Genomic DNA, 71,898 nt, shown 5'->3' with positions numbered 1-71,898 from the left:
CGGACGGTGAGTGTCCGTATGGTCGAGGGGTCCGGACGGTGAGTGTCCGTACGGCCGAGGGGTCCGGACAGTGAGTATCCATACGGCCGAGGGGTCCGGACGGTGAGTGTCCATATGGCCGGGGGGTCCGTACGGCCGAGGGGTCCGGACGGTGAGTATCCGTACGGCCGAGGGGTCCGGACGGTGAGAGTCCGTACGGCCGAGGGGTCCGGACAGCGCGTGTCCGTATGGCCGAGGGTTCGGAACAGTGAGTATTTTCAGGCTTTGCACTGGCCCACTCTCACAAAACAACAGATTTCACAGTCTGCACCACTTATAATACACCTGAGTCTGATAGCAGAGAGGTCTGGAGAGAGCGGGGGACGGGTCTGGAGAGAGAGGGGGACGGGTCTGGAGGGAGGGGGGGAACGGGTCTGGAGGGGGGGGACGGGTCTGGAGGGAGGGGGGACGGGTCTGGAGGGAGACGGGGATGGGTCTGGAGAGAGAGGGGGACGGGTCTGGAGAGAGAGGAGGACGGGTCTGGAGAGAGAGGGGAACTCTCTGGAGAGACGGGGACAGGTCTGGAGAGAGACGGGGACGGGTCTGGGGAGAGACGGGGACGGGTCTGGGGAGAGACGGGGACGGGTCTGGGACTCTGAGTGGTGGGTTAGAGCTAGGAAGGGCTGGGGGGGAGTCAGCCAGGGACCTGCTGCCTATCACTGCCCAGAGGGGTGGGGGGAGGGAGAGGAAGAGGAGGAGAGGGAGAGGGGGGAGAGGGAGAGAGGGGGAGGGGGAGAAGGAGAGAGGGGAGAGAGGGAGGGAGAGTGGGGAGAGGTGGACATGACTGCTCAGTGACAGAGATGGGTGTAGGGGGTTACAGACATAGGGAGGGGTGTAGGGGTTACAGACACGACGAGGGGTGCAGGGGGTTATAGACATGGGGAGGGGTGTAGGGGTAACAGACACAATGAGGGTGTAGGGGTTACAGACACAGGAAGGGTGTAGTGGGTTACAGACACGGGGATGGGTGTAGTGGGTTACAGACACGGGGATGGGCGTAGTGGGTTACAGACACAGAGGGGTGTAGTGGGTTACAGATACAGGAAGGGATGTAGGGGTCACAGACACGTCGAGGAGTGCAGGGGGTTACAGACATGGGGAGGGGTGTAGGGGTAACAGACACAACGAGGGTGTAGGGGTTACAGACACAGGAAGGGGTGTAGTGGGTTACAGACATGGAGGGGTGTAGTGGGTTACAGACACAGGAAGGGGTGTAGGGGTTACAGACATGGAGAGGGGTGTAGGGGTTACAGACATGACGAGGGGTGCAGGGGGTTACAGACATGGGGAGGGGTGTAGGGGTTACAGACATGATGAGGGGTGCAGGGGGTTATAGACATAAGGGGTGTAAGGGTTACAGACATGGAGATGGGTGTAGGGGTAACAGACACAACGAGGGTGTAGGGGTTACAGACATGGGGATGGGTGTAGTGGGTTACACACCGGAAGGGGTGTAGGGGTTACAGACACGGGGAGGGGTGTAGGGGTAACAGACACAACGAGGGTGTAGGGGTTACAGACCCGTCGAGGGGTGTAGTGGGTTACAGACACTGGAAGGGGTGTAGGGGTTACAGACAGGGGAGGGGTGTAGGGGTAACAGACATGAGGGTGTAGGGGTTACAGACCCGTCGAGGGGTGTAGGGGGTTACAGACATGGGGAGGGGTGTAGGGGCTACAGACATGGGGAGGGGTGTAGGGGTTACAGACACAACGAGGGTGTAGGGGTTACAGGCACAGGAAAGGGTGTAGGGGTTATAGACACGTCGAGGGGTGCAGGGGGTTACAGACATGGGGAGGGGTGTAGGGATTACAGACATAGGAAGGGGTGTAGGGGTTACAGACACGTCGAGGGGTGCAGGGGGTTACAGACATGAGGAGGGGTGTAGGGGTTACAGACACAGGAAGGGGTGTAGGGGTTACAGACATGGGGAGGGGTGTAGGGGTTACAGACACGTCGAGGGGTGCAGGGGGTTACAGACATGAGGAGGGGTGTAGGGGTTACAGACATGGGGAGGGGTGTAGGGGTTACAGACATGACGAGGGGTGCAGGGGGTTACAGACATGAGGAGGGGTGTAGGGGTTACAGACATGGGGAGGGGTGTAGGGGTTACAGACATGACGAGGGGTGCAGGGGGTTACAGACATGAGGAGGGGTGTAGGGGTTACAGACATGGGGATGGGTGTAGGGGTAACAGACACGAGGGTGTAGGGGTTACAGACATGGGGATGGGTGTAGTGGGTTACAGACTTGGAGAGGGTGTAGGGGTTACAGACACAGGAAGGTGTGTAGGGGTTACAGACATGGGGAGCGTTATCGAGGGTTACAGACACGGAGAATAACAGACACGCGGAGGAGGATAGATGGTATTAGCCGGGGTTCAGGGATCGCTCGCTTCCACAAGCAGCTCTGGCCGCCAGTGCCGTGCCGCACCTGTATACCCCCGTTCGCTGGACCAGTTCGGCCCAGCCTGGGCTTCAGGTTTGATTCCCGTGTACGCGGCACCACAGACACAAAGTCATGGTGCCCTGTCCTGGTCTATTCGGACCGAATGACCCATGAACTCCAATCAATATCCCCCCCCCCCACCTCCGCAAAGACCAAATGCCGAAGGAACTCGGCATTAACTCCACAGGCGGTATTCATTAAACACGATCAGTACTGGGGCCAGAGTCATTAATCCCAGGGGCCAGAGATAGGGAGCAGTTGCAGGGACCAGAAAGTATCACAGGAGCGGGTAAGAGGGGTTACAGAAACAGTGTGTTGTAGGGAAGGGGGGGTCACAGAGATGGGGAGGAGTGTAGGGGGAAGGGCTGTAGTGGAGGGAGGGGTCACAGATATGGGGAGGGATGTAGGGGACAGAGGGAGTCATAGAGACGGGGTGGTGTTAGAGGGCTGTCCAGGGCCCAGAGACTAAAAGAGGTGTACTGGAGAGAGAAGAGTCATAGAGACGGGAAGAAGTGTCGAGGAGGTGGGGGGGTGGGGTGTCTCTGAGACAGGGAAGAGTGTCAGGGAGGGAGAGGGTTACAGAGACAGGGAGGGAGGGTGTTCAATGTGACGGGGAGGGCTACAAGGCAGTGAGAGGTGTTTGCCTGGTTGGGGAAAGAACAGAAAGATTGTGAGAATCAATATTTAAAAGATACTTGGACCAGTACAGGAATTGGAGGAGAGCAGTGTGTTTAATGTTTGAGTAATATTGCAAATCTATAGTTTGGATTAAGCATTCCTTCTTTCAATAATTCACTGTGGTTCTTTGTACCAAGTACATGAATGGCATACGTAATCAGGTTGGGAGCCCCTAGTTTAGAGGGCTACAGGCCAAACATGGGAATTTTGGTTGGCATGGACGAGTTAGGCTGTAGGGCTTGTTTCTACGGAGACTGTCTGCACCATGCCTTGAGGCAGTGTGTCTCAGGTTGCAACCATACCCTGAAGGTAAAGGTTCTGCCTCAGACCGCCTCTGAACTCTCACTTCTGCCTCTTCTCTCTAGGGTTGAATAAGGAATGAACTTACCTGGAGTCCCCCTGTTCTCACAGAGCCAAAGCTCTGACTCAAGGTTACTCCGACGTTGACTAGGCCGTACCTCTCTTTTACAGAGACTGGGTTTTTAAAAACACTTTGTCAGACCTGCGCGGGAACACTCCTGTTGCATCGGTGCAGTTTGCCCCATCACTGAAATGTTCTCACAACCAGTGGGCTCACTTTCAAGGACTCTTCATCTCATGTTCTCAATACTTATTGTCTATTTATTTATTTATTCTTCTTTTTGTATTTACAGTTTGTTGTCTTCTGTACTCTGATTGAACACCCTAGTTGGGTGGTCTTTCATTGATTCTGTCACTTTACACCGCACGCTGTCAGAGCAGTGCTGCCAGGATAATCAAGGACACGACCCACCCAGCCAACACACTTTTCGTCCCTCTTCCCTCCGGGAGAAGGTTCAGGAGCTTGAAGACTCGTACGGCCAGATTTGGGAACAGCTTCTTTCCAACTGTGATAAGACTGCTGAACGGATCCTGACCCGGATCTGGGCCGTACCCTCCAAATATCCGGCCTGCCTCTCGGTTTTTTTGCACTACCTTACTTTCCATTTTTCTATTTTCTATTTATGATTTATAATTTAAATTTTTTATATTTACTATCGATTTGTAATCCAGGGAGCGGGAAGTGCAGAATCAAATATCGCTGTGATGATTGTACGTTCTAGTATCAATTGTTTGGTGACAATAAAGTATAAAGTATAGTTATTATTCTTTAGATTTATTGAGTATGCCTACATGAAAATGAATCTCACCGTTGTATATGGTGACATATATGTACCTTGATAATAAATTTATTTTGAACTTTAAGTCAGGTTTATTATTATTTAACTATACATGTATACCGTCAAATGAGACACTTCCCTGGAGCAGGGTAAAGCACAGTAACACACAATAACTTGGGAAAGGAAGAATTAAATCTACAAATTAATTATATATAGATAAACAAAGTAAAGTGCATAAATTAAATATTGTAGGGTGCAGTACATATAAACTGATGGCACTTTGAACACGATGTGGCAGGGAGTTCAGAAGCCTAATGGCCTGAGGGAAGAAACTGTTTCCCATCCTGACTGTTCTTGTCCTTATCTACGACCAGTCTATTTAAGAAGATGGGGGTGAGGGGTCACTCCCTCCAACAAGAAATCAAGTCCTTGTCAAATGCAGCAGAAGAAAGCTGCGATTGGATTTGGATTAAAAGGAAAGACAACAACTGGGCTGCAAGATGAAGACAGGAGGGTATGGAACTGAGGGGGGTGTATCTGGGACGCCAGGTAGCATCGTTGAGACCTCTGGAGATGTCGTGGGCGTATCAACGAAACACCAAAGAAGGAGGGTGCCCACCGGATGACCCCAATGACGTACTTACCCTCCCTCCTTGTCACCACTCCAAGCCCACAGACAACATTGAGAGTGCCAACTTACCATAGGGATTGAAACTTCAAGCCCTAGCAGCTCTACTTATGTATCAGAGTCTCCTGACGGATGGTTGAAAGTCAAGGAAGGTGCTGGATGGATGGGTGGGATCCTCAATAATACCAAGGCCCCGCATGCGCAGCGCTCCTGATAAATATCCTCGATGGATGGTAGGAAGACCTCTGTGATGCTCTCAGCCATTCTCATAGCCCTTTGTAGGGTCTTCCAGTCCGAAGCTTGGTCGCTCCCGTACCAGACGGAGATGTAGCTTGTCAGGCCGCTCTCGATGGTGCTCCTGTAAAATTCAGTGAAGGTTGGCGGGGGGGTGGGGGGGGGAGGAAGGAGGAGCCTCGCTTATCGCAATCTCCCCAGGAAGTGGGGGCGCTGCTGTGCCTTCCTATTCAGGGAGGTGATATTGAGGGACCAGGTCCAATCAAGTACTCTTTTATAACCTTTAACATGTGTACAGTGTCTCCTTTGTTTACAGATACCTCTTGCTGCTGAATTAGGATAATCTGTACTGTACCCCACAATATTTAGTTTATGCACTTTCCTTTGTTTATCGATATATAATGCATTTTCAGATTTAAATCTTACTTTACTAAGTTATTGTGTGTTATGCGTACTACTGTGCTTTATACCCTGGTTGTCTCATTTGGCGGTATACATGTATATAGTTAAATTACAATAAACTTGACTTGAACTTGATTGCTCTAGAACTGCAACTGTTAATCCCAGTTGTCCGCCACATTGGACCAGTCGGCTTCCAAACCCCTCCCCTCTACGTACCCCAAAATCAGAATCAGGTTTACTATCACTGACATATGTCATGCAATTTGCTGTTTTGTAACACCAGTAACAATGTAAGTTATAAGTAAATAAAACAAAAGAGCAAAATAGTGAGATAATTCAGTCTATTCAGAGGGCAAGAACCTACTCCTAAAATGTTGAGTGCGTGTCTTCAGGCTCCTGAATCTCCTCCCTGATGGTAGTAAAGAGAAAAGGGCTTGTCCCAGTTGTGATGGTCCTTCAGAATGGATTCTGTCTTAAGTGAAGATGTCCTCAATGTTGCAGAGGTTAGACCCGACGGTGGAGCTGGCTGAGGTTACAGCCCTCTGCAAGTATCTCTTAAGTGTTACAATTGTACCCTCCTCACCCACTCCCTCTGGCAGCCCCTTCCAGGTACTCACTAACCTCTGAGTAAAGAAGTTAAGCCCTCAGGTCTCTTTTAAACTCTCTCTCTCTCCTGTGTATGAATCGCAAAAGGCTGGTTTCCAGGTGCAACAGGTTATCAAGAAGGCAAATGGAATGTTGACCTTCATTGTTAAAGGGATTGAATTTCAGAGCAGGGAGGTTATGTTGCAACTGTGCAGGGTATTAGTGAGGCCGCATACCATTCTGGTCTCCTTACACACTGACTCTGGAGGCTGCGCAGAGGATGGTCACCAGGTTGATTCTGGGGATGAGTGGATTGGCCAGCGGTTGAGTCGTCTTGGACTATACTTGCTGGAATTTGGAGGAATGCAAGGGGATCTTAACGAAACAAAGTTATGAAGAGAGATGGATAAGATAGAGGTAGGAAAGTTGTTTCCACTGGTGGGTGAGATGAGAACTAGAAGGCATTGCTTTAAGATTCGGGGAAGTAGAATTAGGATGTCGATGAGGAGAAATTGGTTTTCCCTGAGAGTAGTGAATGTGTGGAATTCTCTGCCCAGCGAAACGGCAGAGACAACCCCATTAAATAGATTTACAACATAGTTCGACAGATTTTTGCACAACAGGGGAATTCAGGGTTCTGGGGAAAAGGTAGGTAGGTGGAACTGAGTCCACAGTCACATTAGTCATGATTTTATTAAAAGGTGGAGCAGGCTTGACGGGTCCAATGGCCGATTCCTGCTCCTAGTTCTTTGTTATCTGTGCTCTCTAATTTTGGACTTCCTGACTCTGAGGAAAAGACAATTACCATCCATCTTATCCGTACCCCTCGTGATTTTATAAATGACTATGAGGTCACCCCCTCTCATGTTCCTGCACTCCAGAGAATGAAGTCTTAACTAATTCAACCTTTCCCTATAACTCAGGTCAAGCCCTGGCAACATCCTTGTAAATTTTCTCTCTACTCTATTGATATCTTTCCTGTAAGTAGGTGACCAGAATGGCACACAATGTTTACAAAGTGCTCCCCCACAGACACCTCATTCCCCAACAGAATGTCCAGTGTTTCCCTTCTCTCTATTACAGCCATCTATGTACAGTATGAGAACACTTCCCTGGACACAATTAACAAATTCCACCTGTCAGGCTCTCTGCCCTGTGGCAGTCCTGGTCAATACAGTTAAAATTCCACACTGTTCAAATGTGCTATTAAAACTAATTCAAGTGGGATTGAAAGGCTTGTCATATGAGGAACGCTTGATGGCTCTGAGCTTGTACTCACTGGAATTCAGAAGAATGAGGTGGGATCTCATTGAAAACTATCGAATGTTGAAAGGCCTCGTTAGAGTGGATGTGGTGAGGATGTTTCCTATGGCAGGGAAGTGTAAGGTCAGAAGGGACAGCCTCAGAATAGTGACATCCAATTAGAACAGAGATAAGGAGGAATTTCTTTCGCCAGAGGGTGGTGAATCTGTGGAATCATTGTCACGGGCAGCTATGGAGGCCAAGTTATTGGGTATATTTAAGGCAGATGTTGATAGATTCTTGATTAGTCAGGGCATGAAGAGATATGGGGAGAAGGCAGGAGATTGGGGCTGAAAAAGAAAATGGATCAGCCATGATGAAATGATAGAGCAGAGCCAAATGGCCTAATTCTGCTTCTATATCTTACATTCTTTATATTGAATAGACTATATTACTGCAATGCATTTTATACTGGCCTTCAAAATCAATTGATTGACAAACTTCACCACATTCAGAACATCGCTGCTAAACATTTAGCAAAAATCAGGATCATTCCCGTCCTTGCTTCCAGTATCCTTTACAATTGATCTTAAAGTTCTCTTACTTGTTATTAATCGGAGATCGGAGTACGTCACAGAATTGTTTTTGTTTTATAATCCTGCTCAAGCCCTCAAGTCTTCTTCTGCCGGTCTCTTAAATTTAGAGTCAGAAGATAATTAGCAAGTCAGCTATTTTAAACTACACTCTTAAATGGTGGAACTCTAATGGATGCAGAATCAGTTGACACTTCTAAACACTGGCCCAAGACCTATTTAACCTTGCTTATAACCATCTTTTTGTCTTTTATTTTCATGTTTATTTTTACTTTAGTTTTATGTTTGCACTTTATCCCATTGTAAAGCACTTTGAACTACATTGTGCTCGATAAATATAATTATTATATCTACGTGTGAAAGTCCTCCCGTGCTTTCTCTACTCCCACTTTCTACACAAACCAAATCACATGCTTTCCTTTTCTCTTGTCCATCACACAAACCAGCCACCCCTCCATAGACTCTGTCTGCACTTCCCGCTGCCTCAAAGTTCAAAGTAAATTTAATATCAAAGCCCTCCCCACCATTGAGCACATCTACACGGAGTGCTGTTGCATGAAAGCAGAATCCATCACCAGGGACTCCCACCACTCAGGGCACGCTCTCTTCTAGCTGCTGCCATCAGAAAGAAGGTACAGGAGCCTCAGGACTTGCACCCCCAGGTTCAGGAACAGTCATTAGCCCTTAGCCAACAGGGATAACTTCATTCACCCCATCACTGAACTGTTACAACAACCTGTGAACTCACTTTCAAGGACTTTTCATCTCATGTTCTTGTTGTTTATTGCTTATTATTACATTTCTTTTCTTTTACATTTGCACAGTTGGTTATCTTTTGCACATTGGCTGTTGGTCCATCTTGTTTGGTGTGCTCTTTCTTTGATTCTATTGTGCTTCTTGGATTTATTGTGTTTCTTGGATTTACTGTGTATGCCTAAAATAAAATTAATCTTAAGGTTGTATATACTAACATATATGTGCTTTGGTAATAAACTTACTTTGAACTTATACCATTTACAACCTTGACACTGTATCGGCAGCACATCCTTGGACTTATCACCATTCCACCTGCCCGCCCCCCCGCTCCCCGTCAGGATGTTGGTGTCAGATCTGATCGCTGTTCATTCAAGCTCATCTCTGTGACAGCAACAATATTTCATGTGCTGGTCAGTGCCCACAGTTCATCTGCCTTCACAGTCAGACTCTCCTCTAGACCGCCAACATCCCCAACCTCACCCAACTCTGCTCTGTTTCCTCGCCCTGCTTTATATAGAGCAACAAAGAACAGAATCAGGTTTAGTATATTATATATGTTGCAATACATAATAAAAATTATAAAGTACAATAAGTATTTACAGTACTCTGCAAAAGTCTTAGGCACATATATGTATATAGCTATGGTGCCTAAGAACTTTGCACAGTACTGCAGTAATTTTATGCATTGCATTGTACTGCTACTGCAAAAAAAAACAAATTTCATGACACGAGTGATGACATACCAGATTCTGATATGGGTCTACTGTGCAGTGTGGATGACAGGCTGAACATACGTCTCCACCAAAGGAGGTGTAAGGCTCCTTCCCTCCCCTAGTCTGCAGGTCACCCTTGGACAAGGTGTAGCACCTGCTTAGCCCCCCAGCTCAGGGTCATATGAAGTCATGGGAGCAGGTGGTGGATGGTCGTATGAGCAGCCAGTGCAGATCACAAGTCCTGGTTATGTGACCACTGGACGCCAGGCAGACAATCTCTGAAGAGTACTGATAATGGCTGGGGTCACTCGTCTTGTAAAGACTGCCCAGGAGAAGGCAATGGCAAATGACTTCTGTAGAAAAATTCGCCAAGAACGATCACCATGTCATGCGACATGGCACATTATGACGGTGATGATGATTGTGAACTGAGAGTGGGAAGGGGAAGAGAGAGGGGAGTGGGAGGCACCAGAGGGACATTCTGTAATGATCAATAAACCAACTGTTTGGAATCAAATGAACTTGCCCGGTATCTCAGGAGGTGGGTATGTTTGCACCTGCACTAAACCCTACCCCTGGGGCTCCTTCTCTGCCACCTGTCCCACACCCCTCCCGTGGTGCTCCACCCTCGCTATTCCCAATGTCCTTTGCCTCTGCCAGATTTAGGGACCCTAGCCAAATACAGGACCGTATATTAATAAAAATTAAATTAACTAAGTAATGCAAAGAGAGAGGAAAAGAATACTGAGATAGTCTTCATGAATTCATTGCCCATTCAGAGATTTGATGGTGGAGGGAAAGATGCTGTTCCTGAAACATTGAGGGAATGTCTTCAGGCTCCTGCACCTCCTCCTTGATGGTAAGCAATGAGAAGAAAGCATGTCTTGTGTGATGGGGGTCCTTCATGATGGATGCCGCCTTTCTGTGGCATTTCCTTTTGAAGGCGTTCTGGATGCTGGGGAGGCTTGTGCCCATGACGGAACTGTCAGTTCACGATTTCCGGCAACTTTTTCCAATTCTGTGTAGTGGCGCCTCCACAACCAGTTAGAATGCTCTCTACAGTTTATCTGTAGAAATCTGTGATTGTCTGACGTGACATACCAAATCTTCTCAAACTCCTGATGAAGTGTAGCCGCTGTCGTGCCTTCTATGCAATTGCATCAGTATGTTGGGTCCAGGAGAGATCCTCAAAGACGTTGACATCCAGGAACTTGAAACTGCTCATCCTTTCCACTGCTGGCCCCTCGATGGTGACTGGTGTGTGTTGCCTTGACTTAGCCTTCCTGGTCTGCAATCTAATTCTTGGCCTTACTGACATTAAGTGCAAGATTGTTGCTGTGACACCACTCAAGCAGCTGAATATATCTCACTCCTGTACACCACCTCATCACCATCTGAAATTCTGTCAATGACAGTTGTACTATCAGCAAATTTGCAGATGGCATTTGAGCTATGCCTGTCCACACAGGCGTGGGTGTAGAGAGTACAGCAGTGGGCTAAGCACACATCCCTGAGGTGCAGTGGTGTTGATTGTCAGCGAGGAGGAGATTCAATCCGCAGACTGTAGTCTCCTGGTGAGAAAGTGAAAGATCCAGTTGCAGAGGGAGGTACAGAGGCCCAGGTTTTGGAGCTTGTTGATTAAAACTGAGGAGATGAAAGTGATGAATGCTAAGCTGTTATCAATTTAAAAAAAACAGCTTGACTGCTGTTGTCCAGGTGAGATTGCATCCATGCAGACCTATTGTGGCGACAGGCAAATTGCAGTGAGTCCACATCCTTGCTTAGGCAGGAGTTGATTCTAGCCATAACCAATCTCTCAAAGCACTTCATCACAGTAGATTTGAATGACACTGAGCAATAATAGTTGAAGCAGCTCACCCTGTCCTTCTTGTTGCCCTTTCGAAGCAGGTGGGAACTTCCGACTGTAGCACTAAGAGATTGAAGATGATTTTGAATACACCCACCAGTTGGTTGGCACAGGCTTTCAGTGCTCTACCAAGTACACCATCAGGGCGTGACGCCTCTTGAAAGACATTGATGTCAGTCTCCAAGACAGAGATCACAGGGGCACCAGATGCTGCGGGGATTTGCACAGGTGTGGTTTTATTCTCCCTTTCTAAGTATGCATTAAAATCGTTGATCTCATCTGGGGGTGAAACATCACAGCCATTCATGGTTAGGTTTTGATTTGTAGGAAGTAATGACCTGCAAACTCTGCCAGAGTTGACATGCACCCAAATATGCCTCCAGCCTCAATTGGAATTGTTCTTTTGACTTTGAGATAGCTCTCCTTAAGTTGTACATGGCCTTCTTATATAGTCCTGTGTCACCAAACTTTAATGCCACAGATCTAGCCTTCAGCAGACTATGAATTTCCAGGTTCATTCATGGCTTCTGATTTGGGTATGTCTGGTATGTTTTCAAAGGCACACACTCATCCACATAGGTTTCGATGAAGTTGGTGATAACTGTGGCATATTCATTCAGACTCAAAGATTAATCCCAGAATATTGTACAATCTACCAACTCGAAGCTGTCCTATAAGTGCCCCTCTGCCTCCCATACCTTCTTGGTCCTCACCACTGATATCACAGTCTTTAGTCTCTGCCTGTAAGCTGGGAGTAGAAGTATAGCCAGATGATCAGGCTTTCTAAAGTGTGGGTGTGGAGCAGCATGGTAAGCATTCTTAATGACAGTCCTTTCAGCCAACAATGCTGTGTCAACTTTTTAACCTACTCTTAAGATTAATCTAACCATTCCCTCTCATGTAGCCCTCCGCTTTTTCTATCATCCACGTGCCTATCTAAGAGTTTCTTAAATGTCCCTAATGTATCTGCATCTGTTGACCATTTGTCAAAGGAACTAGGTTAGGAAATTCACTACGCAACTCATAGTTGGTTGGAGCTCACACTTTATTGTTTCTGTACAAACAACGTAACTATGTTGACCCTGGGCCAACAGCTTAGAACATGAACTCTACTGTTCCCTCTGTATCAATACCCACTGAGACCACTTTTTCCAATTCATAAAACCAAAATAGGGGATCTCCACTGGCCTCGATCCTTTCTATGACCAGCCCCTGTCATGGGGGTTCTTTCTTGTGATTGTGGGTCTCTTAACAGAGTTATTGCCGATAGCACACTCGAAATGCTCACTTTTATACTTGCTCCTTACCAGTTCAAATATTGCATTCCAGTGTCATTGGCTGTAGGTTGTGTCTGACCTTTAACACCTTTTTATTGGCTCTGCTCCAGGTCGGCATCCATTTATCACCCTCTTCCCAGGAAGTGACAATGGGTAATTTATGGCTCTTTGTTCTCTTCCGTAATCAGCTCCAATCACTTCAAGCAGACACCAACCCCAACGTTCACAAATCTGCATGTTATGTTATACCAAAGAGCACCTCACAAATAACTCCTTATTTGGAAATGATCTCTAGTCCAGCAGATTAATTGAAACATCATTGTGCCTACTGTAAAACATAGAAAGCAAAGCAACTCCATCTCACAAGATGGAGGATGTAAAACAGTTCCACAAAATGGTAGCCTCCATGGCAGGAACAAAGACAATTGATCTGTCTGCTTCCACCGTCCTTGACCCACTCGAGTTCAACATTTTAAATCCAATGCCTCTGGCGTTGTGTACCACACATCCACCACTCCCCATGTGAAAAACTTACCTCTCACAATTGCCTTATACTTTCCTCCAATCACCTTAAAATTATGCCCCCACATATTAACCATTTTCCCTGGGAAAAGCCTCTGGCTATCCACTCCGAGGTCTCCTATTATCTTATACATCTTTATCAAGTCAGCTCTGATTCTCCTTCACTCCAAAGAGAAAACCCCTAGCTCACCCTTTTCTTTCTATATTTGACTCTACCCTGATCCCCAACGGTACATGCACACTTGTATTCCTCCCAAAAACACAAGCAAATATGGATGCCAGACCCATTCTGGCTCAGCCTGTACAGTCCCACTTCACCCAACACACTAAGTGACCCGGTAATCCAAAGCCCACTATTGCTCACTTTGCGTCATCTTTGTCATTGTGTGCTGTGTGGTGTGACATTATCATTATGTATTGTCGTGGGCTAGCATGGTCTTTCCATCACCATGATTGTTCTTGGCAATTTTTTCTTACATAAGTGGTTTGCCATTGCCTTCTTCTGAAACAGTGTCTTTACAAGACAGGTGACTCCAGCCATTATCAATACACTGCTCTTCAGAGATCGTCTGCTTGGTGTCAGTAGTCACATAACTAGGACTTGTGATATGCACCGGCTGCTCATATGATCATCCATCACCTGACCATTGTAGAAAATAAACACTTTCTAACCCCAGGGTCATTAGACAGTGATGAGGAGCAGGAACCCTGGCAAATACCCTCCTCTCTCTAACCCCAGGTCACTGGACAAAGATGAAGAACAAAAAATCCTGGCTAATTCCGCCCCCCCCCCACCACACTGGGGTACCTAGGCAGTGATGGGGAGTAAAGTCCCTGGCTAAGTTCCCCTCTCTCTCTAACCCCAGGGACACTGGGCAATGATGGGGAGCAAGAAACCTGGTTAATTCCTCCCCACCTCTCTCAAACCCCAGCGTCACTGGACTGTGATGGGGAGCAGGAACACTGGCTGATCCCCCTCCTCTCTCTCTAACAAGGGTTACTGGGAAGTGATGGGGTACAGGAACATTAGCTGATTTCACCCCCGCCAAACCCTGGGGTGACTGCGCAGTGAAAGCTCCTGCTTGGTACATTACATTTAACGGTGTGTGGACAGGGATCGGACACAGTGAAAGGTTCAATGGTTGAGTGAACCAGAGATTACGAGTCTGGACAGTGTTGAAGGAAAATGTGACACAGGGAAGTGCGGGGGTTGATCAAGAGCAGACGAGGTGGTGACAAACAGCCAGGACACCAGATTACCTGCCAACACTTTATTTACCTTTGGTTAAAATGGTACAGGTTTCATGGGACACACACTCACACACACACATACAGTATATACACACACATTAACACACACAGTGGGCTGGCGTGAAAATATTTGGGGTCTGCTGAGGGCGGGGTAGTGTTGAGGCCAATGCTGTGCTGACTGGAGTGCAGGGGATTTATACGCTGGTCTCCCCATCCACCCCTCTCATAGTCATCAGCAACCCTCCCTTTCCGTCCAGCTCTCCAAGCGCTCTCCCTATAGGAGCCTGCCTGACTGCCCTCAAGACCGTGGTGGGGAAACGGGAGCAGCCTCTCCCTGCTTCCGCAGCAGAAGGGGACCCAAGCTTTGGTGAGAATGAGTTAAAGAGGGCTGGGGTGGGAGCTGGCAGATGCGTCTCAAGACCCAAACCAGAGAAAGGTGGCAGGGGATATTAGCAAGGCTGATGGATCCCCCAACAAACCCCCCCCTTCCCTACCTAAATACTAATAAGTCTGGGGAAGGGGCATCTCCAGTGAGAGGGTCCCTATCCCCATTGTTTGTCCGGAGCGGGATTTGAACTGTGTTTCTTGTTGTCCACATTCATGGTGAAAAACCCATGGATGGGACTTTGGGAAGAAAATGGAAGGGGTTGGTGACTCTACGGTTAAAGAAGAGATCAGAGAGGGGGGAGGGACTGTGTAACGGGGATCAGCATTTTGTGGGGTGGAAGGAGTCTTCGCAGGCTTCCAAAAGGCACTGAATTGGGAGGAGTAAGGTGGAGGGGGGGGGAGACAGAAGAGAGGGAAGGGAGAAGGTGAGTGGAGTGAGGGAGGTAGGGAAGGGGGAGGGAGAGAGAGGGGTGCGAGGGGTTATGAGAGAGAGGGGGTGTAAGGGGGAGGGAGAGAGGAGGGAGATTGGGGCAGGACTGGGAGGGGTGGGTGAGGGAGTGAAAAGAGGGAAAGATGGGGTTAAGAGGGAGGGAGAGCTGGGGTTGAGAGGGGAGGGAGAGACACGTGCTCTGGAGGTGATCTGTATCACAGTGCCGGGAGGTGGTGGTCCTAGGGCAGGAAGGTGGAGAGTAGATAAAGGGTGCAACAGAGCAGGGAGCCTGCACTGTCCACGGCCACCCTCAGGAAGATCAGTACCTGGAGAGAGCGGGAGGCCAGAGCAGCCACTTCCTTCAGGGCCGCCAGGGACTCCAGGTCAGGCTGCTCCCCAGCTCCAGCCTCTGGCTGTCCTGCCATATCACCTTCACCCTCAGGACAGCCCTGCTCCCTGGACATGCCCTCCCTGACTCTGGCCTCCTGCTGGCCGCTCCCTGCTTCTCCCTCCCCCTCGGGACGCTCCTCTTCCTGGGCCATACCTTCTAGCTGCAGAGGAGGAGGAAAGAGAGGGAGGGAACGGGGAGTGGGAGGAGGGGAGGGGCCAGAGGGAGGAGGTGAGGGGCCAGAGGGAGGAGGTGAGGGGGCAGAGGGAGGAGGGGAGGGGGCAGGAGGAGGGGAGGGGGCAGGAGGAGGGAAGGGGGCAGAGGGAGGAAGTGAGGGGGCAGAGGGAGGAAGTGAGGGGGCAGAGGGAGGAGGGGAGGGGGCAGAGGGAGGATGTGAGGGGGCAGAGGGAGGATGTGAGGGGGCAGAGGGAGGATGTGAGGGGGCAGAGGGAGGAGGGGAGGAGGCAGAGGGAGGAGGGGAGGGGGCAGAGGGAGGAAGCGAGGGGACAGTGGGAGGAGAGGAGGGGACAGTGGGAGGAGAGGAGGGGACAGAGGGAGGAGAGGAGGGGGCAGAGGGAGGAGAGGAGGGGGCAGAGGGAGGAGGGGAGGGGGCAGAGGGTTCACTTCCTGCTTCCGAATGGCTCCCTGCTTCCTCTCCCGACCACTCCCCTCCACCACAGCTTACTCCCTCGAGGGGAGAGGAGGGTGGGGGTTCTGGGACTCCCATTTGAACCCACCCTTCGGCTGCAAGGAGATCACTGCCATTGTCACCGCTGTTCCTCCACTCTCCCAGCCACTCCCCTCTGTCACAGTCTGTTCCTGCAGGGGGAGAGTGGGGCGGAGTTTCCGGGACCCCAATCGGGGACTGCTCCTCAGCTCCGGGGAGACCACTGCCATTGCTGCTGTCCTTCTGCTCTCCTGGGATGTCTGCCCCACCGCCCTGTGGCTCGCTGGTTGGCCCCTGGGGGTCAGGCTGCTTGGCTGGGGGTCTGTGCCCCACCTCCAGCTCCTCTTCGGCAGGGGCAAAGGTGTTGGGCAGGGGGACGCTCTCCGTTGTTCCATCCAGGAGGGGCTGTGTCAGGAGCTGGCTGACCTGTACCCTAGGAATCTGTGGTGAGCAGAGAATGGAAACTCTTTCAGAATGGGTGGATCCTGTCTTGCCTGCACCCTTTGGCGCATCATGTCCATGCAATCCCAGTCCCCCACATTCACACCCTTCAGATCCCACCCCTCACCGAGGAGGGCCACCTATAGCAGCCACAGTAATGGGGCATTCCAGAGCTTCGGAGTTTAATTCCAGTACAGTTCTGTGAAGAGCCTCTGTACGTCATCCTTGTGGGATGTGTGGGTTTTCTCTGGGTCCTCCGGTTTCACTCCACTGCCCAAAGACATACGGATAGATTAATTGGTCATTGTAAATTATCCTGAGATTAGGTTCGAATTAAATCGGGGACAGCGACGCTCGAAGGTCCATAAAATAAAACCTTTGTTTTACACAGGAAGTGGGTATATGGAATGAGCTGCCAGAGTAAGCGGTATATTTAGTGTTTAAAGGACGTTTAAGCAGGGACTTGGATTGGAAACGTTTTGCAAGATATGAGCCAAATGCTGACAAGTGGGATCATCTTTGACAGCATGGGCATTTGGTATGCTGGCACTCAACAGTCCAAGCACCGAGTACAGGAGATGGAAAGCTGTGTTGTAGTTGTACATGACATTGATGAGGCCACACTTGCAGTATTCTGTACAGCTCGGTCACAGTGTTACACGAAAGAGTGCGAGAGGATGTACCAGGATGTTGCCTGCAGTTACAAGGTGAGGTGGTGTTGACCAAGACTTTATTCCCTGGACTGTTGGAGATTGAAGGGTGACCTGATAGAGGAATTTAACATCATGAGGGGCACAGACAGGGGAAAAGCCATAGAGATTTTTTCCCAGGCAAAGGGTGCTTGGTTTACGGTCAGAGGCAGGGACATTTGTGGCAGCTTCTTCGCATAAAGGATGGTGCATATTGGAACGAGCTGCCAGAAACAGACACAAGATGAGGGAGTAGAACTAAGCCATTCAGCCCACTGAGTCTGTTTCACCATTTCAACATGGCCGAGCTATTTCCCTCTCAGTCCTATTCTCATGCCTTCTCCCCGTAACCATTCACACCCGACTAATCAAGAACCTATCAACCTCTGCCTTAAATACACCAAGACCTGGCCTCCACAGCTGCCTGTGGCAATGAATTTCACAAGATTCACTACCATCTGGCTAAAGAAATTCCTCCTCATCCCTGTTCTAAACGGAACATCCCTCTATTCAGAGGCTGTGGTCCTCTAGCCCAAGGCTCCCCGCCGCCCCCACCACCATAGGATAAACTTCCACTCACTTTAAGCCATTCAACATTCGAAAGGTTTCAACGAGATCACCCCTCTAAATCTAAATCTAAATTCCAGCGAGTACAGGCCCCTATCATTCCCAAAATCATTCTTGTGAACCTCCTCTGGACCCCGTCAATGTAAGCGCATCCTTACTTTAATAACGGGCCCAAAACTGCTTAGAATACTCCAAATGTGGCCTGACTGGTGCCTTATATAGCCTCAGCAATATATCCTTGCTTTTATATTCTAGTCCTTTTGAAATGAATGCCTTTCAATTTGCTCATTGTTTAATCATAAAACCGTAAGACATAGGAGCAGAATTAGGCCATTCAGCCCATCGAGTCTGCTCCGCCATTCCATCATGGCTGATCCCAGATCCCACTCAACCCCATCCACCTGCCTTCTCACCATATCCTTTGATGCCCTGCCGAACAGAAAACTATCAACTTCCACCTTAAGTATACTCACGGACTTAGCCTCCACCGTAGTCTGTGGCAGAGCATTCCACTGATTCACTGTTCTCTGGTTAAAAAAATTCTTCCTTACCTCTGTTTTTAAAGGTTGCCCCTCAGATTTGAGGCTGTGCCCTCTAGTTCTGGATACCCCCACCAAAGGAAACATCCTCTCAACATCCACCCTATCCAGTCCTTTCAACATTCAACACACATAAAAGTTGCTGGTAAATGCAGCAGGCCAGGCAGCATCTACAGGAAGAGGTACAGTCGACGTTTTGGGCCGAGACCCTTCGTCAGGACTAACTGAAAGAAGAGATAGTAAGAGATTTGAGAGTGGGAGGGGGAGATCCGAAATGATAGGAGAAGACAAGAGGGGGAGGGACAGAGTCAAGAGCTGGACAGTTGATTGGCAAAAGGGATATGAAAGGATCATGGAGGCCCAGGGAGAAAGAAAAGGGGGAGGGGGAAGCCCAGAGGATGGGCAAGGGGTATAGTGAGAGGGACAGATGTTTGAATATTTTCTCCATTTAGAAAATAGTCCGCACTACTTTTCCTTTTGGTCTCCAGGGTTAAGGAAGGATATCCTGGCTGTGGAGGAGGTGCAGCGTAGGTTCACTAGGTTAATTCCTGGGATGTCCGGACTGTCTTACGCAGAGAGGTCAGAGAGACTGGGCTTGTACACGCTGGAATTAAGGAGATTGAGGGGGGATCTGATTGAGACATATAAGATTATTAAGGGATTGGACAAGATAGAGGCAGGAAATATGTTCCAGGTGCTGGGAGAGTCCAGTACCAGAGGGCATGGTTTAAGAACAAGGGGTAGGTCATTTAGGACAGAGTTGAGGAGGAACTTCTTCTCCCAGAGAGTTGTGGAGGTGTGGAACGCGCTGCCTCTGAAGGCAGTGGAGGCCAATTCTCTGGATGCTTTCAAGGAGCTAGATAGGTATCTTATGGATAGGGGAATCAACGGTTATGGGGACAAGGCAGGAACCGGGTATTGATAGTAGATGATCAGCCATGATCTCAGAATGGCGGTGCAGGCTCGAAGGGCCGAATGGTCTACTTCTGCACCTATTGTCTATTGTCTTTTACCAAAATGCATTATCATACTTTTCCCAACACTATTCCATCTGCCATTTTTTTGGCCATTCTTCCAATATGTCTAAATCCTGCTGCAATCACATTGCTTCCTCAGCACTACCTACCCCTCTACCTATCTTCATATTATCCACAAACTTTGGCACAAAGCCATCAATTCCATTATCCAAATCATTGACAAACAATGTGAAAAGTAGCGGTCCCAATACTGACCCCTGAGGAACACCATTAGTCACTGGCAGCCAACTAGAAAAGGCCCCTTTTATTTCCACTCGCTGCCTCCTGCCTGTCTGCTATTCCTCTATCCATGCCGGTATTTTTCCTGTAATGCCATGGGATTTTATCTTGTTAAGCAGCCTCATGTGTGGCATCTTATCAAATGCTTTCTGAAAATCCAAGTAAACAACATCCACTGCCTCTCCTTTGTCCACCCTGCTTGTTACTTCCTCGAAGAACTCCAACAGATTTGTCAGGAAAGATTTCCCTTGACAGAAACCATACTGACTTTGACTTATTTTATCATTAGCCTCCAAGTACACTGAAACTGCATCCTTAATAATAGACTCCAACACTGTCCCAACCACTGAGTTTAGGCTAACTGTCCTATAATTTCCTTTCTTTTGCCTTCTTCCCTTCTTAGAAAGTGAAGTGACATTTGCAACCTTCCACTCCTCTGGGACCATGCTAAAATCAAGTGATTAGAAACATAGAAACCCTACAGCACAATACAGGCCCTTCGGCCCACAACGCTGTGCCAAACATGTCCTTACCTCAGAAATTACCCAGGGTTACCCATAGCCCTCTATTTTTCTAAGCTCCATTTACCTATCCAAGAGTCTCTTAAAAGACCCCATCGTATCCACCTCCGCTGTCGCCAGCAGCCTATTCCACAGACTCACCACTTTCTGCATAAAAACTTACCCATGACATCTCCTCTGTACCTACTTCCAAGCACCTTAAAATTGTGCTGTCTCATGTTAACCATTTCAGCCCTGAGGAAAAGCCTCTGACTATCCACACAATCAATGCCTCTCATCATCTTATATACCTCTAACAGGTTACCTCTCATCCTCCGTCACTCCAAGTAGAAAAGGCTAAGCTCACTCGACCTATACTCATAAGGTATGCTCCCCAATCCAGGCAACATCCTTGTAAATCTCCTCTGCAACCTTTCGATAGTTTCCACATCCTTCCTGTAGTGAGGTGACCAGAACTGAACACAGTACTCCAAGTGGGGTCTGACCAGGGTCCTATATAGCTGTAACATTACCTCTCAGCTCTTGAACTCCAACCCATGGTTAATGAAGGCCAATGCACCATATGCCTTCTTAACCACAGTCAACCTGCACAGCAGCTTTCAGTGTCCTATGGACTCGGACCCCAAGGTCCCCCTGATAAAACTGGTAAAATTGCCAAGAGTCTTACCATTAATACCATATTCTGCCATCATGTTTGACCTACCAAAATGAACCACCTCACACTGATCTGGCTTGAACTCCATCTGCCACTTCACAGCCCAGTTTTGCATCCTATCAATATCCCTCTGTAACCTCTGTCAGTCCTCCACACTATCCACAACACCCCCAAACTTTGTGTCATCAGCAAATTTACTAACCATCCTTCCACTTCCTCACTCAGGGCATTTATAAATATCACGAAGAAGAGGGGTCCCAGAACAGATCCCTGAGGCACACCGACCTCCATGCAGAATATGACCTGTCTACAACCACTCTTTGCCTTCTGTGGGCAAGACAATTCTGGATCCACAAAGCAAGGTCCCCTTGAATCCTATGCCTCTTTACTTTCTCAATAAGCCTTGCATGGGGAATCTTATCAAATGCCTTGCTGAAATCCATATAAACTACATCTACTGCTCTACCATCATCAATGTGTTTAGTCACATCCTCAAAAAATTCAATCAGGCTTGTAAGGCACGAGCTGCCTTTGACAAAGCCACGCTGACTATTCCTAATCATATTATGCCTCTCCAAATGTTCATAAATCCTGCCTCTCAGGATCTTTTCCATCAACTTAACCAACCACTGAAGTAAGACTCACTGGTCTATAATTTCCTGGGCTGTCTCTACTCCCTTTTTTGAATAAGGGAACAACATCTGCAACCCTCCAATCCTCCAGAACCTCTTCCGTCCCCATTGATAAAGCAAAGATCATTGCCAGAGGCTCATCAATCTCTTCCCTCACCTCCCACAGTAGCCTGGGGTATATCTCATCCCGTCCCGGTGACTTATCCAACTAACAGGAAGGAGCTTAAGAATGAAATTAGGAGAGCCAGAAGGGGCCATGAGAAGGCCTTAGCAAGCAAGATTAAGAAAAACCCCAAGGCATTCTAAAAGTATGTGAAGAGCAAGAGGATAAGACGTGAGAAAATACGACCTATCAAGTGTGACAGTGGAAAAGTGTGTATGGAACCGGAGGAGGTAGCAGAGGTACTTAATGAATACTTTGCTTCAGTATTCACTATGGAAAAGGACCTTGGCGATTGTAGGGATGACAGCGGACTGAAAAGCTTGAGCATACAGACACTAAGAAAGAGGATGAGCTAGACTCTATCATTACCTAGTTTTTTGAATCCTTAAGCTTTTCTTTTCTTCTTGACTAGATTATCAATAGCCTTTGTACACCACAGTTCCTATACCCTGCCATTCTTTCCGTCTCTTTGGAACGTACGTGTGCAGAACACCACGCAAATATCCCCCGAACATTTGCCACATTTCTGCCATACATTTCCCTGAGAAATATGCTCCCAATTTATGCTTTCAAGTTTCTGCCTCATAGCTTCATATTTCCCCTTACTCCAATTAGACACTTTACTAACTTTTCTGTTCCTATCCCTCTCCAATGCTATGGTAAAGGAGACAGAATTGTGATCACTATCTCCAAAATACTCTCCCACTGAGAGACCTCACACCTGACCAGGTTTATTTCCCAAGTACAAGTACAGCCTCTCCTCTTGTAGGCTTAAATGATGTCAGGAAACCTTCCTGAACATACCTAACAGACTCCACCCCATCTAAAACCCTTGTTCTAGGGAGATGCCAATCAATATTAGGAAAATTAAAATCTCCCACCATGACAACCCTATTATTATTACACCATTCCAGAATCTGTCTCCCTATCTGTTCCTCAATGTCCTTGTTACTATTGGGGGGCGGGTGGTTCATAAAAAACACCCAGTGGAATTATTGACCCCTTCCTTTCTCTAACTTCCACCCACAGAGACTCAGTAGACAATCCCTCCAAGACTTCTTCCTTTCCTGCCGCCGTGACACTATCTCTGATCAGCAATGCCAAGCCCCCACCTCTTTTGCCTCCCTGTCCTTTCTGAAATATCTAAAGCCTGGCACTCTAAGTAGCCATTCCTGCCCCTGAGCCATCCAAGTCTCTGTAATGGACACAGCATCATAGCTCTACGTACAGACCCACGCTCTAAGCTCATCCACTTTGTTCACGATACTCCTTGTATCAAAAATACACACATCTCAAACTATCAGTCTGAATGCATCCCTTCTCTATCACCTGCCTATCCTCCCTCTCATACTGCCTACAAACTTACTCTATTTGTGGGCCCAGCTGCCCTTTCCTCCCCAAACTCTCCCCAACAGCCTTAGCAAACCTCCCTGCCAGGATATTGGTCCTCCTCAGGTTCAAGTGCAACCTATCCTTATTGTACAGGTCACACATGCCCCAAAAGAGGTCCCAATGATCCAGAAATCTGAATTCCTGCCCTCTGCTCCAATCTCTCAGCCACACATTTAACCTCCACCTCACTCTATTCCTATACTCACTGCTGCGTGTCACAAGCAGTAATCCCGAGATTCCTGAAAGATCATGACCGATGCATCCATTATCTCTTCAGCAAACTCTCAGGACTTTGGGATGTAGTCCATCAGGTCCAGGTGACCTATCCACTTCAGACCTTTCAGTTTGCCTAGCACATTTTCTTTTGTAATAGAAATGGCACCCACTCCTGCTCCCTGACACTCACGGACCTTTGGCACACTGCTATTGCCTTTCACAGTGAAGAATGATGAAACGTACTTGTTAAGTTCATTGGCCATTTCTTTGTCCCTCATTATTCCTTACCATCATAATTTTCCAGTGGTCCAATATCAACTCTCCCCCATTACAATTATGTCATTATCTTTATTACATGTATTTTCCAGCTCCCTTTGCAATCTCAACCCTACACCTTGCTACTATTTAATGGCCTATATATCCTTTGATATTAAGCTCCCAACTATGACCTTCTTTCAGCCACAACTCAGTGATGTCCACAACGTTATACCAACCAATCTGTAGTTGTGCCACGAGTTCGTCCATCTTATTCCAAATGCTACGTGCATTTAAATACAGCACCTTCAGTCCTGCATTCTTCGCCCTTTTGAATTTTGTGGTACAACTTAACTCTTTGCTCTGTCTGTATTTGTACCCAATCATTGGCTTGTCCATCCTTACATTCATGTTATATCCATCATCTACATGTAAACCTGCTGGCTCATCCTCAGCTCTATCTTACTCATCCACCTACCATATTAGTTTAAACCACTCCAAACAGCTCCAGTATACCTGCCTGCAAGAATTTTGGTCCCACTCGGATTGAAGTGCAACCTGTCCCTTTTGTACAGGTCCCACTTATCCAACAATCTGAATCCCTGCCCCTTGCTCCAACTCTTCAGCCACACACTTAACTGCCATGTCATTCTATTGCTATCCTCACTGTCGCGCGGCACAGGCCATAATCCTGAGATTACTAACCTTGAGGTCCTGCTTCTCAGCTTCCTTCCTAACTCCCTGTATCCTTTCTTCAGGACCTCCTCCCTTTTTCTGTCTGTGCTGTTGGTACCAATATGAACAAAGGCTTTTGGTTGCTCCGCCTCCCTTTTTAGGATATTGTGGATACATTCAAAAATATCATGGACCCTGGAACTTGGGAAGCAAACTACCATCTGTGTTTCCTTTTCGTGTCCACAGAATCGCCTATCTGTCCCCCTGACTATAGAGTCCCGTAATACTGCTGCCATAGTCTTCAGTTCCCTACCCTTCTGAGCCACAGGGTCAGACTCATTACCAGAGGCACAGCCATTGTTGCTTCCCCCAGGTAGGTCCTTCTACCAGAGTGCATGACCATACACTTCCCTACATTGTATTCCATCTGCCGCTCCTCAGCTTATTCTCCTAATCTTCCAAGATCTTCTGCAGACTCCTTACTTCCTCAACATTACTTGCCCCTCTACCTATTGATCTTGTGGAGAGCCAGAGGCTATTCCCCAGGGCTGAAATGGCTGACACGAGGGGGCATAGTTTTAAGATGCTTGGAAGTAGGTACAGAGGAGATGTCAGGGGTAAGTTTTCGCACACAGAGTGGTGGGTGCATGAAATGCATTGCCAGTGAAGGTGGTAGAGACGAATACAATAGAGTCTTTTAAGAGACTCCTAGATAGGTACATGGAGCTTAGACAAATAGAGGGCTGTGAGGTTGGGAAATTCTAGGCGGTTTCTAGAGTAGGCTACATGGTCAGCACAACACTGTGAGCTGAAGGGCCTGTAATGTGCTGTAGGCTTCTATGTTCTACGCTCTATCTTTGTATCACCTGCAGACAGCCATAAGCTATCAATTCTGTCATCCAAATGATTGACTTACAATGTGAAAAAGGCAGTCCCAACATTGACACCGGAAATCACTGGCAACCAATGAGAAAAGGCCTGAGTTATTCCCGTTCTTTGCTTCTTGCAAGTCAGCCAAGCTTCTGTCCATGCTCGTATTTTTCCTATAATACCATGAATTCTTATCTTGCTAAGCAGCCTCATGTGTGACACCTTGACAAAGGCCTGAAATCTCAAATAAAGAACATCACTGGCTCTCTTATCTCTCCTGCTTGTTATTTCCTCAAAGAGTTCCAATGGATTTGTCAAGCAAGATTTCCCCTTAAGGAAACCTTGCTGTCTTTGGCTTATTTTATCAGGTGCCTCTAAGTACCCTGAAACCTCATCCTTAGTAATGGACTCCAATATCTCCCCAACCAGGTCGGGGTGGAGGTGGTCTAATATTGGAAGCTCTCCTATCAAATATGGAGGTGAGGAGGAACGTTTTCTCCTGTACCTTGGAATTCCCCAGTTGTGTGGGTAAAGGCCAGGATGAATGGTCTGTGGAGGGGAATTCAGGATGCACAGTACAGGCAAGCAAGTGGTGCCAAGACAAGGATTGGTCAAGTTGTGACCTCGTGGAGCAGACCAACATCAGTTCCCACCTCCCCGGGATTCTGTTACTGGATCAGTATTGTGGAGAATGGTGGTATCTATTAAGCTAAGGTGGTTGGTGCAGGTGGCCAGCTCATCTATCTACTGGTGAGTAGACGAGGGTTGCAAAGGGACACTGTAGGTGGGATTGAATCAACAACTGCTCTGGGATTTTGGGCTCTGTATCTGAGGAAGTGTTGGCGCGTGGCCAAGTGGTTAAGGCGTTCATCTAGTGATCTGAAGGTGAACAAGGCACTTAACCACACAGTGCTTTGCGACGACACCGGTGCCAAGCTGTATGGGTCCTAATGCCCTTCCCCTGGACAACATTGGTGGCATGGAAGAGGGGAGACTTGCAGCATGGGCAACTGCTGGTCTTCCATACAACCTTGCCCTGGAAACCTTCCAAAATCCATGGTCTCATGAGACTAATGGATGCATATATATATCTGAGGAAGGATGTACTGGCCCTGGAGAGGGTCCACAGGAAGTTTACGAAAACAGTCTTGGAGGTTGGAAGACTTAACCTCTGAGGAATATTTGATGTCTCTGGGATTTCACTTGGAACTGAGAAGTATGTGGGGGGAGGGGGGTTGGAATCTCTCTAAAATTTCCCGGATGCTGAAAGGCCTGGATAAAGTGGACGGTGAGAAACCAAGATCCAAGGGCACAGCCTCAAAACAGAGGGACGCCCCTTTAGAACAGAGATGAGGAGCAGTTTCTTTAACCAGAAGGCGGTGAATCTGTGGAACCGGTTGCCATTGATGGGTGCGGAGGCTAAGTCACTGGGTGTACTTAAGGCAGAGGATGATGGGCTCTTGATTCGTAAGGGGGTCGGGGGGTAATGAGTTGAGTAAGGGGTTAGGGCAGGTGAATGGGTAGCCAACATTGAGCGATGGAGCATACTTAGTGGGCTCAATGGCCAGTAAGAGCCCTGCGAGCCCAGAGTTGGGCAGAAGGGTTGTTTTCATGCTGTGACCCTGAAGTACCAAGGAGGACTGCAGAGCACAGGAACAAATGATCTGGGGAGCTGTGCAGCTAGAGGCGCCCGTGGTCTTACCTGTAGGGCAGTGTTCCCGGGAGGAGTGGGGTTGGCCGTCTCAGAGTCATTGGTCCAGTCTGTGGGAACAGGAGAGGGTGGTGAGTGAGAGCCTAGCTGGTGCACAATCTCACTGCCCCGACCATCCCACATGAAGCAGTGCCCACCCTGTCCCCCTCCCCCCAGCTCCCGTCCCATTCCTTGCCTCCCCAGCACCCCTCCCTTCCCAACACTGCCCACCCCTCAGCACTGACCTTACCCACCCGTGTTGGCGGAGTTATGCCACCACGTGTTGCAGGCAGTAAGATGTAAGAGGGGGTCTGGCCCACCTCTTCCCACAGTGCAGCGTTGCCATAGCACAGCTTAACTGTGAGCCACCTGTCTGGAGCTGATCTCCTGCTGGTGTTGTGATGTCACCACGTGGTAACATCACAGCATGCCCTCCACCATAGTGTGGAGAGGCACTACTATGAGGTCAACATCTAGCCTGGTGTCACTGGGTGAGGTCAGTGTCGAGATCACTGGATGAGGATGTACGCCCGCCCACCATCCCCGGAACTAGCAGCAACCACGGGAAGGAGAAACGTACCATGATTCCCTGCGTTCAGCTCCTCTGGGTCCTCATCCCGCTCTCTGTACCTGCAACATACCACAGGCACATAGTCAACACAGTGTAGGCTGCTCAGGTGGGCATGGGAGGTCCCAGAACATGGCGACAGGGCCACCATAGGCCAGCTACCTCCAGCTCCTTCATCAGTAACTGTCTGTCCATCTCGGGTCCAGGGTGGGGATAGTCACCGACTGCGGCACAGTACTCAATCCCATTCACACTCCAGGTGAAGCAGCTCATGCCTGTGTGCACTGAACTCTGGATAATATTCACACAGGGGCTCGGCCCTACTAAACTACCAGGCAATCAAATGAACTACCCTTCACTTCGGAATGTTGTGTGAAGTTTTGATCACCCTGCTGCAGAAAAGAGTGCAGGAGATTTACAAGGAAGTTGGTAAGACTTGAGGGACTGAGTTATGGAGGGAGGTTGAACAGTTAGGATTTTGGTAGTGTGACGGTTAGAATTATGCTATCACATTGCCAGTGAACAGGGCTTCAACTCCTGCTGCTGTCTATAAGGAATTTGTATGTTCTCCCCATGCATTTCCTGGGTACTCCAGTCCCCCCCTCCCCGACCCTACATTCCAAAGACGTATGGATGAGCATCAGTAAATTGTGATTGTTGATGTAAATGACACACTTTGATGTACATGCGACAAATAAAGCCAATTTTGAATCTTTAACTTTATTCATGCAGCGTAGAAGAGTGAGGGATGGTCTTGTAGAAGTGTATAAAATCATGAGAGAGAGTATGTATATATACACACAGTGAATGCGCACAACAAGGGTTTGGCAATCGAGAACTAAAGGGCGCAAGTTTAAAGTGAGAGTAGTCCGTATTAGAAACAAATTGCAGAGCAAGTGGTTGAGGAGGCTACTGTACATTAGTAACATTTACAGATACTTGGGCAGCTACATGGGTAGGAAAGATTAAAGATTGGCTTGATTAGTCAGCATACATGCCCACAATTCACTGGGCACCATGCTAGCATAGCAGTAAGTGCAACACTATTACAGCTCAGAGTTCAGAGTTCAATTCCAACATCATCTGTAAGGAGTCTGTGGAATATGTGGGTTTTCCCCTAGCACTCCAGTTTCCTCCCACAGTCCACGGAAATACTGGTTAGTAGGTTAATTGGTCATTGTAAATTGTTCCACGGTCAGGTTATGGTTAAATTGGGATTGCTGGGACAGCACGTCTCGAAGGGCCCGAAGCTCCTATTCTGTGCTGTATTGCACAATTAAACCTGATCCGTACGCCTTTGAAATGTGGGAGGAAACCGGAGCACATGGAGGAAATCTACATAGTCATTGGGAGAGCATACAAACTTCTCAGAGACAACAGTGGGAATTGAACAGTCACCGGTGCTGTAAAGTGTTACACTGACCGCTGTGGGCCAATGGGACTAGTTTAGAATTTAATCTTGGTGAGCATGAAGGAGATGGGCTGAAGAACCTGTTTCTGTGCTACGAGTCTTTGGCACTCAATGGTAATCCCATTACAACTCTCATTGCTAAGGTGCCCCTAATACCTCATCCAATTACACTGGACAACAATTTTTTTCAGAAGTTTTGTTTCCTCAATTTTTTTTGGTTTATGAAAGAACCCTTGAAGCTGAGCACAAATGTTATTTTATTTATTTAGATAGAGATTGGAATAGGCCCTTCTGGCCCTTCAAGCCGCTCTGCCCAGCAGTCCCCCAATTTAACCCTAGCCTAATCACGGGACAATTTACAATGACCAATTAACCTCTCAACTGGTACATCTTTGAACTGCGGAAGGAAACCAGAGCACCAGAGAGAAACCCATGTGGTCACCGGGAGAACATACAAACTCCTTAAAGGCAGCAATTGAACCCAGGTCACTGGTACTGTAGAGTGTTGTGCTAACCACTTCACCTCCATACTGTCATACAATTTCAGACTACTTGCATCACGTAGGAATTAGGAGAAACAAGAAATAAACTTTTATTGCATTTAATTGTATAAACAACGCTGATGCTTTGCAATAGTTCAACTAAGCTATAAATGTTTTGTTGATGATTTTCATTTATACTCAGTGTCTGAGGCGTCTCGCATAAGTGTCCAACAATAATCAGGCAGCATTGATGGATTCCAGTTGCCCTGATACCGTTTCTCCATGACCGCAATGTCCTGGTGAAACCTTTCACCATGCTCATCACTGATAGCGCCAAGATTTTCAGGGAAGAAGTCTAAATGGGAACGCAGAAAATGAATCTTTAGTGACAAGTCATGGTTTTGTACAATATGTTTGAAGCATGTTGTCAACCAGCTGTGTGTAGTTTGGTGCTCTGTGCCAAGAAAATTTTCAGCAACATCCTTGAATGCCTACCATGTAACTTTCTCTAGCCCCACTAGAAGTCCTTCGAATTGCCTGTCATCGATGACCTGTTTGATTTGTAAACCAACAAAAATGCTTTTCTTAATCTTGGTATAGAATCAGATAATCTGACTTGAATTATAAATTGAAATAACAAATATAGGCGATTTTTAAAAAAATCTAGTGTGTGATTGGAAAATTTCATGGTGATTTTCATGATCAGCAAACCAAAATCTATAAAATCCACCACTAGTCACTGGCAGTCAACCAGAAAAGGCTCCCTTTATTCCCACTCTTTGCCTCCTGCCAATCAGCCATTGCTTTATCCATGCTAGAATCTTTCCTGTAATACAATGGGCTCATAGCTTGTTAAGCAGCCTCATGTGTGATACCTCGTTAAAGGCTTTCTGAAAACTCAAGTGCACAACATCAATAGATCTTTGTCTATCCTTCTTGTATTTTTTTCAAATAATTCCAACAGATTTGTCAGGCAAGATTTTCCCTTGAAGAAACCATGCTGACTATGGCCTATTTTATCATGTGCCTTCAAGTACCAAGACCTCATCCTTCATAATTGACTTGAACAACTTCTCAACTACTGAGGTCAAACTAACTGGCCTATAGTTTCCTTTCTTCTGCTTCTTTCCCTTCTCAAAGAGTGGAGTGACATTTGCAATTTTCCAGTCTTCCAGAATCATTCCAGAACCTAATGATTCTTTAAAGACCCACAATCTCTTCAGCCACCTCTTTCAGAACACTGAAGTGTGCACCATCTGGTCCAGGTGACTTATCTATCTTCAGACCTTTCAGTTTCCCAAGCACATTCTGTCTAGTAATGGTGACTTCACATACTTCATGACCCGACACCTGGAACTTCCACCATACTGCTAGTGTCTTCTACAGTGAAGACTGATGCAAAATACTTATTCAGTTTGTCTGCCTTTTCCTGGTCCCCCATTGCTACCTCTCCAGCATATTTCCAGCAGTCCACTTCCAATCTCACCTCTTTCTTATACTTTTTGTATCTGAAGAAACATTTGGTATCCTCTTTAACATTATTGGCTAACTTACTTTGAATTCCATCTTTACCTTTTTAATTACTTTTTTTTTAGCTCTGTTGTTATATAAAACCTTCTCAATCCTCCAAATTCACACTAATTTTTCCTCCATCACATGCCCGTTCTTCGGCTTCTATGCTGACTTTGACTTCTCTTGTTAGCCATGGTTGTGTCATCTTACCTTTAGAATACTTCTTCCTCTTTTGGATGTAAATATCCCGTGCCTTCCGAATCGCTTCCAGAAATTTCATCCACGGCTGTTCTGCCTTCATCCTTACCAGTGTTCTTTTCCAATCAATTCTGGCCAACTCCTCTCTCATGCCTCTGTGATTTCCTTTACTCCACTGTAATACTGATATGTCTGACTTTAGCTTCTCCTTCTCAAATTTCAGAGTGAATTTGATCATATTACGATCATTTTCTTTTACCTTAAGCTCTCCAATCAATTCCGGTTTATTGCACAACACCCCTAGTGGGGTCAACCACCAGCTGCTCTAAAAAGCCATCTCATGGGCATTCTGAAAATACCCCCTCTTGGAATCCCATACTGACTTGATTTTCCCAATGTACCTGCATATTGAAATCCTCCATGACTATTGTAATATTGCCCTTTTGGCATACATTTTCCACCTCCCATTGTTAACTTGTGGACCACATCCTTACTACCGTTTGTGGGTCTGTATAAAACTCCCAACAGGGTCTTTTTACCCTTGCAGTTCCTTAGCTCTATCCACAATGATTCAACAAACAAGTAAGAACACAGAGAGAGTAACTTATAAAACACTACCTCACCCAAGCCAGATGGGCCAAAGCCAAAAGAATGGCACTTGAATTACTCTTAGTGACCCTTTCTAATGAATCCCTCTTGCTGATTGGTCACTCCTCAACTCAGAGAACGGCTGCAAAACTCTGACTTTAAAAACTTGTTCATTGCCCTGATTAAAAAGTAGTCAATGCACCCCTGGTATGGATTGTCCCAACTCAGAGAAAACTGACTCGAAGCTCTGCTTTTTAAATCTTGAACGCAGACCTGACTGAAAGGTAGCTCTTTCTACACACTGCTTCTTGCTGATCGGTCGCTCAACTCAGAGAAACTGCTGCGAAACTCTGCCTTTAAAAGCTTGATTGAGGGGTGAGGGGTGTATTGACCTGTAGGGCTTACAGAGGCGGTGAGTGGTGTAAGGATCAGAAAGGCTTATATAGATGGTGAGGGAAGTTGGGACCAGACAGTTTTACAGACACAGGTTGGGGTGTATAGACCAGAGAGGCTTACACAGATGGTGAAGGGTGTAGGGACCAACCAATTTCATAGAGACAGGGAAGGATGTATGGACCAAAGAAGCTTACAGAGAAAGGGTGGGCTGCATGCCCCAGAGGGGCTCATAGCAATGGGGAGGTGTGTACGGAGGGGCTGGAGGGAGTTGCAGAGTCGAGGAGTTATGCTGGAACTGGAAGGAGACATGAGCCAGGGAGGGTATACAGGCCGGTGGGGGTCACAGAGATGGGGAAGGTATACAGGCTGGGGGTCACAGAGGCAGCATGGAGTATAGGGGCCAGACAGGCTTACAGATACTGAGACAGGTGTATGGACCAGAGAGGCTTACAGAGACAGTGAGGACTGCAGCAACTAGAGAGGCTAACAGAGATGGTATGAAGTGTAGGAACGAGAGAAGCTTGGACAGTGAGGGGTGTTGGGACCAGAGAGGCTTACAGAGACTGTGTCAGCTATATGAACCAGAGAGGCTTACACAGACAGTGAGGGGTTTTTAGACAGGGTAGGGGTGAGATGAATAGACCAGAGCGCCATACAGAGAGAGGGTGGGATGTAAGAACCAGAGGCTTACAGACACAGGGTGGAATGAATGGCCCAGAGAGGCTTACTAAAATCGGTTGAGCTATATTGACCAGAAGGACTGACAGAGATGGGTTGAGGTGTATGGATCAGAGGCGGCGGGGGCGGGGGTCACAGATATGGGCAAGGGTGTAGGAGGTTGGAGGGAGTTGCAGGGATATGGAGAAGTGTAGGGTCCATAGTGGCTAACAGAGACGGGGAGGAGTGTAGAGACCATAGTGGGTTACAGAGATGGGGAGGCATGTAGGGACCGTAGTGGGTTACAGAGATGGGGAACCGTGTAGGGACCATAGTGGGTTACAGAGATGGGGAGGTGTGTAGGGACCGTAGTGGGTTACAGAGATGGGGAGGCATGTAGGGACCGTAGTGGGTTACAGAGATGGGAAGCGTGTAGGGACCATAGTGGGTTACAGAGATGGGGAGGTGTGTAGGGACCGTAGTGGGTTACAGAGATGGGGAGGCATGTAGGGACCGTAGTGGGTTACAGAGATGGGGAAGCATGTAGAGACCATAGTGGGTTACAGAGATGGGGAGGCATGTAGGGACCGTAGTGGGTTACAGAGATGGGGAGGCATGTAGGGACCGTAGTGGGTTACAGAGATGGGGAGGCATGTAGGGACCGTAGTGGATTACAGAGATGGGGAAGTGTGTAGGGACCATAGTGGGTTACAGAGATGGGGAAGTGTGTAGGGACCATAGTGGGTTACAGAGATGGGGAAGCGTGTGGGACCATAGTGGGTTACAGAGATGGGGAGGCATGTAGGGACCGTAGTGGGTTACAGAGATGGGGAGGTGTGTAGGGACCATAGTGGGTTACAGAGATGGGGAAGCGTGTGGGACCATAGTGGGTTACAGAGATGGAGAGGCATGTAGGGACCGTAGTGGGTTACAGAGATGGGGAAGTGTGTAGGGACCATAGTGGGTTACAGAGATGGGGAAGCGTGTGGGACCATAGTGGGTTACAGAGATGGGGAGGCATGTAGGGACCGTAGTGGGTTACAGAGATGGGGAGGTGTGTAGGGACCATAGTGGGTTACAGAGATGGGGAGGCATGTAGGGACCGTAGTGGGTTACAGAGATGGGGAGGTGTGTAGGGACCATAGTGGGTTACAGAGATGGGGAGGCATGTAGAACCATAGTGGGTTACAGAGATGGGGAGGCATGTAGGGACCGTAGTGGGTTACAGAGATGGGGAGGTGTGTAGGGACTGTAGTGGGTGACAGAGATGGGGAGGTGTGTAGGGACCATAGTTGGTTACAGAGACAGGGTGGCTGTATGGACAAAAGTGATCGGCAGAGATGGTTACAGAGGAGTGGAGTGTATGGATGAGAGAGGCTTACAGAAACAGTGTGATGCTCAGGAACCAGAGAGGTTTACACAGACAGTGAGGGGTGTAGGGACCAGACAGTTTCACAGAGAAGTATTGGGATGTATGGACCAAAGAACTTACCGAGACAGGATTGGATGAATGGAGCGAATAGGGTTCACAGAGGGGCTTAGGGAAGATTCAGAGATGCGGAGGGTGGGATTACAGAGATGGGTGAGGTGTAGGGAAGAATGGGATTACAGAGACGGGGAGGGGTGTAAGGGCGAGTGGGATTACAGATTGAGGAAGGGTGTAATGGCTGGAGGTGTTACTGAGATGGAGAGGGGTGTAGGGATTACAGAGACACAGAGGGGTGTAGGGGAGGGAAGGATTACGGAGACGCGGAGGGGTGTAGGGGAGAGAGGGGTTACGGAGACACGCAGGGAGGGATTATGGAGACATGGAAGGGTGTAGGGCAGGGAGGGATTACGGAGATACAGAGGGATGTAGGGGAGAGAGGGGTTACGGAGACACGCAGGGAGGGATTACGGAGACATGGAAGGGTGTAGGGCAGGGAGGGATTACGGAGATACAGAGGGATGTAGGGGAGGGAGGGATTACGGAGACGCGGAGGGGTGTAGGGGAGAGAGGGATCACAGAGACACGCAGGGATGTAGGGGAGGGAGGGATTACAGAGACATGGAAGGGTGTAGGGGAGGGAGGGATTACGGAGATGCAGAGGGATGTAGAGGCAGAAGGTATCACGGAGACACGGAGGGGTGTAGGGGAGGGAGGGATCACGAGCACACGGAGGGGTGTAGGGGAGGGAGGGATCACGAGCACACGGAGGGGTGTAGGGGAGGGAGGGATCACGAGCACACGGAGGGGTGTAGGGGAGGGAGGGATCACGAGCACACGGAGGGGTGTAGGGGAGGGAGGGATCACGAGCACACGGAGGGGTGTAGGGGAGGGAGGGATCACGAGCACACGGAGGGGTGTAGGGGAGGGAGGGATCACGAGCACACGGAGGGGTGTAGGGGAGGGAGGGATCACGAGCACACGGAGGGGTGTAGGGGAGGGAGGGATCACGAGCACACGGAGGGGTGTAGGGGAGGGAGGGATCACGAGCACACGGAGAGGTGTAGGGGAGGGAGGGATCACGAGCACACGGAGGGGTGTAGGGGAGGGAGGGATCACGAAGACGCGGAGGGGTGTAGGGGAGGGAGGGATTACGGAGACACAGAGCGATGTAGAGAAGGGAGGGATTACGGAGACACGGAGGGGTGTAGGGGAGGGAGGGATTACAGAGACACGGAGGGGTGTAGGGGAGGGAGGGATTACAGAGACGCGGAGGGATGTAGGGGAGGGAGGGATTGCGGAGACGCAGAGGGGTGTCGGGATTACAGATTGGGGAAGGATGTAGGGGCCAGAGGTGTTCCAGAGATGGGGAGTATAGTATAGGGAGGGATTACAGAGATGTGTTAAGGTGTAAGGCAGGAAGAGATTACAGAGATGGCGAGGGGTTTCAGGGTGTTGCTCAGTGATGAGCTGAGGGTTTGGTGTTGAGTAGGTCCTGAATAAGAGGCGAATGGATTGGGAATAAGAAGCAGTATTAGGACGGAAGCAGACAGGAAGGGGGAGTGTACAGAGGCAGATTACACAACATGGAGCTGTGGACACTGTTCACTCCTGGGGATATGATGAGGGGGTGGGGTGGGGGAATGAACTGGTTTTACTTGCCCTTGGGGACAGTGATTTGGAGAGGGACTGGCTAGTGAAGTAGAATACTGAGTGCCTCGGAGAGAGGACAGAGTGATTGCATCACCGAGACCTGACCCTGGCCAGCTGTCAGGACGTTGAGCAAGCGGGCAGAGATTGCAGTGTGCTGGAACAACACAGAAACAGGACCTTTGATGTAACAATTAAATTAGTAATAAATGCCTAGCTAAACTAGTCCCTTCTGCCTGAACAATGTCTCTATCCCTCCATTTCTCACACACCCATACGTCTATCACCTTCGAACCTAACTCTTATTACCAGAAATGCACGTCCTCTGGTATTAGTCATTTCAATCCTGGGAAAATAAACCAGTTATCTACTCTACCTATGGTGTAGTGGTTGGTGTAATGCTTTACAGCACCAGTGTTCAGGGTTCAATTCTCGCTGCTGACTGTAAGGAGTTTATACCTTTTCACCATGACCGTGTGGGTTTCCTCCGGGTGATACAGTTCCCTCCCACCTTCCAAAGACATAGCGGTTAGGATTAGTGAGCTGTTGGCACCGGAAGCTTGGCAACATGGCGGCCTGCTGAGCACAATCTTCAATCTGTGTTGGTTGTTGATGTAAACAATGCATTTCACTTTATGTGTCGATGTACGTGTGACGAATTTAATCTCTAATCTTTATCACAATCTTATGAACCTCCCTCAGTTCTCTCTTCAACCTTCACCACTCGAGAGAAAACAAACCAAGTTAGTCCAACCTCTCCTTGTAGCTCATACCCTCTAATTTGGGCAGCATCCTGGTAAACCTCTTCTACACCCTTCTTGTAATGGGGCGACCAGAACTGTATGCAATCCTCCAGATGCGGCACGACTAGAGTTTTATAACTTCCTGACTCTTGAACTCAGCACCTCGAGTAATTAAAGGCAAGCAAGACATACGTCTTCCTTACCACCCTATCAACCTGTGCAGTCGCTTTCAGAGAGAAAACATCATGCAGTGGAGGAACTTAAAAACAAGGTCCCTGTAAACTCAGGTGCAAAGGGGACATTGGGGCATTTGGAGTCAGGAGAATTTTTCACCAGTCCATTTCTGTTCCAGCGAGGAAGGCTCAGCGGGCTGCTAGGCAGGAAGCCAGGAAGCCAGGACTGATAGAGCCCTTATCATCAGTGATCAGAGTATCATTACTGAGAGTGGCTGTGGAACATAGAGCTCTCCTTTGGTAAAAATACTCAGCTGGAGAGGAGCCAGTGTGAATAGGATGAGAAAAGAGCTGGCAGGGGTAAACTAGGATCAATGCTCAGTAGGAAAAAGTGACGGAGGCATGGAGACCTTTAATAAACTGAAGATGAGTCAGCTGGAGTCCCACTAAACAGAAGGGAAGCTGGCAATCGAGTTCCCTGAGAATGTTCAGAAGGAGAGAGAGCTGGCTAGGGGTGGGGGGCTGGCAGACTGGCTCATGAACAGGCCAGTTCCAGGGGCAACAGGGTAGGGAGAGGGAAAAAGAGGGAGGGGTTGGTGGGGGGCGGAAAGAGTCAGAGCACGGCAGGTGGGTGGGGAGAAAACACACAACCCCAAGGATGGAGGGGGAGGGGTGAAGCAGAGAGGAAGGGATAGAGGGACTGGCCAATGACCAGAGAGGAGGCTGAAGGATGGGCTAAGGACTGTACATGTATCTTCACTGGGTAACACTGTGGATGGGTTCACGAGGAGGGATTGGACACACTGGAAGGATATTCCCCAAGGAAGTAAGGGCAAGGATTCCAGAAGTACTGCCCCATTGTGTGGCAATATCAGAAGGTCTGGGGGTAGTGTCTGGGGACCGGAGAGCATGGCAAGTATTGCACCCTTGTCCCATGGAGGCCTTCAGGGTAAATCTAGCAATCACGGAGTGCTGAGTTTACCCTCAGGCCTGGGAACAAGCAGTCACTTGGACTGGTGGGGGCTGCTTAGTGAAAAATAGTGTGGATTCTGGGTGAAGTCACAAAACAGGCCCATCTGCATAATTGATCTATACTGACCAAGCTTCCCATCTCCTGTTTGGCCCATATCCCTCTACAGCAGCCTTTCTCAACCTTTTTGCCCTGTAGTAACCCTGGAAATAATGTTCAGGTCTCAAGGAACCCCTAAATAAAAATTATTATAGCTACACTGTACACTTAGTGTGATCAACAAGTTGTAGATATAATAATCCAAAAATAATTGTCAATGCTCAAGTAGAGATCTTTCATTCTTTTTCATCAATTTTAAAATCTCATAAGGTAAACGCGATAAATTTCTCAATTCTGAGTCGAACCTGAGATAAGCACACATGGATTTCACCTTCAACTGAAAACTCTATCCTTGCTCTTGATGTTCATTAAACAAGGAAAAGCTTGTTCACATGTGTAAGAAGTTGAAAACTACAGCAAAATATTTATTGCTTTCCTTGGAATGGCAGAATACTCTTCTTTCACAGAAATCTAGAACTTGTCCAGGGGCGGGTCAGTAAATCTCATCTTGACTGCATGATCAGAGTGCAGCTCACTAAGTTCTTCCTCTCCCCTCAAAATCAAGTTCTCAGGCTGAGCAGAAGATTCAGAGAAAGGATCCCTCACCCAGACATACACTTGTGTTGAAAGAGAGGAAAATTACTGTTTAATTTTGTTCTGCAGTTCTTCCAGGTGGTTTTCAATAAGACTCGAGACTTTCTGATATCCTTCCTCACTCTCAAGCCCAAGCAGCAGTGGAAACATTTTAAGATTTCCTTTAGCAACAGGATTTTTCCAAAGATTCAGTTTCCTTTTATATCCAAGAATCTTGTCCCTTGAAGTCGAAACATTTTCTCCAGGGCCCTGCAGAGACTTATTCAAATGATGAAAAATGTCTGTTAAGTAGGGTAGTTTCTGCAGCCATTCTTCGTCTTCAAATCACTCACCAAAATCTGGCTTACTATTTTCTTGAAAATAATCCTGCAATTCAGTTTTCCGCTCAAACCCCTGTTGAGAACTCTCCCCCTGCTAAGCCACCAGTTTTCTGTATGTAGCAGGAGACTGGTATGCTCTTTTTCCAGGCTTTCACAGTGTTTTTTTAAAACATTCTCAAGTGAACTGGTCTTAAAGCTACTAAATAACTTGCTTCCTGAACCCTTTTACTGACTGTGACTTTATTTTCAAAAGCTTTAATCTGCTTGTTTTGCGATTTCAATAGTCGTTTAAAATAATCAACACTTTTATGTATCAAATGGCTGTGATTTGTAGTTAAGAGTCTTTTCAATTTTGCCAGAGCCATTGCTACATTTGTAAGTTGTTTGCCACAAACTAGGCACAAAAGAACAGGACAGCTTGGATTACCAATCCATGTAAAACCCATTGAGAAGGGCTTTCATTGTAAAGGTGGACATTTTTTTGTGTCCGTTGTTGCACTAGTGCAGTGAAATGACTCAGAATATTGTAATTCTTCATCATTAACCTTATCTGAATTGTCTGTAGGCCTAGGCCTAGAATCCTCTTCTTCCATCTCACACCTCCTCTTCAAAAAGAACCACACTGGACTGTTTTCAGAATGAAAATGTCCCTCCAATTTTCTACTACACTGGTAGTTTGTTTGCTCCCATAAGTCAGTCGGTGGCACATAAGGGGAAATTGCGGGAGGGAGAGGCTGACATCACAGCCCAAGTTGGACAAGTCCTTCAATGCTCGGAAAATGCACTTCATGCTCAAAAGCCCACTGTCCTCCCCTCTGTGCAATACAGCGCTCACCAATTATCAACGGCCTCCCCTATCTTGTGTCAAAAACTGAGAATGGACCCAACCAAATAAACACGGTCCAACTGCACACTGCCATACTGGGCTAAAATTGCTAACAGGGCTGCTTGGTCACTGCCCACCACTGTGAGCATTAGCATTGTGCGTTGCGTGAAGTTCAAAAACAATGTTTTTTTTAAAAAATCACGATCTCTCGCGTATCCCCCAGTGACCTCTAACAGACAACCAGGGTTCCGTGAAACCCCAGATGAGAAACCCTCCTCTAGAATCTTAACCTTTCCTGTCCAAGTTTGGGGGGGAGGGAATCTCATCAAAACCTACCGTTATATTGAAAGGCCTAGATAGAGTGGATATGGAGAGGATGTTTCCTATAGTGGGAGAGTCTAAGACCAGAGGGCACAGCCTCAGAATAGAGGGACATATTTTTAAAACAGAGATGAGGAGGAATTCCTTTGGCCAGAGGATGGTGAATCTATGGAATTCATTGCCACAGATAGCTGTTGAGGTCAAGTTATTGGGTATATTTAAAGTGAAGTTCGATAGGTTCTTGATTAGTCAGGGCATTAAAGGTTATAGGCAGAAGGCAGGAGAATGGGGCTTAGAAGGATAATAATCAGCCATGATGAAATGGCAGAGCAGACTCCAATGGACGAATGACCCTATATCTTTTGGTTTAATTTCCTCTGGCCACCGTCCTCTGGGTGAAAAGGTCCCTGTTAATCCTCTCCCCCATACCCTCTAATTTTTGAAGAATATGTGCATTCACCATAAGTATGCCCCTCATGATTTTATACAATTCATTCAATAAGAAAAGTCTCAACCTGCTCAATCTCTCTCCACAACTCAGCTCTCAAGTCCCGTAAATCTCCTCTACACTCTTTCGCAGGGTGACCCGAAGTGAATGTAAGAGGATTGATGAGGTGGACACAGAGCAAGTGGACCAAGCAAAACACAGGGAGTAAGCTATTCCACCATGAGCGGCTGGGAACAGGAATGAGAGATTGGAGTTAAGGGTAGCCAGTGCAGAGGGGGGGGACTAAGACAGACTTTTGATGGTAAGGTTCACGAGGCTGGAAAGGAATCTGACAGGAGAAAACTTGCAAGGCTGTGCGGAAGAGACAAGAGGCACTGGGCTGCTTTTATGTAGAGCTAGTAAAGACCTAAGAGACAGAAAGTCCTCTTTCTGAGTGCTGGCCCACCCAGGAGGAGAGAGGATGTCAGACTGGACAAGGACCAAAACAAGTACTGAATGCACTGTGGCGATGGAGGTCAGAGTGAGGGAGCGTGGCCAGGATACCTCCGGGGTGGCCAAGACTGGAGACAGCCGAAAGATGAGACAGTGTTAGCTGAGGACACTGACCTTGGAAAGGCAAGGGAGTGGTGATACAGTTCAATGTCAGGATGATGTGGCTTGCTTCTGTGCCTGCTACTCTTGGCCTCCCTAGTGGTGCAGGCCCTTCAGCCCAACTTGCCTGTTCCGACGCAGCTGTCTACCCAAGCTGATCCAACTCACCTGTATCCCACTAAACATTTCCTATCCACGGATGAGAGAGGATCTTATACAAACATAAAATGATGAAGATGATAGATAAGATAGAGGCAGGAAAATCTTTCCCGCTGGTGAGACTAGAACCACAAAAGAATAGCCTTATGTGCAATGTTTCCTCTAATTTTTTTTTAAAACAGCTGCGAAGACCAACCATTGCTCTGAGCAGGAAACTGTTTACACGGCCTGAAAACTGTGAGGCACTTTCATAAAACGTTATATAAAAGAAAAGTCCAGTGCACAGCAACAAAGGTTATGTGTGTGGGAGCATTTCAGTGAGTTAGAGGGAAGTGTTTATTTTCTTCATTGGTACAATGAAGTATATCAACAACAAACACTCTTTGAGGAAGCGCTGGGGGCAGCCCTCAAGTGTCGTCATGTTTCCTGCATCAATACAGCATGCTCAGGACTTGCTAACTCAAACAGGTACATCCTTGGAATGTGGGAGGGAACTGGTGCACTAACCCTTACGCTACCTCTAGGCGCACAGCCTCGAGATTCAGGAAGATAGGTTTCGGACAGATGAGGAGATTATTTTATGTCTTTATTGAGATACAGTGTGGGGCAGGCCCTTCCGGCCCTGTGAGCCGCACTGCCCGGCAACCCCCCCCAGTTTAACCTTAGCCTAATCGTGCGACAATTTACAATGACCGATTAACCTACAAACGGTACGTCTCTGGACTGCAGGAGGAAAGCGGAGCACCCAGAGGAAACCCACGTGCCATGGGAGAGAATGGACAAACTCCTTGCAGAGAGGTGGGTATCGAGTGCCAATCGGTGATCGCTGCCACTGTAAAGCGTTACACTGTTACACTACCTCTAGGTGCACAGCCTCAAGATTCAGGGGGATAGGTTTTAGGACAGAGATGAGGAGAAACTGCTTTTCCCAGACGCCGTGAAATATGTGGAATTCTGTGCCTAGGGAAGCAGTAGAGGCCACCTCATTCAATAGAATTAAGACAGTTCAATGGATTTTTGCTCAGCAGCGGAGTTCAAGGGTTATGAGGAAAAGGTGGGTAGGTGGAGCTGAGTCCACGGTCAGATCAGTCATGGTTTTACTGACCGGCAGAGCAGGCTCAACAAGCCATATGTCCGGCTCCTGTTTGTCTTTATGTAGAAGGTTACTGTCGAAGGCAGACATACCCAATGTTGAAATGCCATAAGCAGCACGGTGCATTACAGACATGACATTTGCTGTAACTGTGCCCGCCTCAACCCCTCCCTCTGACTTGTTACCCCCCCCACCACTCTGATCCCCTCTCACTTTAAACCTGTGCCTTCTAGACCCAGACTCCCCCTCCCCTGGGGAAGGCTGTGACCTTACCCACATCATTTGTGATATTATAAACCTCCTTAAGGTCACCCCCTCAGCCTTCCCCGCTCTAGAGAAAACAGTCCCAGCCTGTCCAGCCTTTCCAGCAGTGTAACTCGAGCCCTCGAATGAATCTTTTCCACCCCTCTCTCCGGGTCATGCGACTGGGTGGGGCGCCCGACCAGGATTTCCATCACTGTCCCACAAAGACTCCCCCCCCCACCTTTTCAAGGGGCCATTAATGGTGAGCTTTGGCAGGTACCTCCAGGCTGTGGGTAACAAGCGAGACAAATGGATGGTGGGGTGTTGGGGTGGGGGGTGAAACATGATGGGCAGGGACCCTGAGCAAACTGTTCGTTCTGACAGCTGGGGAGCAGACCAATTGGCCCATCTGCTCAGCCCATTCTCTCACCATCAGAGTTTGACGATGGTCACCATTCCAACGGGCAGGGGAGGGATAAATTTCATGGGATGGGTAGGTCCTGTCTCCTCCCTTCCCATGATAACATACGTCTGTAGGACACGTTTCTGGGCTGTGCCTCTCACTCTCTTTAGGCTGTCAGGGTGAGGAGGGCAGGGCGGTCTGGGTGGATGTGGAACCTATGCCAAACCCACTCCCACCCCAGACACCCCTTTTCCTCCTACCTGAGCGAAGCAGTCTTCAGGCAGCTGCGTAGGCCCCTGCCCTCCTGGCTGGTGGTACAAGCAGGCCCCTCATCCTCAACCCCCGTGACCTTGCACACCAATGAGTAGTTGGCACCCCCATTATTGGCCCAGTAGACATTGCCAGGGGTCTGGTAGCGCACCACGAAGTCCAGCCTGGCCTCAGGGTGGGCACAGGACCAGGGGATGGACAGGACGAAGGCGAAGAGGTCGGTGTGGCCATCTGCCGCCGTCTCCACATACTCAGCCGGGTGGTCATAGAAGGTAGCCCAGTCGTCCAGGGTGGCCCTCACCTGCACCGTCTTCTGGAAGGCCAGGTTCAGCACCCGGATCAGCCCACGCACTGACAGCGGGTCGACTAACGGCTGGATGGACTCCAACTCCACACCATACTCCTCCACCCGCTCCAGCAGTTGGCAGTGTGAGGAGGGCAGGGCGAAGTCTGGGTGGATGCTGAACCGGTGCTCCACTCCTTCCTCACCCTCTGGCCCCAGGGGCTCCAGAGGTTCGAATTGGCTATAGTACTGCAGGTGCACCAGGTCCAGCCCACAGGTGTCTGCAAAGCGGACCTTACGGCCCAGGGAGGGCTCCTCTGCCTCATCACAGCTCCTGTCTCTCCTCCTCGGAGTTGGTGAGGACCTGAGAATCAGGTGCACTTTAAATTCATCCTCTTCCTCTTCCTCTTCCCCCTCTTCGTCCTCTCCCCCTTCCTCCAGCCCTGCCCCCTCGGGCACCGGCACCCGTAGCAGCCCCGAACCACTCATTTGCCCAACCCCAGCGCCGTCTCCCCGTCCGCTCCCGGGGGTACCGGGCAAATATCACGGACGGCGCAGCGCTTTCTATCAATCACACTGTCCGGGAGCCGCCCCCTTGCTCCCTGTCAATCACAGCGCGGCTGAGCCAATGAGTGGTGGCACTGGGCGAAGTAGGCGGTTCCAGAAGGGCAACAGGCCAATAGGCTCCGAGCATTTGCAAAGCCCGGATGCGGGACCGGAGGCACCAATGAAATCCCCGCCAGCTGAGCAGCGCTGTCCAGTAGGAACGCAGTTTAGGTGCAAAATACAGGGCCAGCTGAGCAGCGTTCACCAATAGGCATTCAGCCCAGAGTCGGAACAGAACGAATAGGATCAGCGCCATCGGAGCAACACTCACTAAGTGCTGGAGGAACTCAGCAGGCCAGGCAGCGTCTATGGAAAAGACTATTGTCGGGCCGAAACCCTTCGGCAGGAGTCAGCGCCGTCTAGGCAGTTTTCATCAATAGGAAACAGACACCAATGAGATCACCGCATTCACCAGCAAGCCCTCGATCCAGAGGTTGAACACATCAATCCACTGGCATCATTTGTCTACCATAATCTACCAATAAAAGCGCAGTCTGGGTCCAGAATTAACCAATAGGATCCAACGCCTGTGACTTTTAGCCTATGGGAGCACAGTACAGTATCATCGTAGCAACAATGCCAATAATAATGACCATTCGCGGACTGCAAAATACGGGGAGCCTGTGGAAATGTGAGGTTTGGGTGTAAATGACTAATCAGAGCAGATCCAGGAACGAAATTACTGAATGTAGATACAGTACTGCACAAATTTATCTGCGGGAACACAGCCTGCAACAGTCTAACCCCAAGAGATTGTGCAGATGCTGGAAATGTTGAGCAAGACACACAAACTGCTGGAGCAAGGGTGGCCAACCTGTTACATTCCATGCGTTAAATTCTTCACGCACCAGTTCTATGTTAACATATTTTTACAAGAATTGAATGGGGGTACAAGAGTTGTATGGCGCACCTGAACTCATGAGTGAAAAAACTGACGTATGGAATGTAAAAGATTGGCCACCCCTGTTGGAGGAACTCTGCAGGTCAGGCAGCATCCACGGAGGGGACAGTCGGTGCTTTGGGCCGATTGCCTTCATCAGGAAAGGGGCAGTGAATCACCTCCTCTCTCGCCGACCCCGAGCACGGATAGTGTTTTCCTGATACTTATCCCTTCCAAGCATTAAAGACCCTCACCATGAGGGTCTTGCCCTCTTCTCGTTACAACCATCGTGGAGGCAGTGCGGGAGACCGAAGGCACACATTAAACGTTTTAAGAACCTTCCCCCTGCCATCACATTTCTGAACGGCCCATCAATCTGCCTCACTATTTTGTAACGCAAGGTTCTGAAGGCATTCAGCAGGTCAGGCAGCATCGTGGGAGGGGAGTAAACAGCCGACGTTTTGGGGCCGATCAGGACTGGAAAGGAAAGTGGGGGAGGGGGAGGAAAAGAATACAACTGGCGGGTGATAGGTAAGACCAGGTTGTTGGGGGAGGTGGGGGACGAAGTGAAAAGCTGGGAGGTGATAGGTGGAAGAGATAAAGCACTGAAGAAGAAGAAATCTGATAGGAGAAGAGACTGAACCAAGGGAGAAGGGGAGGGAGTGATGGGCAGATGAGGTGATGAGAAGGGTTGAGAGGGAACTGGAATGGGGAATGGAAAGGTAGAGAAAGAAGGAGGGCAAGTTTATGGAAGTTGGAGAAGTTGACGTTTATGATGTCAGGTTGTAGGCTACCAGACGGAATGTGAGGTGACCTGACAATAGCCTCTATTTTGCTCTTTTTGCACTATTTATGTACTTACATTTCACATTGTAACACAGTAATTTCATGACACGTCAGTGATAATAACACTGATTCTGATTTGATTCATGGCGTACCTTCTGGCATATCCCAGCCGCATCTTCCCTTTCCTTGTTGCAATCCGGAGCAACTGTTCCCTCCTCAGCTTCCAGGTCTGCCGTTCCACCTCCAAAATGAGTGCAGGTGGTCCTGGTGTCAGACGGCAGGGCAGGCAGCATCTGTGAGGGAAGGAATGGAGTTAATGCTGCAGGATGACAAGGCCTCCTCTGCCAGAGGAGTTAACCTCATTTCTGTCCGTTTCGTCAATACTCTGGGCAGAATGCTGGTGAATTCGGCAGGTCAGACAGTATCTGTGGAGGGGGCTGGACAGTCAACATCTCAGGCTGAGACCCTTCACTAGATTGAAAGACAGAATGGAGAAAGCCAATATAAAGCTACAGTAGCTGGGAGGTGATGGGTGCATCCAGGGGAGGGGGAGTGGGAACAGAGGCTGGGAGGTGACGGGTGGATCCAGGTAACAAGGAGGGATTGGCAGATGGAGGAGGGAAGAGTGAGAACAGAGGCTGGGAGGCAATGGGTGGATCCAGACAAGGAGGGCGGGCAGGTGGATGGAAGAGGGAGGAATGGAAATAGAGGTTGGGAGGTGATGGGTGGATCCAGGTAACAAGGAGGGATTGGCAGATGGAGGAGGGAAGAGTGAGAACAGAGGCTGGGAGGTGATGGATGGATCCAGACGAGGAGAGCGGGCAGGTGGATGAAGGAGGGTGAGGGAGTGAGAACAGAGGCTGGATGGTGAAGGGGTGGGGTGACAAGGTCTGCAGGTGGCAGAGTCTGGTAGAAGGGGAAGGTGGGCCAGGGAAATAAGGGAGGGAGGGAAGAGGGGATGTGGTTTCTACCCCCCCCATGGGAGGAGTGGGTGTGCAGATGGAAGGGTAGGAGGCATGTTACCCACCGAGTATCTCCGACATATCCTGCGATGCTCCACACTGTGGTGGCTGAATTCTCCCACGTCTGCAGTCTCACCAACTACTGTCTTCCAACCACTTCCTGTCGTGGAAGGTGTGGCACAGCAAGGGTTAAGATAGCATACAGCCAGAATAATCTGCCACCTTGTACAGGATGAAACAAAAGACATGAGATAAAGACGCTAATGAAGGGTTGAGAAACACACATTGACTTAGGTCCCACAGCACCAGGTTCACAAACAGTTATTACTCTTAAACCAATGTGGGTAACCTCACTAAGCTCAACTCTGAACTGACTCCACAACCTCTGCACTCATTCTCAACAAGTCTACAACTCATAAACACAAGAAATTCTGACTTTGACCCCCGTCCCGATCTTTTAACCTAGTCTAAGGTCAATGTAACCCTTCCCTCCCACATTGCTCACCAGCTTTTCTATCATCCATGTGCCTCATAAATGTCCCTAATGTATCTGCCTCTACCACCATCGCTGACAGCACTTTCCACACACCCACCACTCCCTGTGTAAAAAACATACCACAGGCATCCTCCTCCCATACTAATCACCTTTTGAACATTGGTTGTTTGTCAATCCTTCTAAGTCCCCAGGGTTGGACAGAATATATGTCAAGTTACTACGGGAAGTGAGGGAAGAGATTGCTGCATCTTTGGTGATGATCTTTGCATCGTCACTGATCACAGGAGTAGTAACAGATGATTGGAGGATGGCAAATGTTATTCCTTTGCTCAAGGAAGGGAGTAGGGATAACTCTGGGAAATATAGACTAGTGACTCTTAAGTCACTGGGCAAATTATTGAAGAATATTCTTAAGAATCAAGATTTACAAGAATGAGAAGGATAGTCAGTATGGCTATGTGAAGGGCAGGTCATGCCTCATGAGAATGATTACTTGAGGATGTAACAAAGCACATTGATGAAGTTATAGTAGTAAGGCATTTGATAAGGTTCCCCTTAGTAGGTTTATACAAAAAATCCAGTGAAACTTGGCTGTATTGATACAGAATTTGCTTGCCCCAAAAGGCAGAGGATAGTGTAGACCATAAATAGAGGAGCATAATAGGCTACTCCACCCATCAAGTCTGCTCTGCCATTCCGTAATAAATGGCTGAGTTATTATTCCTTTCAACCCCCTTCTCCTACCTTCTTCCGGTATCCTTTGACATCCTGACTAATCAAGAACCTATCAACTTCCACTTGGCCTCCATGACCGCCTGTGGCAATAAATTCCACAGATTCACCACCCTCTGGCTAAAGAAATTCCACCTCATCTCTGTTCGAAAGGGACGACCTACTATTCTGAGGCTGTGCCGTCTGGTCCTAGACTCCCCCAGTTGGAAACATCCCCTTCATGTCCACTGTATCTAGGCAATTCAATATTCAATAGGTTTCAATGGGATCTCCCCTCACGATGGAGTGTATTCTGCCTGGAGGTTGGGGACCAGTGGTGTTCTGGGATCCCTGATCTTTGTGATTTCATATAAATGACTTGGATGAGGAAGTGGAAGGGTGGGTTAGTAAGTTTGAAGATGACATGAAGATTAGTAGAGTTGCGGAAAATGTAGAAGGTTGTCGTAGGTTACAATGAGACATTGACAGGAAGCAAGCAGATAAGAGTTCAATTCAGAAAAGCGTAAAATTATTCACTTTGGAAGGTTAAATTTGAAGGCAGATTACAGGGTTAATGGTAAGATTTTTAACAGTGTGGAGGAACAGGGGGATCTTGTGGTCTATGTCCATAGATCATTCAAAGTTGCCGTGCAAGTTGATTGGGTGGTTAAGAAGTGTGGGGTGTTGGGCTTCATTAGTCGGAGATTTGAGCTCAACAGCTGCGAAGTAATGTTGCAGCTCTATAAAACGCTGGTTATACCACACTTAGAATATTGTATTCATTTCTGATCACCTCATTATAGGAAGATGTGGAAGCTTTAGAGAGGGTGCAGAAGAGATTAACCAGGATACTGCCTGGATTACAAAGTATGTCTTATGAAGATAGGTTGAAAAAGCTAGGGCTTTGAAGTGAAGGAGGATGAGAAGCAATTTGATAAGAGATGTATACAATGATAAGAGGCACAGATCAAGTGGAGAGCCAGAGACTATTTCCCGGGGTCCATAATTATAAGGTGATTGGAGTAAAGCATAGGGGAGGGCTATCAGAGGTAATTTGCCCAGGTGGAGCCAGATACATTAGGGGAATTTTAGGGAATATTAGATAGTTGCATGGATGATAGAAAAATGGAGGGCTATGCAGAAGTTAGATTAATCTTAGAGATTAAGATGTCAGCACAACATTGGTGAAGGGAAGGAGTGCCTTACATCCCCACAAGCTTCAAGATCGCTACCATCGTGCCATTGCTGAAGCATTCCACTGCCACGGGCCTGAATGACTTCTGTCCAGTTGGACTCCCCCCATCATTGCAAAGTGCTTTGAGAGACTGGTTCTATCACATCTGAAATCCTGTCTGCCCTCTACCCTGGACCCCCATCAATTTGCCTATCCCACCAACAGGTCAACAGAGGATGCCATCTCCATAGCACTTCACTCTGCCCTGACCCACCTGGACAGCCCCAACTCTTACGCCAGAATGCTGTTCATTGACTATAGTTCGGCATTCAATACTGTGATCCCCTCCAAGCTGATCACCAAACTTCGCCAGCTTGGTATCAGCGTAGCCCTCTGCAATTGGACCGAGGAGTTTCTGACTAACAGACCCCAATCAGTTAAGTTAGACAACCTCTCCTCCTCCACTCTCACCCTGAACACTGGCGTGCCTCAAGGCTGTGTGCTGAGCCCTCTTCTGTACTCCCTTTTCACCTATGACTGCGTTCCTCTACATGGTTCTAACTCAATAATCAAGTTTGCAGACGACACCACGGTGGTTGGTCTGATCAGAGGGGATGACAAGACGGCCTACAGGGACGAGGTTCAGCACCTGGCTGCATGGTGTGTTGACAACAACCTGGCCTTTAACACCCAGAAGACCAAGGAGATCATTGTGGACTTCAGGCATGCCAGGAGTCACACTCACATCCCCATCTACATCAACGGAACTGTAGTGGAGCATGTATCAAACTTCAAATTCCTTGGTGTCCACATTTCCAAGGATCTCACCTGGTCCCTGAACTCCTCCATCCTGATCAAAAAGGCACAACAGCACCTTTATTTCCTGCAGAGCATGAAGAAAGCTCACCTCTGTCCCAGGGTACTGACGGACTCTTACCGCTGTACCATTGAGAGCATACTCACCAACTGCATCTCAGTGTGGTACGGCAATTGTCCTGTATCGGACCGCAAAGCACTCCAGCGTGTGGTGAAAACTGCCCAGCGGATTATTGGCACCCAATTGCCCACCATTGAGAACACCTACCATAAACACTGCCTGGGCAGGGCGAAAAGCATTATCAAGGATGCATCTCACCCTAACCATGGACTTTTTACTCTCCTCCCATCCGGTAGGTGCTGCAGGAGCCTCCACTCCCGCACCAGCAATCACAGGAAGAGCTTCTTCCCTGAGGCTGTGACCCTGCTGAAACTCTCATCACAGCGCTAAGCAATATTGCACCCATATTGTACTGTCTCAGTACTTTTATATTTGTGCGCTGTAGCACTTTTTAAATTCACAGTTATTTTGTAAGTAACACTATTCTTTGCATTTCTGGTCAGATGCTAAATGCATTTCATTGGCTTTGTATCTGTACTCGGCACAATGACAATAAAGTTGAATCTAATCTTTGGTATAGATGTATCTCTGCCCTGCCACCCATAGTTGTTTAGTTTCTGTACAAGACTGACAACTCTGAGCAGAAGTTTTAGAGCAGTTCAGTGATGGGAAATGAACTGTTCTCTGTGTCAACGTAAATAAAGTGCAATTTGAAAATGAGTGTCATTTGTCAGAGTCCAATTGATTGGTGTTGACACCTCTCAGACTTTCCCACTCCCCTTGGTACAGCAACTTCAGATGCCGTCACCTCTTCCCTTTCCAGCACAAAGAGGGTCCTGACCAGGTGACACCAAGACTGAGGGTGCAGTAGACAGCAAGGAAGAACTTGCAGTGAGATCTGGACCAGCTGATGAATTTAATGTAGACAAGTGTGAGGTGCTGCATTTCGGTAGGACCAACCACAGTAGATCTAGCACAGTGAATGGTAAGACACTGAGGAATGCTGCAGAACAAAGGGATCAGGGGATACAGGTCCATAATTCATTGAAAGTGGTGGCACAAAAAGGGTCATAAGCAAAGCCTTCATAGATCAAGGTATTGAGCACAGAAGTTGTATAAGATGTTGGTGAGGCCTAATTTGGAGTAATGTGTGCCGTTTTTGTCACCTACCAACAAGAAAGATGTAAATAAGGTTGTTGAAAATTTACAAGGATGTTGCCAGGACTGGAGGACCTGTTAATAAGGAAGAATTGAATAGGATAGGACTTGAATAGGGGAGATTTAATAGAGGTGTACAAAATTATGAGGGGGATAGATAGCGCAAGTGCAAACAGGCTTTTGCCACTGAGGATGGGTGGAACTACAACTAGAGGACATGAGTTAAGGGTGAAAGTTGAAAGGTTTAAGGGGAACCTGAGAGGAAACTCTTCACTCAGAGGGTCATCAGGGTGTGGAACAAGCCACCAGCGCAAATGGTGCACATGAGCTCAATTTCAATGTTTAAGAAAAGTTTGGATAGGTACATTGATGGAGGGGCATGGAGGGCTCCGGCCTGGGATGCAAGTCGGTGGAAGTGGGCAGTTTAATTGGTTTGGCATGGACTAGATGGGCTGAAGGGCCTGTTCTGTACTGTATTTTTCTATGATTCTGTGATGCATGGATTCACTGCTACTTGGCAGCGGGGTCTTGTCTATCATCAGCGTGGGCTGTTGGGCCACCTACCTGAGGAAGGACGTGCTAGCCCAACGGCGAGGGTGGGCCAGGTGGCAGAGAAGGTGTGCCAGGGCAGGGGGTGACAGGTGCAGACACACCCAGCCCTGACATACCAGGCAAGGCAATCTGATTCCAAACAATTGATTTATTGATCATTACAGAATGTCTCTCTGATGCTTCTGACCTCTCTCCTCTCCCTGTCCCATCCACTCTCAGTCCACAATAGAGATCAATATCAGAATCAGTTTTATCATCACTCACGTATGTCATGAAATTTGTCTTTTTTTGTGGCAGCAATATAGTGCAATACATAAAATTACTATAGTACTCTGCAAAAGTCTTTAGCTTTACACTGTGCTATATATAGTATATCTGCCTTAGACATTTGCACAGTACTGTACAAGCCTAAGGTTCTGGCATACTCAATAAATTCATAAGAATAGAATAGAATGAAATGTTTAATTAGGAGGGGAGTTTGTTGTCTCTTGGCTTGTATTTGAAGAAGCTCAGAAGGATTGGGGAGGGGGATCTCATTTAAACCTTACAGAAGCTGAAAGGCTGGGAAAGAGTGGATCTGGAGAGGATATTTCCATCAGAAGGAGAGTCTACGATCTAAAGCTACAGTCTCAGAACAACTTTAGAACCGAGATGGGGAGAAATTTCTTTAGCCAGAGCGTGATGAACCTGTGGAATTCATTGTCACAGACAGCCGTGGAGGACAAGTCACTGGATATATCTAAGGCAGAGATCATTAAGTTACAGCCCTGCCATAAGGTTTTTAATTATAACTTGACATTTCTCCCTCAGTAGACCAGCTGGGTATTTCCAGTGCCCTCGGATGTACAGAACACAGAACAGTCTCTTCAGCCCACAGTCTTGTCTGTCTGCACTGATCCATATGCCTCCATTCCCTACACGCTCATGTGCCTAACAGCTTTTTAAACACCATAATCTCCCACACATCCCTTTTCAACTTTCCCCCCACCCCACTCTGATACTTGACATTTTCACCCAGGGAAAAAGATACTCTGTCCATGTTTCTCACAATTTATAACCCCCCCCCCCAGCCTCTGCTGCTCCAGAGAAAGCACCGAAAGTTGTCCAATCTCTCTTTATAGTTCATAGCAGCATCCTGGTGAGCCTCTTCTGCACCCACTCCAAAGCCCCCACACTCTTCCTGTAATGGGGCGACCAGAACTGCACTCAACGCTCTAAGTGTGGTTGCAACATGACTTCCTGACTTTCATACTCTGTGCCCCAGCCAATGAAGGCAAACATGCCGTCCACATTATCTCGTGGTATAGTAGTATGGTGGTTAACGCAATTGCTTTACTCCACCAGTGATCACTGATCGGGGTTCAATTCCCACCGCTATCTGTGTGTTCTCCCAGGTGCTCCAGTTTCCTCCCGGAGTCTGTAGACGTACAGGTTACTGTTAGTAAGTTGTAGGTATACTACATTGGCACCGGAACACTTGCAAGCTGCCCCCAGCACAATCCTTGCTGATTTGTTTTACTGCAAATACTGCATGTTTCCATCTTTCAATGTACATGTACCAAACAAAGCTAACCTTTACCTTTATCACCTTCTTTACCACCTTATCTACTTGCATGAGCATAGACTTGAATCCCCAAATCTCTCTGAACATCAAGGGTCCTGTTGTTAACTTTCCCTTTGCATTTGAACTCCCAAAGCACAACAGATCACACTTGCTCAAGTAAGAGTGCCATTTCTCAGCCCATATCTGCAACGGACATGTTCTTGAGGAAGCAGAGGATCTGCAGAAGGACTTAAGACAGATTGGGAGAATGGACAAAGAAGTGGTAGATGGAGTGAAATGTAGGAAAGCATATGTTCATGCACTTTGGAAGAAAACTCAAAACTGAGGGGTGCAGAGGGGCCTGGGGGTCCTTATACAGGATTCTCGAAAGGTTAACTTGCAGGTTGAGTCAGTAATAAGTTCGAAGTTCAAAGTAAATTTATTACCCAAATACATATGTCATCACATACATCACCAAGCTTAGTTTTCTTGTGGGCATTCTCAGTAAATCTAAGAAACACAATAGAATCAATGAAAGGCCGCACCCAAAAGGATGGACAAGCAACCTGTGCAAATACAAAAGACAAAAAAAAAGCAATAAATATAGAGAACATGAGATGAAGAGTCCCTGACAGTGGGTAAGGAAGGTAAGGGCAATGTTAGTATTCATTTCCAGAAGCCTAGAATATAAAATCAATAATGGGGGAGGGGGAGGTCTTATTGAAGTCAACCAGGATGCTGCTAGAATAGAGTTTATGTGGTGAGGATGTTTCCTACAGTGGGGGAGTCTAGGACCAGAGGGTTCAGCCTTAGAAAAGAGTGACTTCCCTTTAGAATACAGATGAGGAGGGATTTATTTCAGCAGAGGATGGTGAATCTGTGGAATTCATTGCCACAGGCGGCTGTGGAGGCCAAGTCACTGGGTATATTTAAAGTGGATGTTGATGTGTTCTTGATTAGTAAGAGCATCGGAGGTTACGGGGAGAAGAGCAGAAGAATAGGGTATATAGGATAATAAATCAGCCATGAAGGAAAAACACAGTTTAATTAGTCAGCAAAGCTTAGTGCAGGAGAGATTACATCTTATGAACTTGATGATGATGCAAACAAAAAGGGCAAATCTATATGGATCTCAGTGAGGCCTTTGAGGCAGGTTCTACGCGATAGGTTGCTCTGGAAACCAAGTAGAGCTAGACATTTGGAATCACAATTGTCTTGATGGTAGGGAGCAGAGGATGATGGTGGAACATTGTTTCTCAAACTGGAGAAACCCCATGACTGGCGGTGTGCTTCAGGGATCAGTGGTGGGCCCAATGTTGTTTGTTGTCAATCAGTTGGAATAGAATGTACAAGGCATGGTTAGTAAGCTTGTAGAAGATACTGAAGTAGGTAGTTCAGTAGACAATAAAGACAGGGGGATCCTGATTAGCTGAGTAAGTGAGCCGAGGAATGACAAATGGAATTCAATTTGAATAAATATATTGGAATGTCAAATACAGATAGGACTTTCAAGAGGAGGCCCTCTGCTGGTCGGGTCAACCATGGATGTTGCGTCTTATGCCAGCCAGTACGCAAGCCAAGGCAGTACGATATGGAGAGCAAGCTGTTGCCCATAAGGCAGGCCCCCCCCCAACACAGCTGATGAATCCAAAGGAACGGCAAAGACCACCAGCAATGTCACAGGAGTTGCTAGTCAGCATTGAAACCAACTCCGTTGAATGCTTTAGGGGGTTCAGCTCCAAAATTTATAGAACATAGAACAGTACAGCACAGTACAGGCCCTTCGGCCCACAATGTTGTGCCGACCCTTAAACCCTGCCTCCTATATAACCCCCCACCTTAAATTCCTCCATATTCCTGTTTAGTAGTCTCTTAAATTTCACGAGTGTATCTGCCTCCACCACTGACTCAGGCAGCGCATTCCACACACCAACCACTCTCTGAGTAAAAAACCTTCCTCTAATATCTCCCTTAAACTTCCCATCCCTTGCCTTAAAGCCACGTCCTCTTGTATTGCACAGTGGTGCCCTGGGGAAGAGGCGCTGGCTGTCCACTCTATCTATTCCTCTTAATATCTTGTATACCTCTGTCATGACTCCTCTCATCCTCCTTCTCTCCAAAGAGTAAAGCCCTAGCTCCCTTAATCTCTGATCATAATGCATACTCTCTAAACCAGGCAGCATACTGGTAAATCTCCTCTGTACGCTTTCCAATGCTTCCACATCCTTCCTATAGTGAGGCAACCAGAACTGGACACAGTACTCCAAGTGTAGCCTAACCAGAGTTTTTTAGAGCTGCGTCATTACTCAACAACTCTTAAACTCTATCCCTCGACTTATGAAAGCTAACACCCCATAAGCTTGCTTAACTACCTTCATCTACCTGTGAGGTAACTTTCAGGGATCTGTGGACATACCCCCAGATCCCCCTGCTCCTCCGCACTTCCAAGTATTTACCTCTTAGTTTATTCCTGAAGCCTTCCCCATGAGTGGATATAGCCGAAAGGCAGCAGAAGTTTGAGATCAGAGTTTTCCTTCTCCAAGATGAGCTGCCAACCATGGTGACGGGCCCCATCTATCTGAAGCAACTGGCTTTAAGGTGCCAGTACCCCACCCTTGTCCCTTCTCTTGTCAGTAGAAATGGTCACACAGCCTTAGCAGCTAGGCCAAGCGTGAAGGCTAGGAGCTGAACTTGGTTGTCAGAGGCTATTTGAGACACATGTCATTGGGAGCATTTCATAGGTAATGGGGCTTATCCCTAGAACCCGCAGCCCTGCCCCTAAGCTGTAACAACCTTAAAGGACCTGGAACTTTCAAAGTGAATGGTAACACTCCAGGGTGTGGTGTTGTAGAATAGAGACCTTGGAGTACAAGTACATATTCCCTGAAAATGGAGTCACAGATAGACACTCAGGGCACTGAGTATGTTAAAAGATGGAAGGTCTTGGTATAGTTGTCCAGGACGCTGGTGAGGTCACACGTGGAGTATTGTGTTCAGTTTTGGTCGCCCTGATATAGAAAAGATGTAATTAAATCGGAAAGAGTGCAGAGGAGAGATACAACAAAGTTGTCAGGACTTGAGGGATTGAGTTAAACAGAGACGTTATTCCTTGGATTGTAAGCGACTGTAGTGGGATCTTACAGAGGTGTATAAAATCATGATGGTTCCCATTACAGGGGTTGAGTCAGGTACAATAACAGCTCTGAAAAGACATCTAAATGTGCACGTGGATAGGGAAGGTTTAGGTGGATATGAGCCAAACCCTGCCAAAGAGGACAAGCATGGTTGAGGCACCATGGACTAGTTGGGCTGAAGGGCCATCTTCTGAGCTGCCTCTCTCTATGACTTTTCTCCCTCCCGCAGCACAGTGCTCTCTCCTCACCACCCCTGCCGCAGCACGGCACTCTCTCCTCACTGCCCCTCCCACAGCACAGCGTTCCCTCACCTCCCCTCCTACAGCACGGCACTCTCTCCTCACTGCCTCTCCCACAGCACAGCGTTCCCTCCTCACCTCCCCTCCTACAGCACGGCACTCTCTCCTCACCGCCTCTCCCACAGCACAGCATTCCCTCACCTCCCCTCCTACAGCACAGTGCTCCCTCCTCACCGCCCCTCCCACAGCACAGCGTTCCTTCCTCACCTCCCCTCCTACAGCACAGTGCTCCCTCCTCACCGCCTCTCCCACAGCACAGCATTCCCTCACCTCCCCTCCTACAGCACAGTGCTCCCTCCTCACCTCCCCTCCGACAGCACAGTGCTCCCTCCTCACCGCCCCTCCCACAGCACAGCATTCCCTCCTCACCTCCCCTCCTGCAGCACGGCGCTCTCTCCTCACTGCCTCTCCCACAGCAGCACGCTCCCTCCTCACTATCTCTCCTACGGCACAGCACTCCCTCCTCATCGACATTCCTACAGCATGGAACTCCCTCCTCACCGCCCCTCCCACAGCACAGCGTTCCTTCCTCACCTCCCCTCCTGCAGCATGGCGCTCTCTCCTCACTGCCTCTCCCACAGCAGCACGCTCCCTCCTCACTCTCTCTCCTACGGCACAGCACTCCCTCCTCACCAATGTTCCCACAGCATGGAGCTCCCTCCTCACCGACACTCCTACAGCATGGAACTCCCTTCTCACCGCTCCTCCCACAGCACATGCTCCCTCAACATCCCTCCCATGGCACAGCACTCCCTCCTCACTGCCCCTCAGATGGAGCGATGTTCCCTCCTCATCACCCCTCTCTCAGCATGGTGCTCCCTCACTGCCCATTCCACAGCATGGAGCTCCCTCATCACCACCCCTCCCACAGCATGATGCTTCCTCATCGCCCCCCCGCAGCGTGGTGCTCCCTTCTCACCGCCCCTCCCACAGTGCGGTGGGTGCTCCCTCCTCACCGTCTCTCTCACAGCACAGCACTCCCTCCTCCTGCAGCAGATGCTCCCTCCTCAGTGCCTCTGTCGCGGTACACGGCACGGGGTACTTTTCACAGACGGCCCGGCCTGCTCAGTTACTGCAAGCTCTTCTGCACAACAAGCAGATTTCTCAGAAGTTTGGGGGGTGTCCTTTTTTGTGAAAATGTCGGGCGAATTCTCGGTGTGCAGTCAGCCAGGAAACCAACCAGCTCTGCTCTGACCTTTTACCTTGCAAATACCAGTCACATTTCACATGTACAACTCTGACATGTATGTCAACTTATTTGTTTTTCTTCTTCATTTCAACTGCCGCAGCCTGGAGGAGCAATGCAGGCAGATTCTCTAGGGGCAGTTTGGGCAGCTGGAGCTCTCAGGCCTGAGGGATTGGACCTTCCATGGCCCATTAAGGCCTCCCTCCCCTCACTGTCTTGTTGCCCCATTTGTTCCCGTGACTCCACAACCTCCCCAAGGTTGGACGCATAAAACATGCAGAACAGGGACATGCCCTTCGGCCCAAAATAACTCGACTAGTCATTAAATATCTGACTAAACTAATCCCTTCTGCCCACACAATGTCCATACCCCTCCATTCTCTGCATATCCATCTTAAACATCTCTGTCTTATCTGCCTGCACCACCAGCCTTGGTGTCACCATTCTCCGAGTAAAAAAAATCTCACGCAACTCCTTTCAACTTATCCCCTTAAATGCTTGCCCTCTGGAATTAGACATTTTGACCCTGATGGAAAAAATTATACTGGGTGTCCACTATGCCTCTCTGCCATCAGGTTTCTGAATTGTCCATGAACCTTTGAATACTACTATTCCTTTTTTACACTATTTATTTATCTTAGTAACTCAGTAATTTTTATGTATCACACTGCATTACAAAACAATAAATCATGATAATCATAATAAACCTGATTCTGATAATGTTTTTAAAAAATCCCATCGGGTCTCCCCTCAGCCTCCGCTGCTCCAGAGAAAACAACATAATTTTTTTCTTACAGCTCAAGCCCTCTAATCCAGAGGGGTGGCAGGATGGAGACACATCTCTTCCAAAGGAGCTGTAAGGTGCTCCTTCCCTCAGCTAGCCTGCAGCTCACTCTTAGACAAGGTGTAGCACCTGCTTAGCCCCTGATCCGGGTCACGTGAAGCCATGGGGGCAGATGGTAGATGGCCGGATGAGCAGCTGGTGCAGATCACAAATCCTGGTTATGTGACCACTGGCAATCTCTGAAGAGTATTGATAATGGCTTGGGTAAAAACACTGCCCAGAAGGCAAAGGCAAACTACTTCTGTAGAAAAATTTGCCAAGAACAATCATGGCCATGGCCATGTCATACAGCATGACACTAAATGAACAAACCCTTTCCAACGTCTCTTAACCCTTCCTGTAAAGCGCTGAGCAGAACTGAATGCAATACACTCAGCCTAACCAGTGTTATAAAGCTGCAGCATAACGTCCTGTCTCCTGGTTGTCTGCAGTCCCCCCTGACCCCTATACCCAACTCTCCATATCCAGGGGATCCTGGTCTCCTCTTCCTCACCCTCATATCCTCACCCCTGACATTTGATGGGGCACCAGGCACACAGGATGAGCAAACAGTGAGAGGTTTGCAGATGCAGATGGAACCTTGGCCTGAGTGATAGGGAGAAAGGAGAGCAAGGGAAAGTGGTAGGGATAGTCCAAGGGTTTCATAGAGCATGGGTTACGGAGCTCTGGGTCCCTTATTTTACAGCAGCAGGTGGTGAAGCCTCTCAGGGGGAGGTGGAGGTGACACTTGCTCTCTCAGGCAGCGGCAGAGGATGAACAAACCCTTGAGGGTTAGAAGATGAGAGTGAGGCAGATACTTTTAGATGGGAGGTGGACTGGAAGAGGACAGATTGAAATGTAAATGCCAGCACAGAGAGGGTTGGGCCATGAACTGTCCAGCTCAGCTCCCCACTTGCTGGGTGAGTGTGGTCAAATTTCTTAAGAAGTTCAGCACAAGGCAGCTCATCAGAGTGGCAGCCAGGCCATCACCTCACTTCAGCTCCTGTGCACAGTGGCTGCATGTGCACCCTCTACAGAATGCCCCTACCCACAGCCACTCATCTCAAAGGTTAATCTTTGTATGTGACAGGGAGAGGGAGGGGGGAGGGGGGAGAGGGGGGGAGAGAGGGCGAGAGAGAATTTGTGTGATTGAGTTTACAAGTTAATGAGTGAGCATTTGTACGAGTTCATGAGTACAAGTGGTGAGAAACTGCATGAGCAATGAGTGTGTGTGTTTTACTGTTGTGTGCATGGGTTAATATGCGAATGAGTGTACACACGTGTGGGGAATGAGTGTACACACGTGTGGGGAATGTGTGTGAATTCATTGGATCATGCATTCATGCACGTGTGAGCATATGGATCAGTGTGAGAATAAACTTGTAGGTAAATGAGTGTGTGTGTAGTGTGGGGCACAAGTGCGTACGAGTGTGTGTGTGTATATACGCACCAGCATCTCAGTGCCCACACACCATGCATGTATGTTTGTACACGAGCATTTTGTGTGACTGAATTTGAGAGCAACACACACAAAAATGGTGGAGCAGTTCAGACAGCATCCATGGAATCAAATCAATAGTCTACGTTTCTGGCCTAGACCCTTCTTCAGGACTGGAAAGGGGAAGACACCAGAATAAAAATAATGGGGAGAAGGGAAGCAGGATAGCTAGAAGGTATAGGTGGGTGGGAAAGGTAAAGAGCTAGAGAGGAAGGAATCTAGGAGAGTGGACAAAGGGAGAAAGGGATGGAAAAGGGGACCCAGGGTGAGGTGATAGCCAGGTGAGAAGAAGTAAGAGACCAGAGTGGGTAATAGAAGAAGATGTGAGGGGGAGGGGATACTTTTTTTAAAATCACTAATTTTTTATTGCAACACCAGCAAATTACATTCAATACAACCAGTTGCCGATTACATTTTGACTGTTTAACCCAGCCACCCCCCAACCTTCATCACCATCCCCCCTCCACCCCTCAACCTCTTCCTCATCCCCCTCCCACCCCTCCACCAACCAACTGAATAGTAGTGCATACACAGACAGAGCATTGCTATTTTAACAGAAGATCTTTTAAGTTAGATATCAAATTTGTCCACGTTAAGATTGTGTTTGGTTGTGCATCATTTACTCTTGCTGTGAAAGTTCCAGGTAAGAAGTGTCCAAAAAGCTCTGAAGCCAGTGAGTATTTGAAATATCATGGGGAGGTTTCCAACGCTGGACTACAATCGTCTTAGCTGCAGTCAGGCCTGCCAGCCAGACTTTGCGTGTTTTTTCCGTAAGGGAAAGGTGGGAGTCATCGTTTAGAAGATGTACAGCAGGGTCCATTGGTAATTGTACCCCTGTTAGTTCTGTAAGAGTACTGATGACCTTCCTCCACAAACCAAACATTCCCATACAACATGTATAAAAGAGCCAATGGTTCAGTGGGGGCAAAATGAGCAATATGGGTCAGGAACCAGTCCCATTTGATGTCTAATTCTCAGTGTTAAATATGCTGTATGACAAAATTTCAAGTGTATATACCGATGATTTGGGTTTTTCGAAGCACCGGCAGCATTATCCCAAATCGCATCCCAGTCTAAGTTTTGTCCCAATCTGATATGTCCCTGTCCCAGGCTTTTTTAACGGGAAGAAGAAATCCATGCCATTAGGTTTGAAGCTACCCAGATGGAACGTAAGAGTGGCCTTATCTTGTGTGAGAGCGTTCAAAGCGTTTTGACAACAGTACAAGTTCTAAAACAACTCAATCTTCCCCGCCAAAAGCCACAAAGGGCAGCAATACACAGAACTGTTTTGTTTGCCTCACAAAACTGTTAGAATGAAAGGTCATCAAGAATCTGTGGTTGGGGACTTTATGTCTTGTTTCATAAATTCAATATATAAAGGTTTTTAAAGAAACCTCTCTGAGATTCAAGGGGGACACAGGTATTGAGCAGGAGGCTGGAGAGATCCCAGGTACTGGTCGAATGCTTGCCTGAGCTGAGCTTGAAAACCCAATGTTCAAACTTTGGTGATCGGGGACAATCAGCAAAAGGCTGAATTTATTGATTAGCAATTGGTTGAAGATGTGGGGTGAATCCTGGATAGCAAATACTGATCAGGGTAACAGCGGCTGCAGAAGGTTGGTCGATATCAAGGGCTTCGAGCTACTAACTGGGTTTCATGGTTCTGTCTGAGTTTAATAATTACTTGGGCACATTGAAACCTTGGGCTGATAACACAGCAGAATATTTTATGGGAGCAGGACGCAGTGGAATGAGGTGCCACTCTGAGAAGGGCTAGCCTCGGTTTTCCTTCCAGCTTGAGTTGTTGAGTGGCGTCTGCCCCTGGGTGGAAGGGATAGGGGAGACACAGCAGAGGTGATGGAACTTCTCTCGTTAGTACTGGAGGGGTCGTTGAGGTGGCTCACAGAAGACAGAGGCGGGACACGCCAAGGACAGCCAGCGATTTAGGGGTAAGTGGGATGTTTGGTTTTATTGGGAGGGGGTGGATTGTGAGGGGAGGAGTCACAGAAACTAGAACACAAGAGAGGGGTATTGAGGTTGGGATTGATCAGGATGTTGAGAGACCACAATGGGTGCACTGTGCATGATTCTGGCTCATGTCCGTGTGAGTGTGTGTGTGTTTGCACGCGTGCGTGTGTCTGTGTTCATGCATGTGGTGGCTTGGAGATGGAAGGTGGAAACTCAGTGGCTCCATTCTAGGGGCGAGAGGGAAGATTCCATGTGAGGAGAGCAAGGGGAACTTGCCTCATCCTCACTCTGAGTTTGAGCCCTCTCACCGGGGCATCTGATTGGGAGAGGATGGCAAAGTCCTGGATCAGGAAACACTGTCCCAGGACAGTGGGAGTGGGGGGAAACGTGTTGGGCATCATCGGGATTCTGTCCCATCATGGGTTCAGTCACTCAAGGTTGACACTCGGTGACGGTGATATGTACACCAAGTTCCTATGTTACTAGAGGGTGCAGTGGACTGTGGTTGCTCAGGGTGAAGTGACAAAATACGCTACACCCCCAGCACAAATCCCCCCCCCCATAACTCTTGCTGGATCAGGGAAGCGCGGCAAACCCTCCCAGTGGAGCAGGGACTTCCCGGCAGCGGAAGGGTGGGAGTTTTCTCCGGGCTGGCGCGGAAATCCCCAGCGGTGTGCCTGTGGTGGGGGCGAAGCCGAAGAAAGCTTTTCCATCGCTCCCGCCACAACCCCCAACAGCAGCGGCTCGTCATGGAACGATGGGTGATGTTGTCGCTGGCTGTTCCTCTAGCGTGGCCGGGCTGCTGACGTGGAGGGAGGGAGGTAGTGGGAAATTTCGCTCTTCGCTCTGTGTTCTGAGAAGGTGTGCAGATGGTGACGGTGGTGGTGGTGGTGGTGGGGGGGGAATGCGTCAATCATCAGGGCACCGCCTCCCTTTTTCAGCTGTCTTAAGGGCCAATAGGCCCCTTCTCTGCCTGAGTCCCAGCTGCGGAGAGCAAGACCGTGAGTACCCAATGATCTAATGATCCCAAGGAGAGGGGAGGGGGAACCTGGCTCCTGTTGGGGGGGGGGGTTCTGTGTTGGGGACTGAGCAAAGAGGTGCTGACTAATTCTTAGGGGTGAGGACATTGTATTTCCCCTTTGAGCACACCCTTAATCTTCTGAAGGAGGGTGTTTTGTTCCCTGTGGCTGGAAGGCAATGTTCCCTCTAATTTTTAGTAGTTAGTGTGTGCAAAAAATCTGACGTTGTGCAAATTATGTACATTTACAAAATATTTGGTATAAAACTGCACAGAATAACAACAAAATAACATACATATTTAAGTCACTCAGTTATTTTTTCTCTCTCCTGTCTTTGGCATTTACCCATTCTTTGTAAACTCTATCTAGACTAATAGAACTTCCATCCAACTGATAGCTTTTGATTCTCATTAACATATCCAAATGACATTCACCTAAACGGTTTCTCAGCTTGTTTTTGAGTTGATTCATTACACTAAAACCTCGCTCACAGTCCGCACTAGACGCAAGAAAGGTTCCCCCAATGTCCATCAACTGTGCAAGATCACAAAACTGTTCATTTTTAAGTACAAATGCCACCATTTGAGCAAAGTTTGAAATCGGTTTGGATTTAATTTTTTCTTGCATGGAAAATTTGAAACCATTAAACTGTCTAACTATTACAGCATTTTCAGCTAGAAAATCATGATACTTTAGACATAAGGCATTAACTTGTTCATCGCCAAATGTGAAGTCACAATCTGCAATTGCGGAGAAATCAAAAGCTGACTATTCTTGTACCTCATCTTCAGGAAACCTTTCTTCTAAATGAACACAAAGACTATTTATAAAAATCAACAGTGAACTTGTATCTACTGTGACGTTTTCTTCACATTGTTAGCTTAGCTAAACTTTAACTCTGTCACTCCACAAAACATTGTCTCCCAGATACTGCTTTCTTATCTTGTTAATTTTGCCTCGCGCAAAATGAAGTGAATCAATCGGTGTCAGGCCACTCTTTTGCAGAATTTTGCACAGTGCAGCCAGTTCATCAAAGACGTCACTTAAAACCTGTAAAGCTACTTCAAAGTGATGTTCATCAAAGACATCACTTAAAACCTGTAAAGTTCTTTTGCACCACGTCTTTCGCTTCTTTTGAATTCAACATAATGAATCAATATTTTTTTAATAAAAACTTAGTAAGCTATCTACAGGATTTGAAACAGATCTTTGTAAACTTTACGATATGAACACTGTCCGCCAAAGATGGCTGCCGCCCTGATGCAGCTGTACAAACCGGAACAGGAAAGGTGCGGTGACGTAAATTAGTGACGTGCATTGTGGTATTTGAAAAACCAACTAACTAGTTAACAGAAACATTTAGCTAAAAGATTATTTTCAATAAGTATAATTATTAATTACTACATTATTTTAGGTAACTAACCTTTAGTGCGAACATCAATTTCCTTTGTATGCTGGTTGAAAAACGAGTGTGCACGTGCATACACACACAGCTGAGAGAGAACATAACTGGAAGGGCTAATCAATTCCCAAGGTGGTCCCTGGGAATCAGAATTCAGCTTCTGAAAGGGGGTGAGGAGACTTCCGTACACACAAGGAAGGGACCAAGTGGTCTTCCTCTGACTCCCCATCAGGTTTCTGTCCCCAGTGTCTCTTAAGAGACTGGAAAGGACATCATGTTTTCTCTCAGAGCTTCTCAAACCCTTCGCCCGCATCACCGAAGCCCATGGTCTGCAGCAATGGGTGAGCCGACTACGAAAGCTCAGTTGTCAAAATATTGACAGTTCATTCCTCTCAAACTGTCAGACTGTAACCCCCACCCACAGATGCTGTTCAACCCATGGATTCCCTGCAGGAGGGGGCACAGTCATTCCAGATTCCAGTGCCTGCTGTTTCTCATGCCTCCACTCAGGATGGGAACTGTGGGCTGCAGCTGCAGGCTAGGGATCTGATGGGCAGGGATATTTGACCCCTCACCTACCCGATGGAGTGTGAGGGTTCTTAAAGAGGGCACATGGGGTATCTGCCTCAGAGAGGTGGAGGGGCTACTCCCTGGCCACTGAGGGGAGCAAGGCATACTGAAGGCAGCAGTGGGGGTTGGAACACTGTGGTGGCAGCAGCAGCTTCAGCAATGTCAATGCCAGCAACCCGAGGGCATTGAACAGGCTCCGTCTGAACAGAAACAGACGCTGTGTGATAAACACCAGACACAAGCGAATCGCCACACACAATGCAATATAGCGAAACAACTTAGAACGGAGCGATGGAATGGTTTAGAGGAAACTACTCTCTCTGTCTGATTCAGAAGTCTGTTATGGGACAGTGTGGAGAGAGTTTTACTCTGTGTCTAACACCAGGAGTGTGTGTTGGGATAGTGTGGAGGGAACTTTACTCTGTATCTAACTCCAGGAGTGTGTGATTGGATGGTGTGGAGGAAGCTTTGCTGTGCATCTGACTGACAGTGTGTGATGAGACAGTGAGGAAGGAGCTTTACTCTGTGTCTGACCCCATAAATGTGTGATGGGATGGTGGGGAGAGAATTTCACTTTCTATCTAACTCTGGGAATGTGTGATGGGATGGTTGGGAGGGAGCTTCACTCTGTGTCTGATCCTGGGAGCTGTGTGACGGGGCCATACAGAGGGAGCTTCACGCTATGTCTGGCCCCAGGAGTGTAACGGGATGGTGTAGAAGTAGCTTCACTCTGTGTCTGACCCTGTGAGTGTATGATGGGACGATGTGAGGGAGCTTCTCTCTGTACCTGACTCCGTTTAATTGCTGCCCCATTCTGGCGAGTGGGGTGGAAAGCAGTGTGTGTGAGACTGTGCCTGTGCCGTAGCCGTGTGTGTGATGGACTCCTGAAGCCCCACGGAGTTCAGGTCCCCCGTCTGAGAATCAGGATCAGGGTACAGGGTCCTGGATCTCTGGTCCTGCAGGTAAGAGGCAGATCATCCCTCTCTCTCTGTGAATGGGTTTGTGTGGGCTGGCATCCCTGCAGGGCAAGCGGCATACCTGAAAGCTGGGGCATTCCCCATCAGCCCAGTGGAAATCACCTCCCTCTACCATGGCAGCAGGGAGTCACAATGTGACACCCACTCCCTCGCCTGCAACAGTATCCCCCGCTCCTCCTTCCGCCACCACAAACACCAGACTCCAGAAGCAGTGAAACTCTCACCTAAATAATATCAGTTGAAACAGGCTCCTCATAGGTCCATTTGCCACTCAGCTTCAATGGAATCTGCTAACGCTCTGCTCCACTCCAGTGGGTATCGGCGATTTCTCCTGTCAGCTGAGAACAAAACAAAATCTATTGTTTGCATTTCAGTTCTAATGTGCATTCATATTTAAACCCCTTGTGTGCTTTACAGGACAGATTAGAGAGACCTTCGAACTAACCCTAGGAGTGTGTGCTGCAACCGTGTGGAGGGAGCTTCACTCTGTGTCGGACCCCGGGAGTGTGTGATGGGACAGTGTGGAGGGAGCTTCACTCTGTGTCTGACCCCGGGAGTGTGTGATGGGACGGTGTGGCGGGAGCTTCACTCTGTGTCTGACCCCGGGAGTGTGTGATGGGACGGTGTGGAGGGAGCTTCATTCTGTGTCTGACCCCGGGAGTGTGTGGTGGGACGGTGTGGAGGGAGTTTCACTCTGTGTCTGACCCTGGGAGTGTGTGATGGGACAGTGTGGAGGGAGCTTCACTGTGTCTGACCCCAGGAGTGTGTGATGGGACGGTGTGGAGGGAGCTTCACTGTGTCTGACCCCGGGAGTGTGTGATGGGACGGTGTGGAGGGAGCTTCACGCTGTGTCTGACCCCAGGAGTGTGTGATGGGACGGTGTGGAGGGAGCTTCACGCTGTGTCTGACCCCAGGAGTGTGTGATGGGACGGTGTGGAGGGAGCTTCTCTCTGTGTCTGACCCCGGGAGTGTGTAATGGGACGGTGTGGAGGGAGCTTCGCTCTGTGTCTGACCCCGGAAGTGTGTGATGGGACGGTGTGGAGGGAGCTTCTCTCTGTGTCTGACCCCGGAAGTGTGTGATGGGACAGTGTGGAGGGAGCTTCTCTCTGTGTCTGACCCCGGGAGTGTGTGATGGGACAGTGTGGAGGGAGATTCACTCTGTGTCTGACCCTGGGAGTGTATGATGGGGCAGTGTGGAGGGTGCTTCAGTCTGTGTATCACCCCGGGAGTGTGTGATGGGACGGGGTAGAGATGGTTCACTCTGTGTCTGACCCTGGGAGTGTGTGATGAGACGATGTAGGAGCTTCAGTACGTGTCTGACCGACCCTGGGATTGTGCAATGGGGCAAGTGTGGAGGGAATTTCACTTTTTAACTGACTCTGGGAGTGTGTGTGTTGGGACGGTGAGGAGGGAGCTTCACTCAGTGCCTGACCCAGGGAATGTATGATGGGACAGTGTAGGAGCTTCAGTAAATTAGATTATGAGAACACTCAGTCCTCTTTTATTGTCATTTAGAAATGCATATATGCATTAAGAAATGATATAATGTTTCTCCGGAGTGATATCACAGAAAACAGGACAAACCAAAGACTAACACTGACAGAACCACATAATTATAACATATAGTTACAGCAGTGCAAAGCAATACCATAATTTGATGAAGAACAAACCATGGGCACGACAAAAAAAGTCTCAAAAGTCCCCGAGTCGATTGACTCCCAAGTCCCCGATAGCAGGCAGCAAAAGGGAGAAACTCTGACATGTCTGACCCTGGGATTTTGCAATGGGGCAGTGTGAAGGGAGCTTCACTCTGTGTCTAACATTTGCAGGGTGTTTTTGTGGATTCTTTGTTGGCAGCCCAATTTCCGGTTTTTGGTAAGTTCAAATATTCTGCATTTCTGAATAATAATTCATGGCCTCAGGGCCGGAGTAGATCAGAGAGATTGAGAGGGGTGGTCACACAGATGGTGAGGGGTGTAGCAGCCAAGGGGGAGTTTGCAGAGGTGAGATGATCTGTATGGGTCGGGGGGGGGGTGGTCACAGAAACAGGACAGCGTGTAGGGACCATAGGGAGTTACAGCGACAAGGAAAGGTATAGTGGCTGGAGGGAGTTATAGAGATGGGCAGGGGTGTGTGGCTGGAGGCAGTTACAGAGACAAGGAGTGGTGTAGCAGCCGGAGGTGGATACAGAGATGGATTGGGATGTTGTGGAGGGAGGGTGTCACAGAAACGGGGAGTGGTGTAGCAGCCAGAGGGGGTTACAACGACATGGAGGGGTGTAATGGAAGGAAGGGGTTACAGAGACACATCAGGATGTTGTGAAGGGAGGGGTTAATAGAGATGGGGAGGGGTGTAGAGACAAGTTTGGATTACAGAGATGGATTGGGATGTTCTGGAGTGAGGGTGTCACAGAGATGGGGAGGGGCTTACAAAGTCAGGGAGAGCTGTTAGGAGTTGCAAAAGATTACAGAGAAGGAGGAGGGGTGTCAGGGGCTGGAGGAGTGCTCGGTGAGTGCTGGTACAGGTGGTGAAGCAGGGAGACTGTAGGTAATGGGTCTGCAGAGTAGTGTTCTGGGTCGGGTCTGATGAGGAGTGGGTTCAGAACTGGCTCCGATGTTCATGAAGTTACAGAGAACAGGAAACACATTGTAAATCGGAATTCCCCTCCACCCAGCCACACGATGACTTGATGCATCCTATACCTCCAGCTTTCCTTGCCTGCTGTAATTACTATCCCCAGAGCAGTTAGGTCTTGGGGTTATTCACCTTCAGTGCTGGTCACCTTGGGTTATAGAGAGGTGAAAGGGGAGAGGAGTGCACGCATGCGAAGGAGCAAGCCTGCGTGGCTTGTCTGGGGGGTGGGGGACGGCCTGGCTTCTCTGGTTGTGAGGGGAGCAAAAGGAGAGAAAGCTGTGCACGTGTCCACACACACACAAACTTATATACATGCAAAAACACAGGCATGGTCAGCAGACACTCACACAGATTCATACACAGTGAATCAGACACACACATCCATCCAAGCAAATGCACACAAAAATGGATGTGAACTTACATACATGCACAACAACACATGCTGGTACGCGCACAATCCTGGTCAGCCAGACAGTGACGCACACAGTCAACCACACATACACAGATACGTACATGGTCAGGAAAATGCTCTAACACCCACAGATGAACACACGTGTGTATATATACACACACACACACACACACACACCAGCAGCACTTAGTGTGTGTTCTACAGTGAATCGGGGGGTGGGGACCTCGTGATCCACCTCACCTGGTTTGTGTTCCCCAGGCTGCAGTGTCTCTGGCCCCAGGACTGTGATAGATACCATGACAGGATCAGGGGAGCCGAGCACGTCAGTGGAGAGCGAGATCCGATCCCATACCCTCAGAGAAAGCACAGCCCCGCTGTCTCCCACCCAGATACAGGTAGGTGTGCTTCGGATTGGAGTTACCTGGATGACAGACCGGGGAAGGGTGCAGCACTCCCGGGTTCAGTGATCCAAAGTCTTGTTTAATATTTGAAGAGAAATTAAAAGGATTTATTTCACTCACTGGAAGTTCACAGACACAGACATCCCTCTCCTCCTCCCCAAATTCTTTCTCCCACTCCCTAAACTCCTCCGTCCTTCCAAACTCTATCTCCCGTCCCGTCCCCTCCCCAACCTCCTCCATTCCCATACCTCAAATTCCTCCACCCTTCCCAATCCTCGTCCCACTCCCCTCCCTCCCCAATCTCATTCTTGCCTCACCTATACCCACTTCCTCCACCCTTTCACCCCACCTGCATTCTTCCCTTTGCCTGCTCTCTCCCCTCACACTCAGGGGAATGGGAGGATGGGTGGGGGGGAAGGAATTATGCCCAGGGAGAGTTAGGGATTATGGGTGAAATAGGGTGAAAATGAGTGATGTGGGAGGGATGGGAGTGGGGTATGTGAGTGAGAGGATGGGTGTGAATGGGTGTAGGATGACAGGGGTAGAAACTGTCTTTAACCCTCCTCCCTCTCTCTCTCTGCAGGAGTCAGCTGCCTCGGCTCCTCTGCCCCAGCACAGCCCCCTGCACCGAGGTCTACTCGTACTGAAGACCACGCCCTTGGCCCTCACTCACCATCTGATGCCACCAGGTAGGGGAGGGTTCAGCGAATTGTTCCTCCCTCCCTCACCCTTTCATTCACCCTCCCCACCAACTTCAATCCCTCTCCTCTTGCCCCCGTGTCTCTCTGAACCTCCCTCTCCTATATCTCCCTGCTTGCCTTCTCCCTGCCTCCCCCACTCCTGAACTCACTACCTTCCAGTCAAACTTCCCCTTCCCCATCTCTCCCCTCCTTTTCTATACTTTCTATTCTCCCCCTCAACATCCCCATCTTTCCCCCCACCCCTCCTTCACGATATCTTCTCGTCTGTATCGAGTCTCCCCCTCACCACCCTCATTTCCCCCTCACCTGCATCTTCTAGTCCCCCCTCACCACCCATCTCTCCCCTTCCACTCCCTTCTCTGTACCTTTCAGTTTCCTCCTTACCAATGATATTTCTTGCTTTCTGTACATCCCCTCCCACCTCACCACCCTCTCTCTCTCTACTTCCCACTCTCCCTCTTCTCCTCCTTGACCCCTTCTCACTGTAACACCAACTCACTTCGTTCTTCTCCAATGCTCCCTCCTTCTCATTTTCCTTCCTCTTCCTCTCTACCCCGTTCCCTCCTCACTCTCTCCCCACCCAATCCCTCCTTTCCTCTCCAGCCATCTCCTACCCTCCTTCCCTCTTCCTTCCCCTCTCATTCTTCACATTTCCTCCCCACCCCCTCCCTCTCTCCCTTCTTCTCTCCTGGTTCCCTCCCCCTTCCATCCACACCTCTCTACCCCACCATAAACCCCCTGCAACTCCCCATGTGCTCTTGCAGCCACTTGCCTCACCCCAGAGCTGACTACTCTCTATGTGACCACAGGAGCCGCCTTCCCCGGTACAGCGTGGTTTCCCCAAGACATGGAGTCCCTGAGCTCAGAGCCGGCCACCTACCCATCACGGCATCTCCCCGGTGCCTCAACAGCACCGGCTGCCCCCTCTGCCCAGGCACCCGCCCTTGTTTTCTGCTGCAGCTCTGTGCCGACTGGTGGGTCCAGCCCAAACTCTGTCATGGAACGGTGAGTGTGTGGAGACGCTGATGTCGGGTGGGGAACATGCTGGAACAGCGGCAGAGGGGGAGCATGGGCTGTGACGTGAGCAGAGGCGTGTACAGTCACGTGGGCAATAGAGGGGGGCATATCATTGGGCAGGTGGGGAGACACTTACCGTCACACGTGTGGGTGGGCACTTACTGTTACGCAAGCGGAGGGCATGTATACCTTCTCACAGACGAAAGGTGTACCATAAGAAGCACGAGGGGTGGGGGTGGGAGGGAGTCGTAGAATCACACGGACGGAGGGTTGTACGGCCCCATGGGCAGAGGGGTTTATGTTCCCATGTATGGGGGGTGTAAAGTTCCACATATGGGTCGGGGTATACCACCACACCCGCAGAGGAGATTTACGGTCACATGGACCAGGGGGAGGGGGAGGCGTACAGTAACACAGACGGGGAGTTGTACTGTCACACTGATGTATGGGGGGGGCGCGCGGTCAGGCAGATGGGAGGGCGTGCGGACACGCCAACTTGGGGGGGATGCACGGTCACGCCGACTGGGGGTGGGAGACGCACGGTCAGTCACGCCGACTGGGGGTGGGGGACGCACGGTCAGTCACGCCGACTGGGGGTGGGGACGCAGTCAGTCACGCCGACGGGGGGGGGAGGGAACGCACAGTCACGCCGACTGGGGGGTGGGGCACGCACAGTCACGCCGACTGGGGGGGATGCACAGTCACACCGACTGGGGGGGGGGACGCACAGTCACACCGACCGGGGGGGGGGGCACGCACAGTCACACCGACCGGGGGGTGGGGCACGCACAGTCAACCGGGGGGAGGGGCGCACAGTCACACCGACCGGGGGGTGGGGCACGCACAGTCACACCGACCGGGGGGGGGCGCACAGTCACACCGA

General features: G+C 48.7%; 2 protein-coding genes across 2 annotated transcripts in view; one reads left to right on the top strand and one right to left on the bottom strand.

Annotated features, from left to right (window-relative positions):
* Positions 1–12,341: 12,341 nt before the first annotated feature.
* Positions 12,342–43,835, bottom strand: LOC134339154 (basic proline-rich protein-like). Its single transcript, XM_063035524.1, has 4 exons — positions 42,937–43,835; positions 27,386–27,435; positions 26,818–26,876; positions 12,342–16,685 (listed from the first exon to the last, which is right to left on the bottom strand). The coding sequence occupies exons 1-4, from the start codon at positions 43,716–43,718 to the stop codon at positions 15,429–15,431; spliced, it is 2,148 nt and encodes a 715-aa protein (XP_062891594.1). The 5' UTR covers positions 43,719–43,835; the 3' UTR covers positions 12,342–15,428.
* A 19,015-nt stretch (positions 43,836–62,850) lies between these two features.
* Positions 62,851–71,898, top strand: part of foxp3b (forkhead box P3b) — a 53,960-nt gene continuing 44,912 nt past the window's right edge. The window contains exons 1-4 of the mRNA XM_063035525.1: positions 62,851–62,883; positions 69,155–69,291; positions 69,881–69,986; positions 70,808–71,003. Of these exons, the coding sequence (XP_062891595.1) occupies positions 69,193–69,291; positions 69,881–69,986; positions 70,808–71,003 (401 nt within the window). The 5' untranslated portion in view covers positions 62,851–62,883; positions 69,155–69,192. The remainder of the gene's footprint in view (positions 62,884–69,154; positions 69,292–69,880; positions 69,987–70,807; positions 71,004–71,898) is intronic.

The sequence above is a fragment of the Mobula hypostoma genome, chromosome 28, assembly GCF_963921235.1.
Source record: "Mobula hypostoma chromosome 28, sMobHyp1.1, whole genome shotgun sequence".
Classification (NCBI taxonomy): domain Eukaryota; kingdom Metazoa; phylum Chordata; class Chondrichthyes; order Myliobatiformes; family Myliobatidae; genus Mobula; species Mobula hypostoma.
This window is presented reverse-complemented; position numbering and strand designations above follow the sequence as displayed.

What these genes read in the sequence shown, in the direction of transcription:
- LOC134339154 (XM_063035524.1), bottom strand. Translation starts at nt 43,718, where the DNA reads ATGAGTGGTTCGGGGCTGCTACGGGTGCCGGTGCCCGAGGGGGCAGGG. An exon ending in CTGAAGACTGCTTCGCTCAG is followed by an intron (nt 27,436 to 42,936) that starts GTAGGAGGAAAA and finishes GGTATGTTGCAG; the next exon opens with GTACAGAGAGCGGGATGAGG. An exon ending in CCGGGAACACTGCCCTACAG is followed by an intron (nt 16,686 to 26,817) that starts GTAAGACCACGG and finishes TGCTCACCACAG; the next exon opens with ATTCCTAGGGTACAGGTCAG.